This window comes from Saccostrea cucullata, unplaced genomic scaffold (genome assembly GCF_032062105.1).
Source record: "Saccostrea cucullata isolate Sc308-1 unplaced genomic scaffold, CSIRO_AGI_Scuc_v1 ctg2389, whole genome shotgun sequence".
Classification (NCBI taxonomy): Eukaryota; Metazoa; Mollusca; class Bivalvia; order Ostreida; family Ostreidae; genus Saccostrea; species Saccostrea cuccullata.
In genome coordinates, this window is record NW_026920804.1 from 1 (window position 1) to 72,089 (window position 72,089).

At 33.3% G+C, this 72,089-nt stretch overlaps 3 protein-coding genes and 1 pseudogene across 3 annotated transcripts in view; 1 reads left to right on the top strand and 3 right to left on the bottom strand.

Annotated features, from left to right (window-relative positions):
- Nucleotides 1-5,011: 5,011 nt before the first annotated feature.
- Nucleotides 5,012-16,202, bottom strand: LOC134258272 (uncharacterized). The gene is made up of 3 exons (XM_062740806.1): nucleotides 15,965-16,202; nucleotides 5,359-5,577; nucleotides 5,012-5,271 (listed from the first exon to the last, which is right to left on the bottom strand). Exons 1-3 carry the CDS (start codon nucleotides 16,008-16,010, stop codon nucleotides 5,012-5,014), a joined length of 525 nt encoding a protein of 174 aa, XP_062596790.1. The 5' UTR covers nucleotides 16,011-16,202.
- A 2,139-nt stretch (nucleotides 16,203-18,341) lies between these two features.
- On the top strand, nucleotides 18,342-31,766 carry LOC134258302 (uncharacterized). Its single transcript, XM_062740832.1, has 2 exons — nucleotides 18,342-18,403; nucleotides 29,918-31,766. The coding sequence occupies exon 2, from the start codon at nucleotides 30,001-30,003 to the stop codon at nucleotides 31,714-31,716; it is 1,716 nt and encodes a 571-aa protein (XP_062596816.1). The 5' UTR covers nucleotides 18,342-18,403; nucleotides 29,918-30,000; the 3' UTR covers nucleotides 31,717-31,766.
- Nucleotide 31,767: 1 nt separating this feature from the next.
- LOC134258311 (peroxiredoxin-like 2A) lies at nucleotides 31,768-47,073 on the bottom strand (annotated as a pseudogene).
- Nucleotides 47,074-57,441: 10,368 nt separating this feature from the next.
- The window catches only part of LOC134258317 (protocadherin Fat 4-like), a 20,093-nt gene continuing 5,445 nt past the window's right edge, over nucleotides 57,442-72,089 (bottom strand). Inside the window, exons 5-21 of the mRNA XM_062740842.1 lie at nucleotides 71,522-71,763; nucleotides 70,723-70,840; nucleotides 69,414-69,659; nucleotides 69,108-69,241; nucleotides 68,722-68,818; nucleotides 67,967-68,098; nucleotides 67,323-67,460; nucleotides 66,820-67,117; nucleotides 63,428-63,934; nucleotides 61,966-63,191; nucleotides 61,592-61,868; nucleotides 61,112-61,260; nucleotides 60,463-60,673; nucleotides 59,872-60,212; nucleotides 59,676-59,792; nucleotides 59,294-59,389; nucleotides 57,442-58,352 (exon numbers count right to left, since the gene is read on the bottom strand). Coding sequence (XP_062596826.1) covers nucleotides 58,252-58,352; nucleotides 59,294-59,389; nucleotides 59,676-59,792; nucleotides 59,872-60,212; nucleotides 60,463-60,673; nucleotides 61,112-61,260; nucleotides 61,592-61,868; nucleotides 61,966-63,191; nucleotides 63,428-63,934; nucleotides 66,820-67,117; nucleotides 67,323-67,460; nucleotides 67,967-68,098; nucleotides 68,722-68,818; nucleotides 69,108-69,241; nucleotides 69,414-69,659; nucleotides 70,723-70,840; nucleotides 71,522-71,763 — 4,430 coding nt within the window. The 3' untranslated portion in view covers nucleotides 57,442-58,251. The remainder of the gene's footprint in view (nucleotides 58,353-59,293; nucleotides 59,390-59,675; nucleotides 59,793-59,871; nucleotides 60,213-60,462; nucleotides 60,674-61,111; nucleotides 61,261-61,591; nucleotides 61,869-61,965; nucleotides 63,192-63,427; nucleotides 63,935-66,819; nucleotides 67,118-67,322; nucleotides 67,461-67,966; nucleotides 68,099-68,721; nucleotides 68,819-69,107; nucleotides 69,242-69,413; nucleotides 69,660-70,722; nucleotides 70,841-71,521; nucleotides 71,764-72,089) is intronic.

Genomic DNA, 72,089 nt, shown 5'->3' on the forward strand with positions numbered 1-72,089 from the left:
AATTCTTTTTATTCCTAGGGATTAGTAACATCGACCGAATTGTATAAATATTTGATTCGGTGATTTTAATGCGTGTGTGCGTGTGCAATGTAAGGACATTGTACGTTTCTTTTATGTTGACAAGGTTTTTAAAAGGCTTTTTACACAGAAAAAAAAATGCAATAACTAAATAATTTATTTCAGATGATCACCTCTGTATTTTGTAAATTTGTATTTTTCATTTTCCAGAATCAATCAAAAATACTGACTAGAATGTGATTGGTCATAAATATTTATAATTATTAAGGAAATAGATGTTCGCATACTTTGGTTTCTTTTTCGAATTTCGACCCTAGGGGGCGCCCCGTGCCCTAAAAATTGTTTCAATGATTCCTTAGACCAAAATTTATCAAAATTTAATTTAGGGACGGGCCTGCCCTGAAGGATTTCTACGCCAAATTTCACGCAAAATATGGTTTTATGGACAAAATGCTGATTTGACCACTTTTGGATGTTAATTTCTAAATTGCAGATAATCAATTTAGGTTCAAAATGAAAATTTAAAACATTTAGACCAATACATTATAGAAAAAATGAGAACACTGACTTTTAAATGACACCTTTTATGAAAAATTGTTCTCTCCTACAGGTCAATTCTTTTGTTAGTACTAATTCATCCTTTGCATCGAGATCTAAATCTCGAATTTATGAAATCAAACTTCTGTTTATGATACAAAACGACCTCGAATGTACTAGGAAGACACCATGACAACTCCCTCTTTTCATGATCTTTGAAATAAATGTATGGAGATCTTTCATCTGTGTTTAACTTTATTCGACGTAATATCTAAGTGACGTTCAGTGGATTACATGCATGTTGTTGAGTTTGAAAAATAATGCATTTCACACGTTAAAAGTCACAATCAGGCAAATGAAGGATATGGAGATAACGAACATTATTATACAGCTCAACAAACTTTTTAAGCTCACATGGTTTTTCGCACAAATTAAGGTCACATATTTGTAATAAAAATTACAATTTTAGAACCCCAGAACGATGACATAACCCTACGTTACATTACATATATAATGTGAAGTATGAATGTCCTTTTATAGTATTATCTTAAGTTTCCAAAGTGGATGTTTTTGAGGGAAATTTATCAATAAATGGTACGATGTTCTACTATAGGCCTCTACCATAGGTTTTTTTTACAAATAATATAAAATGTGTTTTCTTTGATAGAATGTAGTTGAAAATTTTAAATTTTCTTCTCAAAGGTAAGTATTTTTAAAAAGTCTTTGCTCATTTACCATACTCATCTGGGTTTTATCGAAATGTAGCACCGAAAAGGGATAACATTACAGAGAGAAACCATACCACAGGGTAGGATAATGAAGTATTGTTAATTTATTTTAAATAGTAAATTTTTTTCTATGAAAAGGAAAATTCTTCTGCATTTACGGTTTGAAACGTTAAAATTTTGTTGTGGGATAAATCTTTCATGATTCTAGATTTTTAGAAGGTGACTCTGAAAAATGCCAGCTTCTTAACATAGAAAGCAGTCAAACAGATGAAAAATACTATTATCACCCTGCGCTTAAGAGTCAGAATGTACAGAAAATACAAGTTACAGTAGCTGTACTGCCCGTGTGTACGTTTCTGCAAAGAGCTACTGCTTTCAAAAGATCGGATAAAAAGACAGCTGCAATTGGCAAGAAACGACAAAAAATCAAATGGAAATAATTGTTATTTTTCAGCCAAGAATATATTAAAGTTCTAGCAATTGATTTGTATAAATTATGTTTTAGTAAATGAAATAAAACTCAAATAATGTAAACAAATACTTTTAAAATGTATTTTGATGTCTCAACACACAATATTACATTATAACAATGTGACCTTAATTTGTGTGAAAAACCATGTGAGCTTAAAAAGTTTGTTGAGCTGTATATCCATCAATTTCCTTGTTTTTGTTACTGTTAATTTTACAAAGTTTGATCCGATTTTCCGGTTCACCACACTGTGGTTTTCTGAATCCATATCACCACTCTCTGAAACTGATGACGTAGTACGCAAAAACATGACGTTATTTTTCTTGCGCGTTAAAAAGTCATTATTATGCATTGTTTTATGGATAAATATTATACAATTGATCTCTAAAGTTTTATTCTGCTATATTTAGCTAGTTATAAGGGGGTATATAATAAATTTATCATTATAACAGTAACTTGATCCGAAGAGCCGTATCACGTCTGTTGACAGGCGCGGATCATCAGATCAAACTCGACGCAAATCCGTGCCTGTCAACTCGACGTGATACGACCCTTCGGATCAAGTTACTGTTATAATAATACATATGTATTCAATCTCAAAGTCTATAAAATAATACAAAATAGGAGCAGAGCAAAGATAAAGTGTGAATAAGTCACTAATGTAAATATAAGTAATAAGGTATCATTTTAAAACATCTATTAGGCTATAAATACGGGTTGGTACGGGATCAAATTTTTTTAAACCCTCTTTATGGAATTTAATCTCGTGACCAACCCGTATTTCTATTCCGATAGATCTTTTAAATGATACCTTATTTTTTATGTAAATGCTACTGTGACATATTTACAAGCTAATTGAATGGTTTTACTTATGTTTACATAGATAAAACTTTGTTTTATTTTTGTTGCTTTATTTAGCGTTTATATTATCTCAAAAGCAGTTGAAAGTAAGTGCTATATTTTTACATATAACTTTAATATGGCGACTTTGGGATGGACTTCCTGCCTTGAACAGGCTGACATAAGCCAGCAATTGTTCTTTGAGCAATAAGCCCTGCTAAAAATTAGGTGATTTTTTTTTCGAAACAAATTCCCCCCCAACCACTACCTTTTACACCCTTTTTTATGCTTAGAATATTTAATTTGGATTTCGAGTAATACTTTAGAACAAGATTTACACATTCATTCAACATATATATTTTAAAACAATGAAGATATATTGAAATTATAGACTTACTGAAGGAGAAAATAAAAATTAATTGTATTTAAAACATCATATAAAATTCAAAAAAGTTTTAACAACATCTCAAAATCAACCTTACTTTATCCCATGTTTAATTCTTTATCTCGTGGATATAGCTCATGTGATATCATTTTCGTATCCAACTGTTAAGTGCAGTTATGACGTCACAGGGTTTTTTGCATTAGCGTGATGAAGTAAAATGAAATGGAGTCCTATATAACAACAGTGTTAAACATCGGTCGTGAAGTAATAAACATAGGATAGAAAGAATCTCTCATAATTTGTAGTTGAACGTGATTTTTATCCAACGAGTTGTGTGTTTTCATCTTTTTTGCTTAAAAATCACACAACTCGTTGGATAAAAATCATATCCAACTACAAATCATGTCCTATATTTACGTCACACCCCAACTGGCAGACAAGGATCAAACTAACATTTAAGGTCCAGTTATCTTGTTCGTCCTATTCTTAAGTATAAAAGCAGCAGTGAGAATGAATATACATGACAGAGTTAAGTTGGTATCCAATTAAACAATCTATTTTATTATTTCCCTTTCCTTCAAGACTTTACAGTTCTGGAGTTTAACTTACCATTTTTAAAGAAAAGTTGGCCTAAGTATGGATATTCAAATAGAAAATATTTTTCGTTAATAAACTTATTCGTGTTGAAACTAAACATCTAGGTATAATTTGAAATGGTTTGTGAAGCATGATACTTCATGGTACATTAAATATTGAAGGAGAAATAATATGGGATGCATTAAAATCATAGCAATCAGAATAAAATATTGATCTGCAAGTAGATTTGCTTTGTGAAGCACTTCTCCATTTATATGAAAGTAAATGTAGACTGATTTCTAAACAATGATATCAGAGAAGAAAAAACGTATGGATCTTTTTGTTCTAATTAATGGTTTTAAATAACATAAAATTTCTTGTCTATTTATTAGTAGTTTGACATTATTTAAAGAACACAAACACTCTAAAAATTTCGAAACTCTATTTATTCAGAAATTTTAGCGAGGGTTCGAATTTGGCATTTTAGGGAGGATGGTGAACTCGCTGAAATTATATATATTGCTAACATTTTCTAAAAATCGAACGCTATTTTTTTTCTTTTTTTTTTTGGGGGGGGGGGGGGGGGGTCTTCATGCACAAGATATAATGACTGTAATTCTCAAAAAGTTTATTCGAAAAAAACCAACCTCCTTTAACAAAAAGTTTGAAATTATAAACTCATAAGTCTTCAAGGGCTCACTATCTTCATCCAAATAGTTTCTATTGTTTGTAAATTAGAGTTAATAAAAGATTCTTTATATAGCATTTTAATTCTAAAACAATATTATCACAGATAATTCAATTCATGCGGCTATGAGAAATCTGTTATATTTTACACCTTCCACCTTTTACACCTGCGCAGTCTGTGGGATATGCGCCTTTACTGTATGACATTCAATTAAATGACATAATCGACAAAACTGCATATCTGTGTTTGGTTATTTTTCAATGCACTATCAGGTTGATATTTCTCATAGGAGGCATAAATTGTCTTCTATCTTTTTTTCTTTAAAAATCTGGTATTTTAAATTTTAATCTTGTCTTTCTGGTTAAAAGTTTGATCTAACATTACTGTAAGCTGATAATGAATTGACATAAAAGGTGGATTATTTATTAAAACACTGTTCAAAAGGTCAGAACAATATATAAAATGAATAATGAATAATTCTTTAATGAATCAATTGATGTTACCAGGTGTTTTCAGCTTACCTTTAATGCTAAAGTATTCCCAATCTTCACCGAGGACGCCTAACGCGGCTTGATCATTTTCTGTTAAAAATATTTTCAACAAATTGCAGTAATTCACATATTGAGCTTATATTTAGCAGTAAAGTAAAATTCACATTATTGTAGATTGGAAGGGCAAAATTAAAAAGGCAAACCTAATCATTTTTTAAAATAATTTTTATACATTTATACGTATTTGCTTTATGTGAAAAAAATGTAAATAAATCTGATTTATGCATGAAGGCCATTGACGACAATTTCTCTTAAACACAAGGCGTTTCTTCCGCCGAATGCCATAGGGTCGTCTGTAATGTAGTTAGGACGGACTATTTTCACAGTGACATATGACCCATACAGGAGGGGTCTGGTTTCACACTCTATGGTGTGGATTTCTCCTGTTTGACTGGGTCCAAGGAATGTGCCACAAATATTCATCTCGGACCAAATGGAAGAGTTTCCAGCTCTTATCTCAACACTGTGCAGCCAGCGACCTAAACGAACAAAAATTGAAATATTTTTTTTCCGAGAAATAAAACCACATACATCAGATTAAAGTAGCAAGTTATCTTCATACTTACCATGGTCATCGCTTCTAGTGTAAAGAATAACATTCTTTACAATACTGAGTGTTCCTAGATCTACCGTCAACCAGGGATAAAGTTCGAAGTCTGTGTGAAACAGTAGACTTATGTCAGTAAACTCTGTCCTACCATCCACGGCATGACTCACATTTGAATATGGAGGGAAAGGAAAGAGGCTGCTACCAGAGACGGTCTTACCAAGCGCCAGGTTTACCACTGAGGTAAAAAAAATTGCAAAATCATTAATTAATAGACAGCTTTTAAAGATAAAAAGAAATGTAAATATGGAGCAGGGGTCGTTCTATATATAAATTTATATTGTTCTATGTAAAAATACATATCAATAGTCCATCACATATGACAAAATAAGAGCGGAGCGGAATTGTGATAATCTGCGGCCTTGTTCCTGAGCTAAAAATATATCACCAAACGAAAGAAATATTTCAGTTACTGTAAATGTATCATATTTATCGTGTACGATAATTGGCGGAAATTGAATTATGAACTAGTTCGGAAATTTGATTTGGCGTATCTCATAAAAGTCTTCTTTATTTGTATATGTACAAGACATTTAGCTTTGTACTTGAATTAGCGGGACTTGCTTTCCGCCAAAAGCGCTAAAAAGAATACACAGCCAAATGTAATACGTTTACAGTAATTAAAAGTCAATTTCCATACTTCTCAGCTTTAGATAATGAATAAAAACTTTACTGGTTACTCAAAACAGAAGAAAAGGAAACTCTTTATTTTGTGGACAATTTTTAAATGATAACTTATTAAAGTAGTCAAAGTCATATACACATGTTCATGTATATTGTATTCTTTTTAGTTGAAACAAGATTATTGTTGAAAAGGCCGAGGAAAGTCTAATTTTTGATTCCTCGACTCCAGAACATAGACTCGGATCTGTGACTATATATATTGCAAACCAAAGACTTTTTTAAACCCGCACGTTTACTGAAGAAAATGCAGCTAAAACAATCGGTCTTTTCCTTTAACTGCAATATGCAATAAAGGAATTGACATGCATGGTTAATATAAATAATATTCTTAATCACAAAAGGATCCAGTCTTGTATTCCACCATATTTCAGGTTAAAGACTGCACCTTGTATTTCCTACAAAAAATATATCGATCATTGCTTCCAAACTTTTCAATTACAAAAAAATTACATGGCCTGGATATTGAGTATCTGAAAGATAATCCTCCATCGTGTTCATGTTCTTCTTCGCCCTATAACTATAGTCCTGCTAGACGCGTTATTACAGGTGACATATATATAGTTAATAATGAGGACCTTACTAGATCTCTTATTTAAAAGGTCCTAAATAGAGATGTTCCTGAATATGAAACGAATCCGAATCTGAAATGAATATGAAACGAATCTGAATCGGAGGGATCTCGATCCCGATCCGGTATGAAAATTAACATATTATATATGTGAATACATTATTTATTTTCCCCCTGCGTAATAAGAAGGTATGGGTTACATTTTTAAAATATAAAACAAATGAGTAACGTCGGGTGCCTCATTGTCTCAAGCCACGGTTCGGAGTTCACTTATAAATAGTTATCTTCTGAATGGGAGAGGATCGTACATTTTGCTTTGCGAAGATGCAGGTGCCTGTACCTGCGATATACTAGTATTATAAACTGTATAAGTTCAAAGTGTTTGTGCCTCCCCCAATTAACTTTGAAGTAAGAAGTCGATGACATAAAGTCCAAGTTTTTATTTAGTTTTTATATTTAATGAAACAATGGTGAAAAAAATAAGAGTGTATGAATTAAGCCAGTTTGATTTATTTTTCTTTGGAGCTGGGGAATTCAAATGTATGTTTAAAATGACAATATTTTACCAGGAATTCTGTTTAAGGCGGGTATAGGGAGACATACCAATAAATTTCCAAACGTGAAATAAATATTCTTACCTGTCCAAATTCTCGACCTTACAGCAAAATAAAAAAAAGTGGGGTTGGGTGTGGTTACAACCAGTTTCTAAATGAAAATTTACTAAAGAGAAAAACTTTAGTCAGAAAAAAAGTGCCCCCCTTACGTTCTACGCGTTTTGCAGACTTTTACTCTGACAGAGAATTTTTGGGTGATAAAAATCCCAATTTTTTCCAGCCGTGAAAAACACTCCGTATTTCTCATCCGAAAAAATGGCAAGTTCATTTTCGCTTACGGGTAAGAACAAACTTTTTTCACTACCAATTCCTTCCAATATCCATTTTTAAGCTTACAATATATATTTCCTTCATGTTACTTTACTTTCGTATAAAGTGTGTGTGTGTGGGGGGGGGGGCAACCAGCCTTTCAATGAACATTTTCAATAGTAAAAGTATTGCTTGCAAAAAAAGTGCCCCCCCCCCCCCCCCTGTTGCTACTTTGCCTGATCACAAACATGCACTGCATAATATAATCTGATCAAAATTATAGTCATGTCCCTCATTAAGTCTGAAAACTTTTTTCGGGACCGTTTATTTTTTTCCTTTGATTTATGCAGTTACGTCCCATTTCCGTATTGTATATTACTTACTACTTGTAGTAATAACTGTCTATTCAATATATTCGAAAAAATATCAATTTTGTATTAAATTTACATGTATTGTTAAACCAGGCAGAAGATTTGATTTTCGAGAGGATCGTTTTGAATAATGTGAGAAAATGAAAACAGTAGGAGACAGGTTAAAATCATTGAGATGTGGGAGGCTAGTTAATTTTACTCGTTTGGTACGAACACGGATAATTGCGAATTCACGGTTATAGCGAAGTTAATTTGAATCCCCATCTATATATATAAATTGCACGAATTTCTTATATGGATATAACGAATTACGGATATTGCGAAGTAATTTCATATGTCCCAACGACTTCGTTATAACCGAGTTTTACTGTACTTCCCATTTTAACAAGCAACATTCTTCACCAATAAGTAAAGGGAAGTTCCGAGAAATGAAAGAAAACGTTTGTACTAGACACTTGTAGATACAGGTACAATGAAAATCGAAAAAAAAAATCGGAAAAAATTGAGTTTCGGTGGTCATGGGGTTGCTGAAAAGTTATGCATCCGATATAATTTTAAATTACTCATAAAATTATAAAATGACACATTTATACTAGTAAACATTTAAACAGATTTTAAAAAGGAGCACAGAACTGGAATATCGCGAGGAACGTTAACGTGGGGGCTGAATAATAATATATCATAATACTATACTTTACGAGCTGGTTTAATTTTCCCCTGAATTGAATGGATACCTGATTTCTTTTTCAGTCTATTTAATTAGATATGTTCGTCTTATCCAAATGACAAAAATATGAGCATCATCTACTAATTTTTTGATGTCAAAAAGGGGGATAAACTCAAACACTTTTCAAATTTAAAATTCGTAAAGTCCTCTGTCATCATAGGGGCGAAAAAACAGTTAAAATCACTGAAAAATATTAACTACATGTATCTTAATCTACCATTTTTCATTGTATGATTCGGAAAGTTTCATATATTTTTTCTCAGTTTTCAAATTGGGATCGAGATTCCTCCGACTCAAATTCGTTTCATTTTCATTTTCGATTCATATTCAGAAACATCTCTAATACATATGTACTAGGGAACCCCGATTTTTCATCTGACGTCGGAATTTCATAAATGTCGTGAATTCTGTTGAAGGGGTGCCCCTAAAAACTGTTTAAATTATTCCAAATAAATACTAAAAACAGCTAACATTTTAACCGCCTATCCTCAGTTCATTAAAAAAAGAAGCACAACTAATATGTTGACGGTGCGACCGTTAGGGCGAACGCAGATACTTATTCAGTTTTCATTTAGATTGGGCTCGTCAAACCGCACGTGACATTCGGTGCGTCTAAGACTCTGACATCACATGACGTCGTATGCATGTTGCTTTACCAAACCGAAGCCTGAACAGGGCTGATTTTAATGAAGAACCGTTTTATTGACTATTTTTCTGCAATAAATTCATTAAATCAAGGCAAGTTTATTATTCGTTTAACTTTTGTTTTTACTATAGTATTCATGCGAGAACGTTGCTTTAACTTCTGTGTACATGTACGAAGCGATGTATTGTGGGTCCATATTACTGCGGAAAAAAATTCTATCAAATGAATGTGCAGTAGTCCGAATTTTCTCTTCGACCAGGCGTTGTCGTTAGAGCTCGCATTGACGAGCGTTGCTTCGCGACGCTCGCTGCGCTCGCTCTGAAAAGAATCACCTACCATGCATAGAGATCGAGATTCCGAACATCTCGGAAGCTTCCGAAGAAATCGGAAATACCTGAGCTGTTTGAGTGACGAAAGTATGACGACAAATAAAAAGCCCTGTTGACTAAGAACGGAAAAGATAGTTTTGTTTGTATGGAGATTTCATAAAATCCTTGTTTCTAGTTATTTTCAAGTAAGGTTTGCTTTCTTTAAGCCATTAATTTGCTGTGCACCGCAAAGGATTATTGAGAGTTTGGAATTATTTCACGTGGCCTCGTAAAATTTTCTTGGAACAAAGTGAAGATTTCAAATTTCCTCTGTTCGTACACGTTAATCTATTGAGCTCGCTACTCGAACGGTGCTTCGCGCCGCCTCGCTGCGCTCGCTATATAATCAAAGATATTAAATTTTGCATGTTAATAAATTTGCACTCGCAGGTTGAAAACTGTGCGTGATAGCTTTTGCAAGAGAAACTGTTTATTTCTCGATCTACTATATTTATAGGACAACCAACATTCTTTAGAATATATTTCCTCATGGATCAGATACAATAAATAACACGATTGATAACATGTCCACCCCTTTGTGATGAAAAATAAATAGAATCCAAAAAAATCTTTCAACAATAAAAGAAACAAATTATTACTAGTGCATTATTATACAGACGTGAAGTATAGAGTTTTGAAAATGAAAAAATTAGTTGATTTTTTTTCTTAACAAATACCTCCCTCACCACCATCGAATACACCGCTTTATATACTTAGAATCACAGGCCTTTGAATCGCTTAAAAAAAATTGTGTGTGTAAAAAAAAAATAAAGGTACTGAACTCTTACACTGGGTACCTAATTTCGCTAATAAAATATTTTTTATTCGAATGCTCTAAAATTCTACTTTCTATTTAAATCTATTCATAGATAAACATTCTTCAATTCTACCAAAGCTCATTCCGAAATTCCATATATTTCTTGAGATATTCTGAAATCAATTTCAAAAATGACCTACTTTCTTTTACTCGACATTAGCTTGGGCCCCTGGCCATTCACATGTAAACAGACGGTGTTTGAAGTGCGGCGAAGAGTTGCATAGTATTTGCAAAATCTATCAACAATTTAAAGTTGATTTCTTACTCCAGATTGTAACGTTAAGTCCGTAATAATATTCCATTCGCGAAAAATTAATTTGAAAACGTCTACATCAACAACTACCGCCATGTTGATTACGAATGTAAATGAAGCCATGGTAGAACGAATTTTTCCCGGAATGCATTATATACCTTTCGATTTTCAAAACAATTAGACCGCTAAAATGTTGTTTATGACATAGTTACACCATACGTTCAAATTAAAGAAAAACCTTGTAAAGCTTGAATGCAAATGAGCAAATATTCATTGAGTTTAGAATAAATTCCGGGGAAAATTTGTCCCGTCGTTCCCGCTTTACAATTAGTGAAGGCCCAAGCTGATGTCGAGTAAAAAAATTATTGTCAATTTGGGAATTGATTTCAGAATATCTCGAGAAGTATAAGGAATTACGGAATGAACTTTGGTAGTAATGAAGATTGTTTATTTTTGAATAGATATGGATGGAAAGTAAAATTGTAAAGCATTTGATTTAAAAGAATTTTATTGGCGAAAGTAGGTACCCCATGAAAAGAGTTCCATACCTTTATTTTTTTTTTCAACACCTCAATTTTTTTTCTAAGCGATCTAAAGGCCTGTGCTTAGAATATTTAATCAAGGTTTCAAGTAATACATTAGCACAGGATTTACACATTCACTCAACATATACATTTTTTTTAAAAAAATGAAGATATATTGAAGATGTAGGCCTACTGAAGGAAAAAAACATTAACTTCATTTTTAAAAAACATCTCAAAATTAACATCACTTTACGTCACACCCCATCTGACAGACAATGATTAAAATAACAATTTAAGGTCTAGCTATCTTGTTTTTCCTATTTGTGAGTATCAAAGCAGCAGCGAGATTAAATATACATGAAAAAGTAATGTTGATGATTTATCCAATTAAACAATTTATTTTATTTTTTCCCTTTCCTTCGAGACCGTACAATTCTTGAGTTTGTAAACTAACTATTAAAATAAATGCTGACCTAAGTATGGGTAACTATACAAATAGAAAATATTTTTCAGCAATAAACTTACTCATGTTGAACCTAAACATAAGGTATAATTAGAAAAGGTTTGTGAAGCATGAATGTATACTTCAATGTACATTAAATATTGAAGTAGAAACAATATGGGATGCATTAAAATCCGAACAATCAGAATAAAATATAAGCAAATAGATTTTCTTTGTGAAGCACGTCTCCATCTATATGAAACTACAATGTAGACTGATTTTCTCAACATCGATATCGCAGAAGAAAAAATACGTATGGAACTTCTTGTTCCAATTAATGCGTGAAAAAAGCTACGTTATACATGGTACCGGGGTACCGGGGTAAATGGTTTAGTTCATCGCGACAAATCGCAGCTCAAGCCACTTTTACCACGGAAGGCTTGGCGATATCACAAGAAAGACAGGGAAAGTAAGAGAGTATAAACAGAACACAAATAACATAAGTTTCTTGTCTTTTTAATGGTGGTTTGACATTAAAGAACGCAAACTTTCTACAAATTTCTTATTTCCATTTATTCAGAAATTATAGCGAGCATTCAAATTTGCCATTTTAGAGACGGTGGTGAACTCGCTAAAATTATACTCGTATATTGTTATTATACCTCTATTGTTTTTATCTTATGTTAAAGGAAGGCAGTAAAATGTGAATAATTCCCTAGAAATCTCAGTGAATGGACTAATTCCCCGTGCTTTAGTTAAATGAGCTATTCCCTGCTTCGGAAGCTAATTCCCCGGTTATCCGTAATACTCTAGATTTTACTTTTGTATTAGTCTAATATGTTAATGGACTAATTCCCTGTGCATTAGTCTTGAAGCTAATTCCCCGCCATTCGTAATCCTCTATTTGTATCGGTATAATAAAACAGTTAAAAAGTATATCATTGAGGAAGTTAGCAAGATTCCAGTTCCCAAAGACCAGGACTATTTCCCGAGGCGTAGCGCGCCTCGGGAAATAGTCCTGGTCTTGGGGAACTGGAATTTTGCTAACTCCCTCAATGATATACTTTAACTGTAGGGACTAACAATTTCTAGAAATTTAACGTTTTTTTCGAGGGTTTTATGCACATGGTATAATGGCTTTAATTCTCAAAAAGTTTATTCGAAAAAACCAACCTCCTTTAACAAAAAGTTTGAAAATATGTACTCATTAGTCTTAAAGGGCTAATTATCTTTATCCCAAATAGTTTCTGTAGTATGTAAATTACATTTTGTATTTTGAATTAATTACTTTTAAAACAGAGTTAACTATAGCATTCGAGTTTTCATGTTCAAAGTGCATGATTATGTAAATTGTATTTACTGCTTACATTTAAAAAATTGTAAAAAAAAAAAAAAAAAAGTTTATTCTGTCAACCCCCCCCCCTTGGCTTTATTAAGGCAGCAAACATTTCTATGCACTTTGTTTACTTTCTAATCCCACTTATGCCTAGGTCATATTTCCCGGCCGGTAGCCGTAGACCGGTGGTAATCGGTAGTAATCCGTGGTGTTAACGATGCCCCAACATCGGTACACATCGGTCTAGTAGTCCTTAAAGTATCAGTCACATTATCCAGCGATGTGCATACGATGGGCAACCAATGCGTTATATGAGAGAAATGGCGTGGTTGCCGGCCGGACTTACAAAGGTCCAGCGATGCATTGCTAACCATAAAACGATGTTCCAGGATAATCGGCCGATGTATATTACATCGCTCATACATTGTTGAATATCGTTCGTACATCGGTCGACTACGGGCCAATGTTTGGTCGAACATCAACCGATGATCGGTCGTTATCTGTTGAACACCACTAGACTCCCGGATGACCTCAGATTCAACGGATATTGGACGATGCTCGGCCATACATCGGCCGATCCGTGAAAGATATTTTAATGATGGGTTGCCGATGAAGAGCTATGTGAGGCATCGTTTGAGACATCGCTGAATTTTAACTACGAATTATTTCCTACCGATGACCCCACCGATTCGCAAAAAAGACTCAGTGACTTATCATAGGCGTAGTCACAGGGGGGGCAGCGGGGGCACCCCCCCCCCCCCACTTTCAGATCTGGGGGGGCAAGAGTATGTCTGTGCCCCCCCCCCACTTTTTAAAAGAAGAACAAAATCACAGCTATTTTTCCCCAAGACTACCTTTACTATAAGAAAACTAGCCTTTGAAAAAATTGCCCCCCCCCCCCCCCCCCCCCCCCCACGAAATAGGATTTTCGAGTTTGGGCAACTTTTTATTTTTCGGTGTTTTTTTTTTTTTTTTTTTTTTCTTGTCAAATAATTTCTGGTGTTGCCCCCCCCCCCCCCCACTTTTAAGTTTGTTTGTTTGTTTTTTTTTTTTTTTTTGCTTGTCAAAGAATTTCTGGAGTTGAGCCCCCCCACTTTTAAGTTTGTTTGTTTGTTTGTTTTTTTTTTTTTTTGCTTGTCAAAGAATTTCTGGAGTTGAGCCCCCAAGGCATGGGGGCCATAAAACTTAGACGAGCTCATTGTTGATCTCAGTCTCACTTTTCTACTATTTATTCCTTTAATAAAAGTGAGACTGAGATCAAAAGTAAGCTCATCTAAGTTTTATGGCCCCAGAGCCATATAATGCAATCAATCTTTTTTTTTCTTTTGCTTTAAATGTTTGCATCTATAAAAAAAATCCTGTTTTTAAAATTCCCAGAATTTCAGATCGACGTGCACTTTTAGAGTAGCCAACGCGAATTTTGAAAAGTAATTAGGTCTTTTGTGTAACAGCTAACAACTTAGTTTATATGAGTAAATATGATGGTCAACATTGCTTTTGCGTGGTCTCTACAAAGACGAAGAAAACCAGTTTTGGCACCGACACTGACAACACGGTTTGTATTAATTTTTTTAAAAAATGGGTATGAACTTTATATAAGAATATATCATCAAAGTCTTACATGGCGTTAATGAATCAATTGATGTTACCAGGAGTTTTCGGGTACCTGTAAAGTGCGAAACGAAATAGAAACGAAACGAACTGAAACGAAACGAAACCTGCCGAAACGAAACGAAATCTACCGAAACGAAACGAAACCTACCGAAACGAAACGAAATCAAGACGAAACGAAACGAAATCAAAACGAAACCTGCCGAAACGACACGAAACAAAAATTTCAGAATGTTTATATGGTCTATTTTTACTTCAAATGAAATTTATATAGTTCAAGCACCACAGGCAATTGTTTCGCTTCAAGCTCATACATAGGCGTACGCGTAGGAAGGAAATTGAAAGGGGGGGCTTAACCAATAAAAAGGTTAACCCCAATTTTCATTGCCTATATAATATATATCTTTGCAAAAATGGGAGGGGGGATAATCCCCCCCCCCTGCTTCCGACGCCTATGTCATATTTCATTAATATCTTACTGAATAATTTATTTACCTATTTAAAATTGACATCGTTCGCTTCGAGAGACTTTTTTCTCGTTAGTTAAATCGTTTTAGACGTCTCTGATCGAGCCTCTTTATTGCATATCACTCATTTCTTCATCGGAAATTACCTCGATAAAAATAGGACCGTATGTACGTAGAAAGGATACACAAGATTCCGGTTGTAGTTACATGTAGAACTGAACAATAAAACCAGACATCTCGGAATGGAATACTAAATACTGTAAGTCGCTGGTTTATCCTATGTTTTAAGACATTCGCAATACATCAGTACAAAGACTTAATTTATTTCGACCCGTACATAAAGGAGCCTTTACATGTAACACATCAATTTTGATAAATATGTGTTACATGTATCTAGATAAATAAGGACTGAAAATAAGAGTAAGATATAAAAATTAGAAAATACTGCACATATTGAAATTATACATGCATAGTACGCTCGTGCATATTTGCAGCTGGCAAAAATGTAAATACATCATTAGACTGAGAAGGGAGCATAACTTATCAGTAATTAAATTTTATATTAACAAGTGCTTGAACTATATAAATTTTATTTGAAGTAAAAAAAAAGTCCACATGCAATTACACACATATATACATGTACCTTGATTTGCAAAAAAAAAAAAAAAACAAAACAAAAAAACATTTTGATAGTTTTGTTTCGTTTCGGCAGGTTTCGTTTTGATTTCGTTTCGTTTCGTCTTGATTTCGTTTCGTTTCGGTAGGTTTCGTTTCGTTTCGGTAGATTTCGTTTCGTTTCGGCAGGTTTCATTTCGTTTCAGTTCGTTTCGTTTCGTTTCGTTTCTATTTCGTTTCGCACTTTACAGGTACCCGGAGTTTTCAGCTCACCTTCAATGCTAAAATATTCCCAATCCTCACCGACGACGTCTAACATGGTTTTATCATTTTCTGTTAAAAATATTTTCAACAAATTGCAGGATGCTCTCTTTGCATTGAACAAAAGTCCAACGCAGATGGGATTTCTTTTTTTAAGGCATTCTGCAGAACAAATTGTAGAAGTGGAAGCGACCACAGAATTAAAATGAAATGAAGAACTGTTCGCAGATCCATTAAATATGAAGGTCTTGTAGAACAAGGCATCACACACCAAATTAAAATCTTTTCCGAAGCTAGTCTGCAAAACGAAGACAGCACAAAAAAAGTGTTTTATTTTGTGTAACATTTTAATTCATCAGGATCGGCGCAGTCTTTGTATCGTTATGTTATGCAACTTTGTTTTGTTCTTAGTGATGTAACATCGATCGAATTATCTTAAGGATTTGATTCAATGATTTTGATGTGCTGGAATATTGAGGCCATTGCAATTTTTTTATGTTAAACGTTGGTTTTTAAACCCTTTAAAAAGGTTTTTTTTTTTTCAAAAAAAAAAAAATGCAATCACAAAATCAAATTGATTCATTTAGGCGAAAAACCTCTATGTTATGTCCAATATTTATTTCTTATTTTTAAGAATCTACATGATTCAAAATTGTTAAAGACTGTATATATTAAATTCCTATTTTGAAAAGTTCATAAGAATAAAAAAAATAGAAATACAAACTCTAAAAGTCTTTCAATTATTTCGTTTTCTTTTTTTAATATCTGTTTTACTCACATCGGCATTTTTTTGCTTATTTAATTTATGAATAGGTAGGAAGATTTTTGAATTGAAGTTGACGCTAAACAGAAAATAAGTTAGAATTACTTTATTTATGTAACAACCGATAAAAATATAGATATCATGCTACTATGTCAATGTCATTCTGATTCATTTTCACTATTGCTAAAGATTGACTGCAGGATTGTCCTGTTTTAACTGATGTTTTGATGATTTATATCTGCGGTAAAGCTATGATTAATATTTTTTTAATTTAATGTCTTCTGAGACATACATTATGATTCCATACAAGATGGAAATCATTTTTTAAATCCTCATCGAGTAATGCATCAATTGCCTACAGCGACTACCAGATTAAAATATTGTCATGATGTGATGCGTTTTTGTTTGAGTAATTATGTACATGCAGGTACATGTATGACATCTAGCTACCGAAACACCCTTTGTGACTAGTCATTGCGATGGATAAAAGAAAATAAATATATTATCAGAAGGTTTGCCAATGTACATTAAATCCCAGGTTCTGATATTTTGTGTTGCGGGGATTTTATCCCACGCACCTGCCTCAGTAATATCGATAAAAGTCATGTATTTTCAAGAAGAACACTGTAAATTGCTTGGTGGGACGGCGATAGGGACAAAAATATATACTTATTATAGGATTTGAATTGGGGACGGATTTTTCCGTTATTTCACGATCATAACAAGTAGCACGGCGGGTGCGACCGATCGACAGGGGATGATCACTCCTCCATGACACTTTATCCCACTTCTGCTGTTTTAGGGGTCAATATTTGCTAAAAAAAAAATGTATATTTTAATGGACTTTTGAGGTTGAATACTGTTCTTAATCCCTTTAAAATTCATTAAGGCAAGTAAATGAAATACTGTATAGACGGCTGATAAATGAAAGCAAATAAAAAAAAAAGCTTTTTGGACAATTTTTAACAAAAAAGACATAGTTCTAGAATTGTTTTAAATTTGAGCTTAATTTTTATTAAGACAAAAGTCTTGCAGAGAACAATTTCATTTTTGAACGAAGTCTTTAAAGTGATATTTTGTCAAGTGATACATAGATGCAGATTACACACCGCCGAGATCTCACCAGTGCCTTCATTTGAGCTAAAAAAAAACCTCAAGTACTTAAAACGTACATTTTTACAACTTATGAAAATGTATCTTTTAACTTCATAGAAATAAATACGTAATTTTATTCGGAGCGGGAAAATGAATTACCGGTATAGTATATGAGTATATCTGGTCCAGAAAAAATATTTTTTTTTTTTTTAAACTCCTGTTATACAGAAATCACTAGCAAGTAAGACACAGACTGTTTAGGAGATGTTTTTTGTTTTATTTAATAACGGGTTATTATATTCAAGTTTTAGCTATAGATTATAGTAATAATTGAAGGGTCTCTTGGAAAATTTACACATATAATATGTCGCATGCCCTTAAAATTGCAAAATGAAGAAAATTCAATAAAATCAGACAACAACTGCCTATAAATCTTTACATGTCTTACATCATTACTACTAAAACGGGCACTCAGTCCACAGGAAACGTTATACCAAGTGTGATAAGATTAGCACATAAGTGTTTCGCCTTGTCCTATATGTCGTGTAAAGAAGTGAAATTGTCAACAATCTAACATGGCGGTGTCATAGAAGGTAAGGCAAGATAAACGCATTGATTCTTGTTGTTTTATATATTCGTACTAGTAAGCTATTGATATTGTTTTGTGTTTATTTATGTTGATAAGTTTAATTTATCTGTTTAAATATTCATCTCTTTTTGGCAAACTATTTTACGTTTCTCTATCAACATTTTTAAAAAAAAGTTCTTACTTTCAAACCAACTGTAGAACGTGAGGTATAGTATACACGACAAGGAGCAAACGGCGGGTGTGACCGGTCGGCAGGGGTGCTTACTCCTCCATGGCATCTGATCCCACCTCTGATTTTTTGGAGGTCCGTGTTCACTCTGTTCCTATTTTGTTTTGTTTTATGGTTTTTGATCTTGAAAACAGTTCGTTATCTCCATATATTTCATAATAGTCATCTTAGTTCAATCTTTAAAAGGAAAAGTGAAAATATAGAATTGATGCATATTTATATAGATATATACATGCACATGATTATGTACAAAATAGAGCAACAAAAAGAAACAAAGGAAAAAGATAAAAGGAACAGGAAATTAGGACATAAAAATTACAAAAAGATATATTGTATCATAAAGTTAAGAAAAATATTGCCTGACGTAGTTTTCTTAAGGTTTAAAATCTTACTTTTCTTACTAGTTATTTCGTGATGAGGAGGTTTCGTTCGCGGCCCCGCGTCAAACCTAAGACGTAAACATAGGTAGTGACTGTTCCTTCGCCAAGCGCTCGACATTAGAAGTGAAAGTCACGGGTCTTTCGGATATGATCTTAAAAACGTAGGTCCCATGTCACGGTAGGCGTTGGCACGATAAAGAATCCTCAATGCTCAACGGCCCTGAGTGCCGAGTATAGGTCTAAATTTGAAGCCCTTCACCGACAGACGGTGACGTCTCTGTATGAGTGAAAAATTATCGAATGGGACGTTAAACAACATACAATCAATCGATCTTACTAGTTATTTCAATAAATATAAATATAAGATATACACATTCGAAACAGAGAAATATCAACTCTTAAAAAATATCAGAGGTCGGAGGAAGTGCAATAGAGGACTAAAAATTCCCGGCGACAGGTCGTAGATGCAGTGCGTTGTTTTCTATAATTGAGCAAACGGGAAAACTATGGCCAATTTAGTGTAACAATATATCGATAGATCAATACGTTCTGAAGAGATGGGGTCGATTTGATGTACTGATACGTATAAAAATAACTATGGGTACTTTGAGCACTGAGCTCACTAAATGATACACCCTCCTCCTATATGATTATAATGGCAAAGTTAATGTTTTGTTCTGCGGGACCCAAAACAGGTATCAGATCAAAAAGTAAAATAAAAAGGTGCACAATTGCATTATATAAAAAATAATATGTGAAAGAATCATTTAATTTTTCTCGCGGTGGTATAGGAGGAGTTCTGGATAAGAGATAGGTACCCTTCAATATTATAGAAAAAATAGCTGTGTCCATATTTTGTTATGGGATACCCGAAATATGCTTCGATCAAAAGTAAAATAGGTGGTCACAACGAAACTTTGTAACAAAGATTTTTGTGAAAGCTTCATTAAATATCATTGAGTGGTATGGGAGGAGTCGCAGATAAGAGATGGGTATCCAATAGCGTAACAGACGGACGAATATTTCGATCACTATATACCCTCCAACTTTTCAAGCCGGGGTATAATCAGATTCTGAGTTATCTCTAATATAATGTTCACTGGAATATATCATAGCTAGTGCGCTTCATGAAATATGCCTACGTGACAAGTCTGTGTGATTCACACACCAATAACTCACGCAAAAACTTTTAAAAAACATTCCTTATATTAATTTTACATTTTCCATGTCTAAAAGCATTAAAAAAATACTCTTTTTTTCATTTCTCGCTGCCCTATATCGTTATACCTTTACTCACATCGCTGTAACCTCATTGTGACGTCACGTTAAGGTCAAGATCTAGTAAATGAAAGATGCCTACGGATTTATCAAATTTGATATATAAATTCCTTTAATTATGCTTTACAACTTTAGCTAGATCAAATAAGGTGTTTCGGGGCATAATTTGTAGGTAAACAATATGAAAAACCATACTTTAAACTGTTATTTTCAATGAAAAATGAAGAAAACCCGTCATGAAAATAGCAGTTTTTTTCATATTCGACAAAGGAAATGTATCCAGATTGCCTACAGTCTCTCAGAAAACGGTAGATTGCATGTTCACGGCCTCTTCTTTAAAATAATATCAAATTTAATATAGGTATCGGGGTTACTTTTCATATGATTTCAGATTGAATGCCATGAAATCACCATATTTTCTACATAATTCTACTAAAGCTGTAAAGTACGGGAAAAAGAAAGTTGAAATTGATTATGACGTCATAATGGCTCTAGCACCAAAAAATTAGTATAATGTCATTTACTAGATCTTGACCTTAACGCACATTTCTCCGTGTATTTATTTACGCGTGAGTATACACGAAACGGTATTCAAATCAATTTCACAGTTGGCTTACTAGAAAACACAGCATATGTAAATATTTGGAAATAATTACTACTTATTATTAATTATATATTTATATATATTGTCATATTTGTTAACGTCGAGTTGAAGGCAGTAAGCAGACACCAGCAAGTGTTGTATACTGTTTTTTATACCCCCCGCTTAAAAAGCGGGAGGGTATATAGTAATCGGGATGTTCGTTCGTCCGTCCGTCCGTCTGTTACGCTTTGGGGTACCTATCTCTTATCCGCAACTCCTCTCGAGCTCATACCACTGAATGAAATTTGATGAGACTTTCACATATTCTTTGTTATATAGTACTGTTCCATTGTGCACCTTCTATAATTTTACTTTTTGATCGGACACATATTTTGGGCTTTTCAGCGCAAAACATTGACACTGCCATTTTTTTTTTTTAATATCGAAGGGTACACATCTCTTATCCGTAAGTCCTCCTATACCACTGAATAAAATTTAATGATTCTTCCGGGTCTCCAAGAGCAAAACAGGGACTTTGTCATTATAATCATGTGGGAGGCGGGGGTATCATTTAGTGAGCTCGTTGCTCACAGTACCCCTAGGTTTTTTTTAGGTTTTTTTTTTTAGAAATTCTACTTCATAAAATATATGGAGATAACGAACAGTATTCAAAATCAAAGTCCATTAAACAATACAGAATAGGAGCGGAGCAAACACGGACCTCTATAGCATTATACGTGTAGGTGGTATCAGGTTCCATGAAAGAATAAACATCCTCGTCCTACAAGTCACACCCGCCCCGTGCTCCTTGTCATAATTAGGAAATCCGTCGTCAATTCAGTGTGTAAATAATGGCCTAAAAAGTTTGAAAAAACGTCAGTCAGCATTTTACTCATGCAATGATAAATTGTATTTGCTGACAAGGTCATTGTATCGAACATAGAACTTACGAAATGAAGACCATAAACGCGATTGCTGATATTCTTGTTTCATCAGCTTGTTGGTCAATGATCTACCTTTGAAGATACGTAGAGCATGCTCTTGCGTATCAAAGCAACTGAGAGAAAAAAACACCGTATGCAGGTGATGAAGGAGTATTGCTGCAAATGTAAGGGAAGTTGACGATTGAAAAGTTTGAGTTATCACGTTTATCATTGAGCATAGGTGTTAGATCACCATTAACGTCTTACATGTGTCAGACTCTGTGGTATCTTTTATTTCAAACTCACCGGGATATATCGTATCGACAGAAGAATGGAAATAACCACCATTTATTGAAAATACGTCGTCGATATATCTAAATGTCGAGATGAAAGCCACAGCAAATGTTTTCTTCTTTTCATGTATAAGATTTTGGACAAATTCTGCTTCATTTGAATACAAAAATGGGTCTCTTAAGAAGGGGGCGCAATTGGTACCCATGGGAATCCTAATAGATTGTTGGAAGATCTGGTGTACTAAAACCACAAAGATATTGTCGATCAGAAACTTAAACATCTTTTGATGTCAACTTCAGAGTACTTGTGTTTACATTCAGAATGTTTCAAACAAAATAATTTGGCAAATGACCAATGACAAGGTAAATAAATTTATGAGGTTCATTTTTTTTTTAAAAAGTAGCTGTCAATGATATCAAAAATCCTGGACTTTAATTTATTGTGAGGAATGGTTATGTATAAAGTTGAAAAGTCGTACTTTTTTAAGCTGCTGATTTTGGTAAAATCCTTTGATTTAATTTTTTCATAAAGTTCCTTGGAATTTTTAAGTATATACATCTGAGTTACATCACTTCTCGAATAGTAGTATATTGCTGCACAGTACTCTTGAAGTTTCTCCTTATTACTGTTAATTTCTTAGTGGGGAGTAAAGGAAGAGGCTTATTTGGACATAAACTGGAACCAGCTATGTATCTATGTTCGTAAGGATATTAATGAAGTTTCGGAATCCAATATAGATATGGTAATTCAAAATTCATTTTGGTTGTTCGGAATATTAAAAATATTCAAAATTGACAACTGATTTTGAAGAATTTCTTCCTTAGAAAGGGATCTACGAGTATAAGTCAGATTAATACTTAAGTCTTGTAGATTAAATCCAAGTTCATCTAAAATACAATTTATATAATGGGCTTTACAAACGAAAACAATGTTGTTTCCTGCTTTGTCAGCAGAAACCAGGAGGTACTGATCATATAATCTATCTAATTCTTTTTTCACTTCTGGATTATTAAATACAGAGCGAAAGATGGTTTTCATATTGCCTCTAAATATTTTAATGCGCGATTATAACATAAATGAAACATATGGACATAACGAAAAGTATTCAATAAAATAATACAAAATAGGAGCAGAGCAAACACGGACCTCCAAAGCATCAGAGGTATGATCAGGTGCCATGGAGGAGTGAGCATCCCCTGCTGACCGGTCAGTCCCGCCGTGTGCTCCTTGTCATGATCGGGAAATAGCGGAATATAGAAAAAATATATCTGATACATTTAAATCCATTCTGACAAAGTGTCAATGTCTTCTTTTTCATATCTGGCCTATTGCTTGGTGTAATCTTCTACAGAATCCATAATATTTATGAAATTCGATGCCAGTTGAAGGATCGGGGATCCCTTTATTTAGGACTTTTTAGAATTATTGATCTAAGGTTCTCATTATTAACTATATTTACGTCACCTGTAATAGCATGTCCAGCAGGACTATAGTGAAACAGAAATTGGTTTTGTGATTTAGTTTCGTTTTAACGTTTTACCTACGTTCTTGTATAAATTCTTAAACACAAAAAAAATATTAATTTTACAATCATTTAAGTAGTTTGTAACTGCCGATGTACTGGGACTGACTGCACTGAGATAGCACATGCAGTGTTACAGACTCTCAGGATACCTCTCTGGTGACAAGCTTGTTGAGGTTTAACTGTCCATTTTAATCCAATTTTCTTGAACTCGTGATAAGACCTGAATAAGGCACACAGTTTCGGGGAATAGGCAGTGAGGGGTCACCAATATTAGCTAATACGTAAGACCTGTATAAGGCAGTAGGCTGATGGAGAGAGAGGTGGCATACCACAGAAGTGGGGGAAGTGCCAAGATGCAGCAGTACCTTTAGAGTGGCAGCACCAGAGAAATTCATTGCGGGAGACACCCGTCGACCACAGTTAGTGGTTGTCCAATCAAGAAGAAACCCATTGTATTTGTACATATTTGATTATAATCGTATTGGTCAACAAAAATCTGAGTTAACAGGTTAACGAACCCAAGTGTAACGCCTCGGTGATACAAGACATATCGCCACACACCCAAGCTCGGCCGCGTTGCACGTTACATTATTTGGTGGCAAGCGTCGGGATTTTGTTGACCATGGATTCATCTAAGAAGGTGTCAGACACTATAGAGCGGATGGAGAAGATCTTAGAAAGGATGAGAAAGCCAACCAGCAACGATGGTCTGACAAATGCGGCAAGCCAAGAGTCTGGATATGCGACACGCAGTACCGATAAACAACCGGCCGGTATGTCAGGAGATGTGTCATTTGACGAGTACGGCGCACGGCCTAAAGTTAGATTTCCAGATGAAGGCAAACCAAGCTATACAAACCGTGCTGGGGTTGACGACGTTGTGACGGGCCAACTATTTGACACGCCAAAACCACAGAGATCGTCAATGGGGACAGATAATGCCAAGACAGGCTATATAATAAAGCCAGCCACGTATGACGGAACCAGTCCCTGGCTTGACTACAAGTCACATTTTCAGGCTTGCGCTGTTGTAAATGGCTGGGCAGACGAGAAGAAAGGTCTTTATTTAGCTGTATCGCTGCGTGTCCAAGCTCATTCAGTGTTAGGTGACTTGCCACGCGATACTGGTCAGCACTATAAGACACTGGTCAGATCTCTTGAGGAGAGGTTTTCCCCTCCTAACCAAACAGATCTGTATCGTGTTCAGCTAAAAGAGCGAAGACAAAGAGCATCTGAGTTCATACCAGAGTTAGGTCAGACCATAAGACGACTAACCAATCTGGCCTACGCATCAGCATCTATTGATGTGCGAGAAACTCTCGGCAAAGATGTATTGATAGATGAATAGGGAGAGTCACAAATGTCAGGCATTGCAAAGTTCTGTACAGATGAAAAATTGTAAATAGTTAATCATATGCGGGACGCATATAATCTTGAGGGGAGGGTAATGAAACAGAAATTGGTTTTGTGATTTAGTTTCGTTTTAACGTTTTACCTACGTTCTTGTATAAATTCTTAAACACTAAAAAAATATTAATTTTACAATCATTTAAGTAGTTTGTAACTGCCGATGTACTGGGACTGACTGCACTGAGATAGCACATGCCGTGTTACAGACTCTCAGGATACCTCTCTGGTGACAAGCTTGTTGAGGTTTAACTGTCTATTTTCTTGAACTCGTGATAAGACCTGAATAAGGCACACAGTTTCGGGGAATAGGCAGTGAGGGGTCACCAATATTAGCTAATACGTAAGACCTGTATAAGGCAGTAGGCTGATGGAGAGAGAGGTGGCATACCACAGAAGTGGGGGAAGTGCCAAGATGCAGCAGTACCTTTAGAATGGCAGCACCAGAGAAATTCATTGCGGGAGACACCCGTCGACCACAGTTAGTGGCTGTCCAATCAAGAAGAAACCCATTGTATTTGTACATATTTGATTATAATCGTATTGGTCAACAAAAATCTGAGTTAACAGGTTAACGAACCCAAGTGTAACGCCTCGGTGATATAAGACATTTCACCAAACACCAAGCTCGGCCACGTTGCACGTTACAATAGATATAGGGTGAAGAACAACATGAACATGATGGAAGATTATGTTTTAGATATTCGATATCCGGACCCTGTGATGTTTTCTTGTAATTAAAAGGTTTTGAAGCAATACACTGTGGTCGATGTATATTTGTAGGAAATACATGTATGAATACAAAAAAGGTCTGCTAATAACAAGAAGCTATCTGACAGATTAAAAATTAATTAAAACACAAGCATATTCGGTGAAATAAATGGACTACAATACAATCCTCTCCGAATTAACACAATAGGAACCTGAGTGATGTGCTTTTCTCCTAACTAATTTAATTCTCTGTATAAAAGATGTGCTAATAGGCTCCTGATGATGGCTTATTTTCAGTTAATTAATAAACAATCTGATTCATAAACCTCGTATACATGTATATCACACCTCCGAAACAAGAGATCAGTGTCGATTCAAGAGATTTGAGGAACGTGGCTGATGGGAGCCATTTCTTTGAAAGAGAATATTGTCATTCAGATATTTAAGCATCTTTTGAAATAACTTCGGAGAACTTGTATGTGTACAGTCAGAATGTTTATTTTAACAGAACATGTTTACGAAATACCAGTGACAAGGTAAATAAATTCATGATTTCAAATTTTATTGAAAAGTCAGCTGCCTTTGATGTATTGTTTTTTTTTTTCAAGCCTGATCAATGTGACTTATGCCATCTTTGGATTTTCAAGATTCTACCCCGGTATATTCTCTGTATATAGTGTACATTCTATACATTTATTTAATTATCTCAATTGTACATTAGTAGTTATGTGTATTGTATGTTTGCTAGCTTAATACGACTTCTAAAATAGAAAGTTTTGATTTTCTTTTTTTAAACATATGATACAAAATACTCAACACGATTTACATTGATATTTATTGATACAATCATCACGTCTAACATCTAACATTAATTTTCTTTGATATACTGATAACCGTTGATATCAGTTGGTATACTTAACTCAGTTTACATTCAAATGACTTGAAAAAGTAAAAACGGTGAGAGCTGAGATGTTATTTATCAAAAGACCAAACAAAATTTTATCATCTAAATTATCGTGTAGAAAGCACGCCATTATTACAATTGTTTCAAATGAATTCACAGCACAATGTATTTTTATTTTACTATACAGAATATACTCTAGACATGAATATGATTATCTTTTCTATTGTCATTATTGTAAATTACATAGAGATTATTTGTCGATCCAGTTTAGTTTGTGTGGACTGTATGAGAAAATGTACAAGAAAATAAACCTTTTAAATGATTAAAGAACCGAATCACTTAAGCTGATTTGTCAATAAGACCTTCTTTTTTCCCTTTAAACGTTTGATTTTTGTATGTACGCTCCACTAAAAGCGACTTTCATGGTTTTAATTGAGAATATTTTGAAGTGTTAAACTTTAATCACAACGGAATGCTAAAAGGTAAAATTTGTTTTAACTTTAATGATTTGCTATGGTGAAACTGCTGAAGAATAGCTAATTCGTATTGGAAAAATATATTTAAAAGATATCCTTTATTCCCAGTTGAAAAAACAACACTGACTAAATACAAATTGATAAAGATTAAATGAGTTAAGAGTTGGTGGGGTAAACATGCTATAAGTGACATATGATATTGATTACCCCTAGATTAAAAATTTACCCGTTATTGAGCCACACAATCGATACGCAGTGACCAATTTGGACTTTTTTTGTAGAATATTTTAAGGTTATTATAATGTAAACGCATGAAAGAAAAGACATATGTTTACATTATGTTCCTAATTTAAATCTATGGAGAACTGACAGGCGGATCAAGAGTCTAGAGAGGTGTTAATTTATTTTGGAAAAGACTATAAGAAATCAGAGGGACTTAGTACAGGTGTATATTTCAGAAATTAAAATACTTTGCATATTTTGGATATTTTGATTATGATTAAAAAATGATAATAATTGTAAAAATCTCAACAACAAAAAAATCAAAGTACGCATAGTACTGAAAGCCTGGGCTTTATTGAACAAAATAACCAATGGGTGCCAAAACATGATTAATTAGTAGTATAGTGATAAAGTGATATATAAGAATCAATAAAAAAAAAATGAAAACTAAAGATAAAATCTCAATATCGTAAATGATAATATTAATTCATTTATTTATCTTTTTAAAAAATGATAAATTTGAACCACAATTGACAAGATTATTTATTAACAAACGAACAAAAAAAATCTAAATTATCGTTTAAAATTTTAAGCGATTGCATCAAAGTGATTTACAGCATAATATGTTTCTCAAAGAAACATTTTCCTCCACAGACTTTTTAAATCTACATGTTCATCTTCATATCTATTTTCCATAGTCCAAAATGATAAAGAGAACACAATTAACGGTAGAAACATGTAAATTAATTTTTTTATGTCGTACATGAACGAGGAATCTGTCAACCCCTAAGGGTTTTGAAGGTAAACGAATTATCCAATGATTTGTGAGAGGATTGAATGAGAAATGAATGGCGGTAAACAAACATCTATTACGTACTGTAAATTTTTTTACATAATAAATTGTCATTTATAATCAAGTTCTCTTATGGATTCTGAAACAAATAAATAATATATTTTGCAATATCTCACGGTCAGATGATATTCCCATGGAATACTTAAAATTCAATCTTTATTCTCTTTTATTCTTCACAGTACGTAACTAGATCCCGTGGTCTATCTCTTTTTATACCGCATCCGATTTTCTATCATATGCTGCGCGAGCTTATTTATTATCTCTACAATTTGTTGAATTAATTATTGATGTAATTTGGTCCACAACAACAGAAACGCATAAATCATGTTCATCGATCCCAATGTAGAGATGATATCTTTATTAATTCTTGGCCATAGTGTCCTTCCCCAGAGAGCTATCAGTTCAAAAAATAGATTTCTCATTGACATAGTGGTATAAGGATGAAAATAAATATATAGTTTGGACAATGTTTGTTCGCCAAAGTAGGCACGGAAAGGAAGGTACAGTAATTATAATATGCAGAATGAATTTTGTTAGTGACTGTTTTTGATATCTTTATTCTAGTATTCTATACATGTATGTGCATTTGTTTCATAGAAAAGTAAACTGGTTGTAAAATTGTTTGATATTTACATGTAGTTTCGTTAAATTGTTTCAGTGGAAGTGGGAGTAGTTTCATTATGGAAAATAAACTTCTTGAGGTTTCATTTTTTTGTTTACAAACTTAAGTTGATAATCTTTTTCTTCTCATCAGAGAGCATATACGTAAACACAAATTGTATTTTTAAATATCAACAAAGTTGAAACAAAAAAAAAATACATGCATATATTCTTGGTTATTATCATTTAATAACTTTAATTAACATTCATAAGATTGCTCGAATTTAAAACGTATACTCTGTTTACGGACTTTTGACTATATATTATTTAAATATTCGGAAAATATTGATAAAAATTGAATTGAATGTGCATTTTTAGTATTCCATTAATATAATATTCTTTACCTATCCAATCATGAATTTAAAACAAATCCTGCTTTATTCTGTACAAGGAAATAATTTCAATAAAATATTCAGATAACGAACCTATTCAAGTTCGAAGAACATTTCAACAATACAAATCGTGATCAGCGCAAACAAACCACCAAAATTAGAGGCAGGGTCATGTGCCATGGCAGGTTGAGCATCCCCTGTCTACCGGTCAAACCAGCCGTGTCCTCCTTGTCACGATCGGGAAATAACGGGGAAATTCGTTCACAATTCAGTGTGTAAATAATGGCCTTACAAACAGTATACAAACTCTCTCGGCTTTTGACTTAATGATAAATTGTATTTGCTGACAAGATCATTGTTTCGACCATAGAACTAAGGAAATGATAGCTTAAAACTAGACTGCTAATAATCTTGCTTCATCAACTTGTTTGTCAATAACTTACCTCGTTTTAGAAACTGTTAATACGTAGAACATGATTTTCCGCATCAAATCAACTGAGAGATATAAACTCAGGTGACAAAGGTATATTGCTGTAGAAGAAAAATGACGATTGAAAAGTTTAACTCATCACGTTTATCATAGAGCTTTGTGTCGAGCATAAAACGTACGCCATGAAGACTTCAGAAGAGACTGTGGATAATTTTGTTTCATAAACTCTTTTTTTAATTTCTGAACATTCAGAGAGTGTAGATAATCAAATCTTTCATTGGAAACTTGTTCATATCTTTTCTTTTTTTAAGGCTGGACTTCACATGAGATGGATTTGCTGGATTCTGTAAATTAACCCCCGTCTGCAACTGCGCATGAGAGGACTTTTGATAAGATGAGAGTAAAACATCGCAGGAACCTGTTGATATTAGTTGGATTCTTAGCCATACTTATTTATTTCTATACAGCATTTGTTCATGTCAAAACAGAGGAAGAAACTGAATATGGAATTCCTAAAACATTATTCAAATTTTCCAAAACTGCTGAAATTCCAAAAGGAGGAACGGAATACGTTCAAAGGAAGCGCCAGCCACTGCCAACGTTAGGTTACCATAGTGATCCGTTACCTGGATACGAAAACTTATCCTACCGAGAACTTAAAAATAACCCAGTGCCAAATACAATTCATTATGTATGGTGTCATGACAGAACAATTTCATTTGAACACTACTTGTCTATTCTAAGTGCCTGGAAGTTAATGAGACCAGATTCCATAGAATTTCATAGCATTTATCATTTTAACACAACAGAGAAAAAATACGATATGTGGATGACAGAACTGAAGAGAACTGTTGCAGGTTTTGCCATTCATAAAATTCCCGATAGCTGGGATGGACAGGAAAATGGTTGTGGGGTGTGGTTTGGAATAGCCGTCCTTGACGACAGAGGGGGTATATATTTCTCGGAGAATCTTTTGCTAATGAAATCAATATCATCATATAGGCAGCATAATTTTAAGTTAGGTCTGAACAAGCACGGAGATGAAGTGAGTTTTATTTTTGCAAAAGAAAAAGACAAGAGTCTTCGAGAGTTGGTTAGAATGAAGCGAAAGCAAGATTTGTCTCCGAATAGTTTCAATGATACAGTCGTCTGCGAAATTATTCCAAAAGGAAAGGTGTTAAATATTCCAGAGGATATTGAATGTTGCGAGATATCCAACATACATCCTGTAGATATAATGTATTCCAATACAACACTAGCTGCAAGGGCACGGCAGGTTTTTTACGGTGATTCGGCCATTGTTAAGGATACTCCAAAACTGCCGGGAAAAATACCGAAAATCGTCCACCTCGTTTGGTACCGAGAAAAAGAGATGGACTTCATGATGTATCTTAGTCTGAGGAGTGTAATGACAATTCTTAAGCCAGAGAAAGTATTTATACACGGTGATAATCTTTTACATGGGAAATATTTTGATAAATTCAAGAGAGATCCTAGGTTACATACAGTATACAGGGAGGTCCCTGACACGATATTTGGACACAAAGTTCTTTACACTCAGCATAAAAGTGACATAATTCGAGCCGACGTCCTTCTTAAATATGGAGGTATTTATATGGATTGGGATGTACTGTGGTTAAAGCCTATTGACGATATAATAGATAAAGGTTACGACGCCATATTTAACTTTGATCACATGACACGTAATGGCTACCCGGATGTAATCAATCTCGGTGTTTTCCTTGCAAAACAACATTCTCATTTTGTTAAGTTCTGGCAAGACAGTCTTGTAAATTACCGTTCAGAAGATTTTTATCATAATGCACTAGAACTTCCATACAAAACATACGAAAAGTATCCTCAATATGTACATGTAGAGCGCCATTTACAGGTGATGTGTTTTCAGTTGAAATGCCATCCTACTTTTCGGAATCACTATCATGAATTTGACCGGGAGCAGTACTTTGACTGGAAGAAAGAGGCCTATGCTATTCATTTTACGTATCCCGACCCTCCCGAGTATGCCAACGAATCTGCTCTGAAGCAGGGATACAATAAGTTTGCAGAAATTGGGCAGCACATATTAAATCAGAAGTACGAATATGATTGACAATTTCCACTTCATTTAAACATTCATTTAATCAGTCCAACATCTGTAATAAACCATGTTTTCAAATTTTATTTTTTCCTTTTCTTTTTGCATTTCTGCTTGAACAAAAAGTTAAAAGTCTTAACATTGTTTAAAACATTCAATGGTAAAATAAGGCAAGACATTTCGATTGAAATAAAAACACTTTAATACAAGTACTACTCTGAAGATGACAGCTAGATCAGTTTCACTCCGTTCAAAGATTTCGGAGTAAAACGTCATAAATCATTTCAAAGTGTACATCTGTATTGGGTGTTTTTATTACAATTTTAATGATTATGTATTACAATTTTAATGATTATACAATTTTAATGTTTATGAATTATGGCACAAATCATACCGGGAATCTCAATAATTATAACTACATGAAAAATCAATGAAGAACTCTAACAAAGACTCTAACATTCTTATACGAATTAAGTCAACCTCCCACAATGGTGAATATTTACTACAGTATATAGACAACATTCCACAGTGGGGAAGATCCACTATATATCCAATCTTTCACCATGGGGAATTATCTATATGATCAACCTTTAATACTGAGAAAGATCTACTACTCGTATAAAGGCAACATTCCCCTTGAGGAATATTAATTATAAAGTCAATCTTCCACCATGGGTAATATCAACTATATCTACAACTTCCTACCAAGAAGAAATTCTGCTACGTGGGATGTCTTCAGCATATAGTGTACATGAATCATTAGCTTAAATGATTTGAAATTTATGCAGTCTATAGGAAATGTATCCTACAGGAAATATTGATCTTTGTGTCACACAACTATCGACAAATAACTTGAAATAAGACAAATATCCACAAATCTCGATAACCCTAAACGTTTTGAAAATTAGTCTTCAATGAAATAGTATATGCGTGCACAAAAAAAGTGCAAATTGATAATTCTTTTCATTTTTTCTTTCTACAAGCGGGTTTATGTATTTCAGAATATTAGCTACAGTAAACATATCCCCAATAGAGTATACGAGAGGAAAGTTAAGTATATTACAAATACTCAAGGAGAAAGATGTTATCTATATATATGTAGTAAACTTTTTCAATGAAAGGTTTGCTCTACGGCAAGCTTACTATACAACACAGGTATTCAACATTTAAGGGAAAACATTTTAATTTTTTAGGTAATTTCTAGGATTATTGCTTTTTGAGATCAGCTGATATTTTCTTTACGGCCTCAAGAACATCTGTAAGGTTAGCATGGTCCCCAAATTCCATTTCGTGATGCTGATAATAAATTCCACTCTGTCCAGGCCCGATTACATACACGCCTATAGAAAAAAAACATACCTATGTAAAACAATGCCAGAAGTACCTAAAATCATCATTCACTATTTAAACTTGATAAATCCATTACTAGTATTTCATTTAAAAAAAAACAATAAGTAGAAAGCATTGAACGTACACATCCAATATAATATAACAGTGCTGTAATTACTATTTGTACTCACTTTTTATTCAAGCACATGTAAAAACTTAGTTATTGTATGTAAATCATCATTTTTATACCCCGTTAAAACATAAGCACTCAATTTAATACATTTGCTAATTTGTACGGTTTTATCGCTTGGCCTAAAAAAATGCTGCTCTATTTTTTTTTTCAAATATCAAAGATAGCTGAAATTACTTATTACAAATTATTCTTATCTGTATAAACAGTATTTGTTGAAACTACTTTTAAATGGAGTATACAGGTAAAATTTAACATCATTTTCAGATATCAATGACTAGCAATAAAGTCATAGAACATTCTACTGTCACCAAGTCTTCGAATGATAAATAAAACAGACAGACTTCAAGCAAAAGCAAAATATTCAGTCATCAAAATAATGTTTACAACAAGTAACTGTTATTAATGATTTGTAATAAGCATCCCCTTTGAAAGGTAAAAGTAATATAATATCTTTCCTAATATCGTTTGGCTTCGGTACCATTGCAGTAGAACCTACATAATTTGACATTTATTATGTCTTGGTTGCTTTAAGATTTTTCAGCCTTTTTTATGCAATTCATCTATTAGGTAAGATATGTGACCATAACGGTAAATTCTGAAACGACCACTCGTCAGAAAACCGTTATTGAGTGTTCTGTGAATTCCTTTCTCAATCAAACAATGGGGTCTGTGACAAACTATATTTCCTTAGCTCGGCCAATAAAAACATCGTATTTAATTGACCTACCCATAAGCCACCAAAACTTCCGGTGGTTCATACTCAAACTATGAACGGTTCTACATTAATGACTTTTAAAAACAATTGACAAATAATTAATGTTTCATATCAACAGTCTCCTTGAAAGTGTTTATTCACCAAAGTCTTTAGTCTATTGAATGCCCTTAATTGCAAAAACCATCTGTCTCGCTAAATCAATTTTTGTCTTTCAAAGGCATCATTGTAACATTGAAGTGGCCCTATATTTTTCTGTTCACCTGGTTATGACGGGTTATGAAAGCTCTTTCCTCGATCCCGATCCATCGCCATTAGAGAGGGCTCTGTTCATACGCCACTTAATATCATTTAAAGGGACTTTTAAGAATGATCTCTCTTCATTATCTTCACATTTAATTTGCAAATAAATGGGAGTTCGGCTATATCACACTTTTATCAGTTGATCTAAATATTATCAAATATTTATTGTAATTTGTTTCCTTGAAGTTCAAATATCGTTACACGCTAATGTATACTTTTTATTTGAAAGATCTGTCATTTAAATCTACTTCATTAATAAAAAAAAAATTCCAGGTGCCTTTAATTACCTAACAATAAAATACAAATTAAATAAAAAAAATTGGTCAGCCGACTACAGATTGATGGCAGATAAATGTCTAGGACAATTTAATTATTTATTTAAACATCACAACAATATTTATTGATGACTCTAGTTAAGCTCCGAAATATGGTGAACCACAAATGATATCTATAAAAAAAAAAAAATTCATTCCAATACAGATAGTTAACATGACCAGAAATATAGGCTTGAAATGACAAGTAACTGTTTGATAGTAGTATAATGAATTGTCTTCTTGTCCATTTTGATTCAAATTTTAAATTTTTTGTTGTTTTTTTAACACCCTATTCTCGAATACTTCACCCATATACTAAGAATTATCCACCTCTTGCCAGTGGAGGGGAAATAATTTTAGACCAATACACTGCTCGCAGATTTTCTTTACTTTTTATACGACGTCAATGCTTATACGGCTCTTCAACATGACAACTGTGCAAGGAGAGAGGGTATTTATGTTACTTACTAATAAGAAAGGACAGTTACCAAGAAATTAAAATTTTATCAAAGTTATATTTGGGTGTTATGATTAAATATAATATATGTATTGTTTATTTTTGAATTATTTTTAATTTCAATTTTTTAATTGATACAATTTTACACACGTAATGTCCTACATTTAGAGTAACTGTTACCATTTGATTCCAAGCTGGTGAGAAGACTGCTACCTTTCTTAATACTAACCTCCCAAAAGAAGGCCTTCCCCTTCCAGATTTCCTGGAATCTTTTTCTTGCGAACAGTGTAAGCATGATGAATGAAGTTGATTCGTAGAAGTCCTAATAATGAGGACCATCTCTGCTTGGGACCGTAGAACACTTTCTTTACGAAGAAAATTTTAAGATGTTATTCAGTGAATAAATATTATTGTATATGTCATATGGAATTTCAGTTCATTATAAAACCAAGAAAAATATGTTAAATAAATGAATTTTAATGGCTAGTTGAAATCGAACAAATTATAGAGCATTTAATTCTCTAAATTCAATGGAAAATGAAAATTCTATAACAGTCTAAATTGTGCATTCAGACAGACTGAGTATTGGTGAATGAGGATAAACTTGAAAATCAATTGCAAGGCGGTACCAATTTATAACGTCACAGCGGACGAGAGCGTTGTTAATGTCTTATCTAGAATAAGTAGATCAAGCATTCTGAGAATATTGCGTCCCCTACTGGATTCCCCTTTTTTTTAGGATGTCATTTTATAATATGCAAAAGTAATGACCGAGGTAATGATAAAATTTACACGTTGCGCATGTCTTTAACTTATAGAACAATGCACATAAAAATGAAAATTCAACTAATTTTTTCTACGTCTTTTTCTTGCTTGATATTTACCATGTTGACCTTCCGAATTTAACGCAGCAAGAACCCAATCTTAAACCATTATGAAAAATTAAAAATGCTATAATTCTGTCAAAAATCAATGAAGCGAAACGAGATTCAAACTTGATCTGTAACTGATTAGGATACAATCACGTTCCAAAATTCAGCTCAATATCTGCAAGCGTTTAGAAAAAAAGTGCGGAAAACCAAGTAGGACAGAGAGGCATTGGGACAGATAGACGGACGGACACACATTTGGTTATATATTGGGTACATCAAGTCCAAGTCCTATTGGATACTGCTTATTGGATACAAAAAAAGTGTACACACGAGAGAGCATTATTTGGGTAGTTACTGTTCAAATCTTATTGGATATTAATCCTCGTGTCCGTATTTTATTGGGTTTTTTCTTATTGCTTTTTATTCATTTCAAATTTATTATATATTTAATATTTGCTGGTAAATTCAGACAAGACTGAAAACCTTTGGTTTTGAACCCATATTTTTGTCAATTTCTGTGATATAGCTCTTTTATTGTAACACCTAAATAATTTGTTCTTAGCAATAAGGATATACACCTGTATATTTCAAATATCTTATATGAATACCTAAGTGCAAAAACACTGAATTGTGAAAACACAACTCAACACATCTCAGATTTTGTTCAACCTTTCTTGAATAACAAAATTAAGTATTTTAGGAGAAACCTTTTTTGAGTCATGACCAATTAATAATAAGCAAATGCCCATTACATGTTGGACAGAATGACAGTATCCAACAGGCATTGGACAGGTGTCTAATACCTGTTGGGTTGTATTTTGAGGAAGGGATTAAACTACCCAAGAACAATTGAACATGTATACATTGTCCAATTCTATTTGGGTTTCTTGAATCTCCTCATCAAAATACAACCCAACAGGTAATGGACACCTGTCCAACTCCTCTTGGATATCTACATTCCACCCAACAGGTAATGGACACTTGTCCAATTCTTCTTGGGTTTCTTGAATTGTTTCATCAGAATACCACCCAACAGGAAATGGACATCCGTCCAACTCCTCTTGGATATCTACATCCCACCCAACAGGTAATGGACACTTGTCTAATTCTTGGGTTTCTTGAATCTCCTCATAAAATACAACCCAACAGGTATTGCACACCTGTCCAACTCCTCTTGGATATCTACATCTCACCCAACAGGTAATGGACACTTGTCCAATTCTTCTTGTGTTTCTTGAATTGTTTCATCAGAATACCACCCAACAGATAATGGACATCTGTCCAACTCCTCTTGGATATTTATATCCCACCCAACAGGCAATGGACACTTGTCTAATTCTTGGGTTTCTTGAATCTCCTCATAAAATACAACCCAACAGGTAATGGACACCTGTCCAACTCCTCTTGGATATCTACATCCCACCCAACAGGTAATGGACACTTGTCCAATTCTTCTTGGGTTTCTTGATTTGTTTTATCAGAATACAACCCAACAGGTAATGGACACCTGTCCAACTCCTCTTGGATATCTACATCTCACCCAGCAGGTAATGGACACTTGACCAATTCTTCTTGGGTTTCTTGAATTGTTTCATCAGAATACTATCCAACAGGTAATGGACATCCGTCCAACTCCTCTTGGATATATCTACATCCCACCCAACAGGCAATGGACACTTGTGTAATTCTTGGGTTTCTTGAGAATCCCTTCATCAGAATACTACCCAACATGTAATGGACACCTGTCCAATTCCTTTTGGATATCTTCATCCCTTCAATAGTATATAAACTAAAAGGTATTGGACATTCTTCTTGGGTACTCAATTTTTTTTCATAAGAAAGAAAACCCAATAGGTATTGGACATTGGTTCAACTCTTTTTGGATATTACATCCCAACATTAGAATAAAACCGAACAGGTGATGTTTACCTGTCCAATTCTTCTTGGGTTAATTATACCCTTCATTAAAATTGTCAAATTTGTCTTGGATACTTATACTCTTGCATTAGATTGCAAACCCAATAAGTATGACATTTAACTTCCCTAGTTGAATTCAAATTTATCTGCATAAGCATACATAAGTCCAAAAAATATTTAATACTTTAATTCTAACATTCCACATCTCATTCAGTGTACACTTTACAAATGATAGGAAATATATAAGCATTTTGTGCCTAAACTATTTGGCTTTTAAGGAATTTTATAACCATGTTTGCAAAATTTAAATTTAAACATTGGAACTTGGAGCAAGTCATTACAGGTAGACCAAAATGCTGAAAACCATATTGATAAATAAATCACACCCTTGATAAAATATTTGCCTTCACTTGCTAAGATTGTGTTGTATTATATGGAAAATTTCTATAATCCTGTTTATTACAGATACATATACAATGCATATTTTCCCTGTTATAATAAAAATACTTCTGAGATGTAAAACAATGGATTAAATAGTCACCGATGTTAAGAGATATTACATGATCTCATTAATCTGGTTTGGAAATCACAAACTTAGTTTTGAAGCCGATAAAACAGTGTCGCACCAGAAAACTGAGTTACAAGTACAATGAATGAATTCGTTGTATCAAAACTTAAAATAATTGATGCACTATGTCCAAATCTTTTCGACAAATCGGGATAAAGATATTAAATCAAATCATCACTGTTATGTCTTAGAGCTAGAGAAAAGTCATTACATGCCCAAATTTTACATGTAAGACTTTGATCCTATATTTCAATAAATGTCAAAATGGTTTTATTTTTGTTTCTGTTCAATACTTTCTTCTTCAGGGTCTCTCATGGCCTATACTGTATGATACCTCCATTGACCCTGCTCTTTTATATTGCCATATGTTTATCCAGTAGCAGTGTATATGCTCAGACAATCTTTGAAATATTCCTCATTTCAGGCATCTCCTTCAAATCTGCCTCTGTCCTTTTTTTTCATTCTGCAATTAGATAAAGGCATTTCTTTGTGGTATACTAGTAAAACATGTTTTTCTTGACTACAGCAAGATCACCCTTTATGTTGATCAAACCCAACCAAGAAGTAGAAGTACATTTCTTATTCAGAAATATGTATTTATAAATAAAATGGAAGAAAAACTAAATTCTATCAACTCTTTTTTTTCTTCTATGTCTAACTGCATCTTCATCCTACCCCCCATCTGCCATAATTTTATCAAAATGGAATCATCATTCAGCACACAAAACGATGTTGCATATTAATTAGACAGTATGTTAGTTTCTGATTGTTAAGAAGGAGATTTTAAAAAGATTTTACACCTATTCCTTGCAAATTTTAGAATTCTAATGTAACACTATCAGTACATTAAGGGTACATAATCTTCAAAAACATCTCTACACTTAATAATAAAGCTTTCACACTAGTATTGTTTTTAGCCCAATGGTTCTGCTAAAGAGGATTTAAAATTGACCCAAACCTTACTAACTGCTTTGAAATTATATTGACAGGGACAGGGACACACTTGACACCCCATCCCCCATTCCTGGGGTATGCTTTGCACAAAATTTAATTAAAATTGACTAAGCTGGATAGAAGTTGAAAATATGAAAAATTACAGTCAAACAGAATATGAATAACTTTCAGCACATCAGACATGAAGTAGTGATCCTTAAATAAAATATACTTACAAGATGAAGCTGTTTCATTCCTTTGAAGTGATACACTGTATCTAGTATTCTTTCTTTTCCTGAATGCTACCTCTATCAGAACAAAATGTTGTACATGTATTAACATAACCTATGACCGTATAGTACCCCAGTATTTACTTTACAATTAATTAAGTTCTGGAACCAACCCTCAGATGCCCTTAAAACAAATGATTTAAAACTGGCAAAGGTAAAGGGCATCTGAAGAATTTAAAATAAAATGATAGTACAAACAAGCAAACAGTGTGCATGAAAATGTTGGCAAACACTAGAAAAAATACTAAGGTACTTTCTCAAACTTAACATGAATATAAAAGAGGTTTTATGTAGCTGTATTGCACATACCAAAAGCTTTCCTGCAGTTAAAGATTGGTTGCCTAGTAGTTATGTAGTATGTACAAGTTTTTCCCTCTAATTTAAGAAGCGAAAATGTCTCTAAAAATCTTATGGTTGGCATGAAGTATTCCTGATCATTTTACTGATTACTAACAATTGTCCTATTTCTGGGGGTCATCTTCTGATTAGTGTGTTCTCTGCAATGTTCACAATTGAAGTTCCAGTTTGACCTGTTACATAATGAAAATCCTCAATGAACATGATTATGGTTTTAATTTCCATTGCAATTATTGATTACTTTTATATAAAAAAAATCTAAACCAATTTATTGTAACATAATTCTTAGGAAAATATTTATGTAATATCAATGGAAAAAAGGAATCATTATCTCCAGTTATCCTAAAATCACAAGTAAGAATTAATCATATAAATTCACATACGTAAACCCATTAGCTTTTTGTGCTATTAAATCATAGTCATCGCTGTGCAATAAAGGAAATCAAGTACTAATCCACAGCTTTGTGGCAATAAAGTTACTATCCCCGAGTAAAAAGTGACAAGCCCAAATATAGAGGCAAAAAATAAAAAGTAACATTGAAAAAAAGTTCATCGTGAAAAAAGTCAGGGTATTAACTACAGATGATTCTTTTTAAAATTAAAGTTTAATTTAATTTTCGCTAGTAAAATTTACTCATATATAAATAAATGATTTTAAAAAAGGGAAATAAAAGATCGATTTTAAGTAAATCAGTCTTGTAGCACTGCAAAATGGATGCAGTTTTGGAGATTTATGAATAAATATGAGCATGCTGTCTGGAATATTTCCATATTAGGGAATTTAATAGCAAAAGAGAGTGAAAATATCGGTGGTGCTTTTCATGTATTACATGTGTATTTTAAAATTCCTAATAGCCCAAGAGGATTCCTCAATGCAGAAAACCACTAGCCCCATCCTCAAAAATGGAAGCCCCGGGTGTAGCGCGATGCTAATTACACACCCATCATGTGAAATAGCTATAGTAGCCCTATATCAATTTCAGTATTGTTTTAAATTAATTAAAACAAATGACAAAAAAAATAATTTTAAAAAAGATCAAAATAAAGCAGACACTCAAAATCAAAGACAGAAAGAAGCACTGTTTTGACTAAAAGTTTTTCAGTAATACAATGAATCTCTTAAGTTACATATCAGATGAGATAAACTTCCATACAATAATTTAGCATGTTTAGTTGTTGTCAATTATCCCATTCATCATCATCTCAGCTCACTTTGCGATTGTAATACTGTCTACATGACCCGATAATTTACAGCTGATTTTTAAAATTTTCATTTCCCTTTCCAATATACATTGTCAGAACATACTTAGTTGGTTATGATATAAAATTTAATAATAAACACTTTCGATTTATTAAAGATTATCTAACACTATACGATCATTTACGAAATACTTCTCGCCCTCAAGAGAGTTAAAAAGACAGAGAAAATTCAAAATACAAACAAGTGCAACTTTGGATTAATTGTTCCGATATATCTATTTTATTTTTATGCACAATTGTTTTCAAAATTACATTAAAATCTATTTTCCTTAAACAAGAACCCAGCAATGGATAAATATTAATCGAATAAACTTACCTTTTCTCTTGTCGATCAGAAAATCTTGTTGACATTAAGTGTTTCTTAGTCGCCATTTTTTTTCCATGAAAACAAACGTTGTTATGATCAGGATCAACGGAAGTTGATTTTCGGAACTCTCGAGAATTTAGAGTTCCGAATGTAAAACTGAAACAACAAAACACGGTGCGTCCGTGAAAGCAACTTTTTTTGGACACTTTTTTGGACAAATCGTCGTGTCCAAGTTTTGTTGGGTACTAACCTGCAAATACCCAATTAGGGTGTTTTAAGCATATTCAGCGACACTTCTTATTGGGTATACCCAATAAGCAAAAAGTACCCAATAAGTACAATCTTGGCATGAAAAATACCCAATAAATGCACTCTCGTAAACACGGACGCACAGACTCAGTGGAAACCTATAGTCCCCTCCGGTTTCACCGGTTGGGGACTAATAAGTACCAGGTAAGCCATGTTGAATAGCGCTCTAGTCCACTATGGCAGAGGTTGATCACTTTTTTATATAAACTCGTATGTTCAGTAGGCTATATTATGTTCTGGGGGCTAGTAATATTCATATGAAGTAAAATTTGGCAAACACAAGGAGAAGAAAAAGTTGTTTGCTTACATCAGGATCAAGGTAGACATCTCCTTTGAAGAAAGGCCTGAAGTCTTCCACGCCCAGAGTCTCCTTCACTACAGCGTGTAGGGAAACTCCATGGGCGTCCAGCTGTGGCTTCAGAGAGGACAGACCTAGGGCCTCCTGTTTGAGGTGTGAAAATAAATGTACAAGTAGGATCAATATCATCATTTATTTTACTGTCCCATAACCAGCTCCCGACTAGATACATTGGAATGTACGCGTTTTCCGGTACAATGTACAATAGTTGACAGGAGTACAAGGTAAACAGAAATATATTTAAGAATTGTAATTTTTATACATGTATGATAATACGTTTAATGTAATAAATCGTTTTGGATCGCAGTGGATGACCTTTTTTTTACTCTTATATACAGAGAATGTTTCACGTGATTGTCGTACTAATCACGTGACAATGTTCATGGTTTACTAACCTCTCTGCACATGGGTCATCCGGGTCTCCGGACAGCCATGATAACCACTCCATGGTCTTTCCATAAGTCTTTGACCTACAAGTGTAGCTTTTATTTTTTAAAAGTATTGGCAGGAGAAGAGTGGTTATTTGTGTGTGTGGGTTTTTTTTTATCTTCAAAAGTTGAAAGCAGGCTAATTAGTCAATACCCCATTATTAGCTATGTAACAGTCAAATAGTCTGTATCAATGAAATGTTTTTTACTTTCAAAAATGATAAATAAGATCTCTCTCCCTTTCTCTTTTTTCTCCCTTACACTAAAAATCCTTGGGCTGGCCTCTATAGTTTGAAGTTTTCCTTTTTCCAAATACTTGAGTGTGGCCTTTTCTACAGTTGTGAACCACGTGGCCGGTAGATTACCAATCACAGCTATCCCCGCAGTAAGACCGGCAAATCCCACCAGTACTGGCGAAATACCCATGATGCTTTATCAGAGGAACTGAAAAATATCATTACTTACTACAAAGAAAATGTAACGTTTTCTATATCAATTTTTCTCCCTTTTTGCTGTTTTCCTTTTAAGTAAAAGTAAGATCATATGAAGAGAAATCTTCGTCATGAAGAATGGGCGGAGCGAAGCGGAGCCCATTCTTCGTGACGAAGATTTCTCTTCATATGATCTTACTAACTTAGAACAGAACCTCAGCCAATCAAATGGATGGATTAAAAATAAACTCCTCCCACGGCTGTGTCATATATAAGGCTCAACTTGACCGCTCGTTGTACATATTGAGCAAGCAATCAATATCGAACACACGCGGTTTCAGTATAGACTCCCAACCCATTCAGGTTAGCACGGGATTATATGAAATAGCTTGATTTACTGGGGAAATGGTATGGTGAAGATATCAATTTAAAGTTACTAAACTAATGAATATCCCATGTAACAAGAATCGTAATATCTATATTTTTGAAAAAATGATTGTGTTAAGATGCCCTAGTCAGCAGGAGTGGGAATCGCTGTCTAATATCAAATAAAAAATTGATGAAAATTTTGATTATAATCTGTCTTAAAAGACAATGTTCGTCTCTGATATACATGGTTGTATTTTCTGTATGTACCGAAACGTGAAAAAAAAAATTCAAAAAGGCGACAAAAGATTACAATGGGGAAAAAGTGTATCAAGGCCTAGAAAGTTTTTAAATATCATTGTAAAAAGGCACGTGGGTTTTGAATAGTTTCTTTTTGTGTGTTGAACAAAGACCAATGAAGACACACCCATATAACTGTCAAGTGAACCAATCAGACACCGTTGAATTTTTCAGAAATAGAAGAATTCTTCACCATGAAGAATCGAATCTTCGCGAGAAATGGAAGCATTTGATTGGCTGAATAAGTAGGTTATGTTCTAAATCTATGCAATGTTAAATTCTTGAACACATTTAAGAAATAAACAACAATGTTAAAAAGTTCTCTGGGAAATGAACTTTTAGTTGGTCACGTGATAAAATCCTGTGAAGCCCGCGCTTTACCAATGTATGTCAGAGCAGATTTATACGTTTTAAAGATTGAAGTAAATCCTGAGTCCATCGTTTGCATCTTATAGTATGTAACTTGTATATTTTGTGTTTCTTAATCATTTTAAAGATTTGATTTACGTACTTATTTTATATATGTACCTAGCTCTGACGATTTAATAGATATTATTTATACTTAATGTTCTTCATGCATCATGCTGTATGGTTTGAGCGAATAAACTGATTAATTATACTAAATATGACTACGTAATGCTCCTCAACCTGATAAAAACATATGTAGGGATTACGACATGGGATGCTTACTTCTCCATGGCACCTGATTCCACCTCTGGAAATTCTAGGGGGTCCGTATTTTGTGCCCTCATCAAAAATTCGTATTGTTAATAGATTTTTTGCGACCGATCGCTCTTCGTTATTTTAACCTTTACCGTTCTTGAAGTGAAACTTTCGAGACGTTACGTGTTTCCAGCGCGATGAAATATATATATATATATATATATATATATATATATATATATTTAAGGAATCACTGTCTAGTTAGTATAGTATGCCAGGGCATCAACGATAGTTGGAAACATGGGATAATTTGCATAACGGGCGAAGCCCGTTATGCATAAATTATCCCATGTTTCCCACTATCGTTGATGTCCCTGGCATACTATACTAACTAGACAGTGATTCCTTATATTTCCATTTCATTGTGAAATAAAATTGTAGATGTAGACTCTAAAAATATAGACATAGATTTAAGGAAGCTCTAAACACCAACAGAAACTGTTTTTTGGACTCTGAGAAAAATATATCGTATAAAGATATGCATATTGAGACTTTTTCATTCATTTAGAACATAGGGTACGAGCCTTATTTGCACAAGAAAAATGTTCAAAGACAATCGACTATTTATGAGCAGAAATCAGTGTTGTTAACTTACAGTGGGAAAATTGATGAAAATAATTTATTAAATGTCTTACTCTTGGTCTTATATAAAGCTAAAAATATTTTAATCAATTATACATTATATAATTAACGGTAAATAACGATTTCTGTAATCTTACATCTAAGGGCAGATCACTCTAACTGCATAAAACTACCCAATAAATAAAGCTCTTTATTGTGCAGTGTTTAGAGCGTCCTTAAATTATACGAGAACTACCATCCAATTTCAATAGTCCTCGCCCACTGACGTCAAACACAAAGACAGACAGAGGCACACGAGATTTGCATGCATATTTGGCGTCCGTAGCGTCAGACACAGAGACAGATGCGCACGAGATTTGCATGCTTATTAGGCCTCCTTAGCTCCTGACCCACCGACCTGTCTAATTTACATTCCGGTAGAATTATCAAGAGATTAACTCCGCTAACTTTCAAAGAGTTATCACAGAGAGAAATATTAGAAATGGAAATATATATATATATGTATTTTAAATTGGGAATTGTTATAAAACTGAATCTTTAATTCAAATTGTTGTTTTAAAATGTTCAGCATATCTTTTTTCTTATCTCTGTAATAACTTTGCGGAAATATACACATCATTTGTGTCGATGCACCAAAGCGAAGCTTCCTGACAATGAAAAAATAATTGCTGTAGAGTCATTCATTCGGAATTTTCATTTCAAATAATATATATATGTAATTATGGTAAAAAAACCTTATATTCCCCAACACAAATATTTTCCTTATATCTGATTTATTTTTCCGTCTGAATGATAACAGTGACAAGGAGTAAAATTCTTATCAAATGTAATAAATCTTGTCTTTTCAATTTTTATTTTGTAAAACCAGTTACACCAAATTTCTTTCCATTCGACTTCATTCTACAGGTAGACAACATGTATATACCAGCTGCACTTCTTTTATTACAAATTTTGTCATGAAGAACAATTTAGAAACTCTTCATAAAAGTACTTATTTAGATCTATGTTGTAGTGTTTACGTAAAAAAAATTTTAAAAACATCGATTTTGATTTTGAATGTTGTCAAATTAACTTTAAACTGTGTTATATTTGTTTAGTCAGTAAATACATTACAGATGCTGTTTTGAACTTCTGTCAACTTTGAAACGCGATTGATTTAAATTGTGTAATTTACAGAAAAGTCATACGTAATAAAACAATCATATTTTTTTCATTGTTTTATGTTATATTCAAGTTAATATCTCATCTTAAGCTTATTAGACTTTGTGTTGTATTTTTTAATACCACAATGACTTTATGTAAAGCTCATCTAATCTTATGATTTTTTATATTAGAACTTGTCATAAAAACTCAATATGGCCTTGTAGAAGTTGTAAAAATTTATGTGTAAAACTATATCGGAAAAATTACGGGAAAAATCATTAACCGCGCATGTTTATTAAATTTATTTACTTTTCATGTACTATTGGATAGTTTCCGAACCACGCGATGAATGCCATACAGTTTTACAAAATTTTGATTTAATGAATTGTACATCTTTGACTTTGAAATATAAAATGGAATCATTGATCGAGCTATACGCGCACTATACTATAAGGCTCCTGAATTTTTCTTTCCTATTTATATATGTGTGCGTTTATTTTTTTCTTCTTTAATCATTTATTTTTATTTATTTATTTATTGTAAACAATATTATTTATATCTGTACATAAAATTTAGTAAATTTAGACAAGCATAAGTATATCAAATATTTTGTAGATTTTATACCGTAAAGTAAATAAATTTTAAGGGAGTTTCAGGGAACTGTCATGTAAAATTAAGTAATTAAAGCCGAAACAGTCACTGGTACAAAGTCATGAAAACTAATGCGAAAGTCACGAGAGTCAATTATTATTCAATTATTGAGCAATCATCTAACACATATATTATATCTAACTTTTCTCTATATTATATTTAATACAAGAAACTTACCGTAAATAACTTTATAACATTATCTCAGTCTAACCTCTATGTTGACCGTCCTAGATGAACGCGTCGTGTTTACCCTTTGATACACTATGGCGCCCTATATCAGTTATATTTATATCTAAATCAAGCGTAAGGAGTAGCTCAAAATTCCAATCACTAATTCACTTATTAAAGGTTATTGAAGTATTATTGTGATATACTGGAAATTCCAGAACTATGCCTGCCGAGGTTTGTTCGTATATTTTCTTAAATTGTTTTTATTGTGGTTTCTGGATATGTAGGTTGATGAAATTATATAACTCAAAAAGTTGGACTGCAGACAAATGATTGATGCTAAAAGATAGATCATTCTTTAAAAACATTTGTAAAATTCCATCAAAGATTTTGATTTTTTACTTATGTATGTGATGTTTTATATTGATCATAATAAAATGATTTTAAAATATGATTCACTGATATCAACTTTATTTGTAAATGATTGTAGAAAAATCTAATCAGGCATAAAAATAAAAAAAAATTAAAAAGATCTTGTCCGTGCTCTTCCCACATAGAATTACTTCCTAAGGTCCCGAGAGCGTCGATTTTTTTTATTTTTAAAAAATCAGGGCGTCGATAAGTTAAATTTTATAAATGATTATGATTAAAATCTTTAGGTTTAAAACCTTTTGTTCAGTTCCAACGGGAGCAAAAGAAATGTTTTGAATTTCCTGAAACTTAATTCCATAAACAGAAAAAAATGTATTTTCTACATGTACATTTATCCTTTTAATTATACGTGTATTATTAAGGTAAAGTGTTTTATAAGGTTATCGTATTTATTAAAGTGACGTGGGTACAGTTCCGACTTATTTAAAAAACAAACAAACAAAAAATTCCTGACTCGGGCAATTCTAATGGTCAGCAAACAATTGAACATCATTTGTTGATTAACAGAGGAGATACAGAACTTAAGTTCTTCATAATGGAAACATGTTTACATTATCATATTCAGAATTACTTTCTTTATTGAAAATGTCTGCTTTGAACGAACATATATTAGTATATATATTAGCAGATGTAAACAAAAACATGGTATGGACCCTGTATATAAAACAAAGACTTGGAGCTCTAAATATGTCTAATCTGTATCTTAACAACTGAAATTCACAATTTCATTTTTGACGATCATTAAAAATACCTTAGTTAAATATTTGTAAAAAAAAAAAAAAAAAAAAAGAAATAGAAAAAATAAAATGCAAAAGTTTTAAATGTCCCTTTAAGATACAAAGGCTTGAATATTACAACTTGTCAAGTTATTTAACTGAAAATACAACTTTTCCCTATGTTCTTATAACTTTATAAAGTCTTTTGAACTGTGTTTGATCAACCAAGTCATGGACATTTAATCCATAAATGCATCGTACATACGATTTCTACAGATCAATCGCAAATTACTACCGTTTTCTTTGGAATTAAAGCCCATCCCTTTATCTCACTTTGTTTCTTACTGGGTCAGTAAACGGGTACTTCTCTTTAATGTTGTGTGTCATAACTGTGACTTTTACGACATCAAGGTGTCTTAATTATATTATCACATGAAATACTTCCAGATGATGAATCTAGGAATTCCAATTCATTTTGCAAGAAGCTGGTTATACCAGGTTTACATTTTGAAATCTCGAGATTTTTTCTTGGAATATTATAAGTTCCATAGTCAGTTAGTGACCTAATACGGAGTCATACAGGGTGTGAAATGGAAATCCGTATTGGGCCAGGCGAAGCCGAGTCCCAATACGGAATTTCATTTCACACCCTGTATGACTCCGTAACGGTATTAGGTCACTAACTGACTGTGCTACAAATTTATCCCGCTGAAGACCTTTAATATTTAAAAAATCTATGTGCTTATATCATGAAAATATCAAGTTTTAATCCAATAATAATCAAAATAAAATATCGTACTACCTACGCAAAACGTTTCTTATAGCCGCCATTCTTATTTACAATAACAACGCTTCGAACGGAATCGCGTGCCCGATTTTCATATTACTCCTTGACGGTGATGTAAAGGCCGGTATACACGATGAGATTTGTAGTATAATACAAGTATTATAATACTTTTGTATTATAATACTTTTTTGTACACACGCTAATACATATCTTATAAGATTGTAAATAAACTATTATTCCCACGTGTTTTCTCCTGCCATATTTCTCTCTCTGTCAAAATAATAAAAACTATAATAATAAGCTCTGCTTCTAGCATCTTTTTTTGTGGTAGGTACAGCTTGACATATTCCACAGGTCCTCTACCCCTTCCCATAAAACCACGAGTTTTTCGATATCTTTACTCGAAAAGTCGGCCATTATTATTTACCATGTGCTTTACTTAGTAATGATATAAATAGGAAGACCCCCAATGTGAGTACATTTGATTGGTTGAAAGTGAAAGGTGAGTTAAGACTTGTACAATGAAGCGCATTGGAGTGGTAAAATTTTCCATTTGGATGAAACGTTCTGAGTCATGTTTTGAACGTCAATTATAACATTACGACACGCCCATTTCTTTAGAAAAGAGAAAGAAATATTCGTCGTAATGTTTTAGGATACCCCACTTTCCGCGGCAAGCAGCATGAGCTACACTGAAATGAAGAATTTTTAATAAGAAAGAGCTATATATAGAGACCCCGCTTCTGTAAAACATGCATTGAAACGAATTTGTACATAATAATGATTTTATCATGTTTATTGGAGTTAGCATAACATGTATCAGTCGAACACGTGCTTACTCGGTGTTTATGTAGACCGTCAATTTGATTGGCTATTATATTTATGGAATACCTGTTCTACAGGTATTCAATTGAATCATTTGACCGATTTTTCCTTTCTAAAGAAATGAGCGTGTCCAAAGATAGCTAAAACGTTACATCCGAACAGGACAATTTTACCACTTCAATGCGCTTCATTGTATTAGGAAATAGAGCATTGCTCTATTCTTAATACAGTTTTATAAGATTCGAAAAATCTTATGATACACTGTATTAAGAGTGTATACACAGTAAGATTTTGTATTATAATACAAATCTTATAATACAAATCTTACCGTGTATACCGGCCTTAATACGGAAATTTTCAGGGCGTCATGTGATTAGCTTTTATCCAATCAGTTATCTACAGATTTGTCTGAAGCGGGATAATTTTTTTTTCAAAACAGCGTACTTGTAAACATACAAATATTTTCTTTCTTCACTGACATTTTGAAGCTTAAAACATTTAGCTTAAATAGTCAGAACATCAAATTTCTATTTAAAGGTCAAGTATAATATTTTTGTGAAAATTCATAATTATTCATTATTGTCAGCCTCTGGAGCAATATGAATGACATTCTGAGGTCTATTTATTTTTTTTTTTTTGTCACCAATTACATCACTAATAGTCGTTTAAACTTACCTGTGTGACAAGTGGATATTTATTGTAAATCGCTTATCTCCCTTGTTGCGTGACGTCATCAGAGACAGCGTGAAATAGGAAGTGCATGCTATATTGCCGTGTTTGGAACATTATTGTTTGCGAGATGTTGCCATGTGGGCTTTTAACTGGACCAATAAATCGGAAGAAGACATGAGTATATATTTAAATTCTTACGCACCTGAATTGAGGAAAATATGGACATTCAATTTAAAAAGAGATGGTTTTGAGCCAAATAAACACGAAACACTATAAATATTTATAAGCGACATTTTACATAGACCAGTTTAGGCTACATTTTAATTAAATTAGCTCACGAAAATCTTGGTTTTATTTCAAATTTAAATTGCATTTTTCAATTTGTCAGTTTAGGTATTTATAGCCACAATACTGTTTTGAGGGAAAGTTTTTTTTTTTTATTCTTACAGTATTCAACAAGATCACAAGTACCTGGCGAATGGTTCATGTAGTGATGTACTTTGCCCCTTCCCCCCTATTGAAAACAAAACTAAGAAAAATATACATGAATTCCTTGTCCGTCGTACCAATACTTCGATATTTTATATTTTCCGCTTTTGTCAAGTTTTAGAGATTGGCCCTTTACATTAGAGCATGCAATCGGTATATATGCATGACTGAACATTACGCGGCGTCAAGTCAAAAGTACATGTATTTCGGCGTAAACCTCTAACATGCTGGATTAAAAAAAAACACTAGCAATTTTCATATACTGTGACTATATAACAATCTCTAAAACTTGACTGACAAAAAACGGAAGGTGTGGTATAATAGACAAGGAATTGATTATCTGCCAAGTTATCGTGTCTAAAAAAAATCTCAGTTGGGATGGGGTATGTCCCGGAAATCCCCCCTCTAAATCCGCGCATAATATCTGTCTCAGAAAATACTTGCTCAAGCTAGAATGCGTTCATTTACTTCCAGTTGTCCCTTTTCTAGAAAATTTTTATGTTAAAGTTATTTCCATTACATATTTATTCAAGCAATAAAACCTCAGTGTTCATGCACGCAAGTGATTGTTCATCAATTTTCTGCCCGCAGTTTTGTTTTCCTCCAGCACTTATTTTCTCTTGTGCTGGCGTCTTAACACAGTTACCAAAAGAGCATATGAAATCAGAATGTATACTTAAAATAGTTTTTTTTTCTTTATTTGACCTTTAACTTAAATTAGGGTGAAATAATTCATATTAAAATATTTTAATGTATGAAAAATATGTGACAAAATTTTAATAACCTGATTTCTGAAGCAATTAACATCTTTAAAAAACAACAAAGAAATGTTATTTTTCTTACTAAAAGGGGGGCAAATAAAAATTACTAGTTGCGCATAAATCTTCAAACTCAATTTTTTGTGAGTAAACATGTTTAAGTAGCAATACTTTAATGACAAACTCTTGGAAATTTTTATATATTATTAAGGAACGTCTCATCTGTCCTTAAAAATGTTAGAAGACACTACTGAAGAAGAAGTGAAAACTCTCTCAGTAAGATTTAATTCTGGTATCCCTGATACCGTAAACCAAGTTTTATTCGCGTGCAAGAAATATCTGAAAGTTCTGCGACCTACTCTAACTCACGAATGTTAATCGCCGCGAACCATTCATTTTCCATATGTATTTGTAGAGAACGTTTCCTCCGACGCGAAAATTAATCGTCGCAGGTTGATTTCAAATTGACGAATTGCGAATGACAGATGATGCGAATAATAGTTGGTTTACAGCATTGGGATTAGGATAATTTTAAATGTTCAAAAGTATCAGTTATACATTAACATACTCAATGGACCTACCCACATATTAGTTATCTTGTAACAAAAAATGTTAGAAAATTCAATTTTAAAAAAAGCATAAAAAGGTTAATAAAAACAGAGAAAAAGGAAATTCTTAATTTCTCTCATTGACATTTATAGGCCAACAACTTATCTCTCATGATTTCATTACGTAAATAATGACAGTTTCTGTCCTTTTATGTTTCATAACATTGCTATTTTTTCATTATATGATTCAATGGAAAGATAATTCAAACACTTTTTTTTCAAACATCATGACATATGTCAGTTAAAAGAACTTTTCAAACATCATGACATATGTCAGTTAAAAGAACAAGTTAAAATTCGTAAATTCTATGGTCGTTTAGTGACAATGTTAGCAAATATAGCCTAGCATATTTTGCCTCCTTTGATTTGTATTAAATGTTAAACCTTTTAGGTCAATGACCTATTGCTATCCGTTGTCGTCCGTCGTCGTGCGGTGTGCGTCGTGCGTTAACATTGGAACATTTTGAGCTTCTTCTCTGAAAGCACTTAACCAATTTCAACCAATTTGGGCATAAAGCATCTGTGGGTGAAAGGGAACAAAAATTGTGAATTTCATGGTCCCTTGGGCAGGGGGCCTGAGGTGTGGGACCAAAACCACTAAAACGAATGCAGTCTTTAACAATATTCTTCTATACTCTTGGCATCAAGCAGTCAAACTGTTGGCATATTTGTAATCAGCATTGAGTCCTCTACCAAATTGTGAAATTTATGGCCCACGCGTCAGGGGCTCTAGTGCTAGGACGGGGCCAAATAGACTATATAGCGCAAAATGCATTATTTCTTTGAAAATCTTCTTTTCTCCTGGGCATTAATCTAACCAAGTACATACTAGTTATGTTAAATAATTAAGGTTGCATCTTCCAAAATTGGGAATTTCATGGCCCTAGAGTCAGGGGTTCTTAGGTGCTAGGACGGGGCTATATAGATTCCAAAGTGTTAAAGCATTATTTCTTTTAAAATCTTCTTCTCTGCCCCTTGGTATTTGATAAACTAAACAAGTACATACTTATGAAGAATAAGGCGGCCTCTTTCAAAATTGTGAATTTCATGGCCCCATGGTCAGGGTTTTCTGGTGTTAGGGCGGGGCTCTATTGATTATATAGTGAATTGCATAGATTCTTTGAAAATCTTCTTCTCTGCTCCTCGGTATTAAACAAACTAACCAAGTACATAGTTATGACGAGCAAGAATGTCTGTTGCAAATGCAAACTTTTGAATTTCATGGACCCTGGGTCGGGGGTTCTTGGGATATGTCGGGACTCTATTGATTATATAGTAAAAACAATTTAATTCTTTAAAAAATCTTCTTCTATGCTCCTGGGAATAAAAACAATCAACTATGTATATATATTTATGATGAGGAAGGATGCTTCTTCCAGATTTGTGAATTTCAGGGCCCCTGGGTCAGGGTTTCTGGTGTTAGGATGGGGCTCTTTTGATTATATATTGAAAATGCATAAATTCATTAAAACCTCTCCCATGCTCCTGGGTATTAATCCAATGATCTAATGTATATAATTATGATAGTCTGGTCCGATTTATAGAAGAAAATACTTCTAACGGCAAATAATTATTATTTGGTCAAGCAAAGATTTTTAGCCTATCTCGAGTATGCTGAATCCGAAAAAATATGCTGGTCTTCATGAAAACGGCGTTAAAAAGGTCAAAATGGTGATTCAAAATGGCGGACATCCAACTTTTCTAATTTTCTCTTAATGTCGTTCAAAACGGAGAAATGATGTGTGAATATTTCACTGAGTGTAATGCAACTATGAAAATGATAATAGAATGCTAACATTATTACTTTAACTAAGAAAATTTAGTCGTTTCACCATTTAATTCGAATTTTCTCTGATTTGGTCAGTCTATTGTTTCTATATTCTGCTTTGTTAAAGGAATTTACATTTGTAAATATCAATACACTGCAGATTTGTATTTTTTCCTCTGTATTTCACTATTCTACAACTGAATAATGGTGCAACTGTAAGTTATAAGTCTAAATGGCGATTCAAAATGGCGGAAATTCATTTTTTTTTTTCAAATTATTTCTTAATTTTTGAAAAGGAGAAAAAAATTGTGAATATCTTACTGAGCGTAGTCCAACTATGAAAATGACAATAGGGCACTAATATTATCACTTTAATTCGCAAAATTTGATTGCTTACATTTGAAATGTGTTAATTAGCTCAAAATGGCGATTGAAAATGACGAACACTCGAATTTCGTAGAATACTCACACTGCTTAATTCTGAGTCGTTTTGCAGAAAAAAACTTATTACATTTTTTTTAATTAATGAAATGATGTTCAAATGTTCAATTGAAGTTGGAGGAAATTGTTGTAAAATTTAATGACTTAAATGATTTTTATGACATATGTATGATGAAGAAAGGTGCCTCTTCCAAAATGGTTAATTTCAGTGCCCTTGGGTCAAGACATGTACTTAAGGTACATGGGGGGGGGGGGCTACATATTCTGAAAATAAATTTTATTTAATGCTCTGAAATCTGCTATTCGGTATTAATCAACCATTTATGATGAAATATAAATTTACGGTAAAATTTCCAAATTTTGAAATATGTGGCCCCAAGTTCAGTAGTTCCTGTGGGATGGGGTGCAAAACTGGTTTTAAAGTGGAAGTGCATTTTCTCTTTGTTACTCTCATCTACCTCTGGGTACTAAGTAACCAAACTAAGCATACTAAGTGTATAGTTATGATAAACCATGGTGCCTCTTTCAAAATTGTGAATGTCAGGGCCCTTGGTTTAAAACACGAACCAAATTCAATTGTTGTAAAGTTATTACATGATGCTAAGGTGACTTAAAATTATAAGGCCCGTGGCCTTTTGTTAAACTAGAAGCAAAATATCCTTAATCAATTCATAGGGTTCGTGGCGGGTGTGACCGATCAACAGGGGATGTTTACTCCTCCTAGGCTACTGATCCCAGTCCAGGTTTTATGTCCTCTTCATATATTTGTATTGTTCGTCATTTTTTTAGATCGATCACTGGGCGTTATTTTCACTTTTTACCTTCTAATTTTTTTCATTTAAATTTTCATAATAAAGTCTTAAAAGAGTGCTGGAAAAAATGAACCAGTTTATATAGTTGAAAGCAAAAGTAGAATATAGAACATCATAGACAGTTTACATTATATTGAAATATGTATAGCATACATGTACGTCACAATGACTTACACCAAAAATGTATCAAGCCACTTGTAACGTTACATTTAATTTCAATCCATTTTAAATTGAATCTCAATTTGAAGGCATTTTTGAAAGATAATTTGACTTACTTTAAATTCTCTATACGTGGAAAATTAAGTTATAAGGAATGAATTTAAGAGCTACTCTAGTTATATTGGTAACACCTTGGTTGGGCAGCTTACGGTTTTTTTTAATAAATCGCTTCGGGGTATTAACATGGTGTTCATAGTTTATTAGTGGCTTATTACTTCAGTAATTATGACTGTGGATAAGTTGCTAATAGTTAACCCATTGCCCTATTATCTTTTGTATTCCCACAGATATTGATATAAGATCTGCGGGGAATACGTGCGTTAGGTAGTGTTGACTCCAACAGCACATTTAGCCACAGTTACGTTATAATTGTTGAAGAATTTCATCTCATATTCATTAAATTTAAGGAATGCATTTAATAGGTAAACGTACCCAAGTTATCCTATACCTGCATAACATGGGTTGGGGCAGTTTACGTCTATAAAAAAGCATAAACAGCTAAAAAAAAACCTCCAACTCATAGTATACAAGTATAACGTTGGAAGCTGTAAAATTCATTCCTTATAATTTCACTTTCAATCATTCAGTGTAGAAATTACATTTTTTTCTTCAAAAATGACTTCAAATTGAGCATATTTGAAAGTAACGTCAGGCGAAGAAATACCTTTTTTGACGTAACTCAATGTGTCGTAGACAACGTACGAGAACACGATATAAACTAAAATCTTTTATCCTATCAAATGACGTGTTACAACCAAAATTAAATTACAAAATAATATATGATTTTAGATAAAATTTATCTGATCATGTAAGAAGGATCTGCAGTGTTTGTAAATTCAAAGTAATAATTAATTCCCTGGGGTAGGACTTAAACATTGGTTGGATACAAAGTTGGACATATGTTTACTAGAAATCAGGCATGGGCACGATTACTGAACAAATGTAATCAATTAATTATCGATTATTTAAAGGAATTTTGTGTAATCGATTAATAATCGATTTTCAAATAAATGATCGATTAATAATCGATTACAGTCAGTTTTGTTCTGTAATCGATCGTTATCGATTACTTGAGACAATGTAATCGATAAATAATCGATTACTTTCAGATTTCTTCCACCCTCAAATATCAAAGCAGAAAGTAATACACTGTATTTAAATATTATGTAGTAATATTGATGATATCTTTTAAAGTTTGAGTGCATTCATACATTTTGGACATTGAACTTCAATGTGTCATAACTTTTGATAGTTGCAGAAATTATTTAAAATTTTACTGTGATTAACAAGTATTTAAAAATTCGACATGTTGGTAGTACACATAATACGCTATCCCTGTGTTTCAATTATTTCGGGAAAAAAAATAAATTAGAGCTGCTAGCAATGAACATGTAAACTCAATGTACATTCAATTATAACTAATAGTACAATTTCTTTCTGTGTTGAGATTACTGTTTTTAGATCTATCAGTTGCCCTAGACTATAAGATTGTTTGTCTACAGTGGAGTTATTAATTATAAAATTCTATTAAGTTCACAGTTCACACCTCATTCTCTGCAGTCAGGGATATCCCAGCCAATGAGCCATGATAAACACAGTGACATTTAATATCCTCTCTTTTAGAATACACACATATCATTGACAAAACATGTAAATTTTGAATAAAAAGATGGAAATCATTTTGCAAATTTAAAACACAAGCAAATATGATAAGTATTCTTCTCTCGTTTTTCTACAAGGTCATAGCTGGTACAATATGTAGGTTATATTTCAGAAAATTTGTATTTATACATGCATGAAAACACTTAAATCTATTTTTGCTATAGATTTTTTGATAGAGGACAAAGTTAATAACATATGAAATTTGAAAAAGACTAGATCAGTGTGTCTATAATGCAAATTTTATTGTGAACATTATTCAAGTTATGATTATAAAAGTTAGGAAATCAACACATATCACTGGATGGATTAGTGTAAATATAAAATATTTATATGTGACTAACTGGAAATGATTCTACAAAATAACATTAATGTATAAAGTAGATGTGTATGTATATGTATAAAGTAATTGAAAGTAATCGAAAGAGTAATCATAATTATATTGGAAATTTTAGCTGTAATCGATTTAATTACGATTACAAGCAATCGATAATCTCTTCGATTACAGTTTACTGTCGATTGCTTGGAAAAAAAAGTGATCATTACAATCGATTACGATTACCCCATGCCTGTTAGAGCTGTTATCAAATTTCAACAACGTACATGTACTAGTATTTTATTTAAACGATTCACACGTTTAGATGATCCACGTCTACAGGTACTTTAAGTTAATTCTTTTTTAAGGAAGTTCACCTTGTAAAATAGAAATGAAATTCAGAATTGAATTAAAAATGAAATTTAGATATTTCAGGTTTTGGGGTTTAGTCATCAACAACTTTTTTAAAATTAGCCTGGTCATAGAGAATTTTGTTTTCTTTTTGAATTTGCTGCGTTCATAAAGCGCCAATTTACCATGATTGGAAAGATGCAAAATAGAACAAGGCAATAATTTTAAAATGTTACTTTTTAATCTTCTTATTGTCTTATTAATTCAGCTTAAGGCCAATTAAGCTTCGTCGTAAGTTTACACAACAGTCAAGATATCTTTTTTTATAATAACAGTCGCAAAATCCCTTCATCTTCATTTGTCAATTTTTGTTCTTCTCAGAAGAAGTGTTCTAAGAAATGCGGCTTCCTTCTTCCTACTGTCTATTTAGATGAAGGGACGTTGTTCAAATATCGGATCTCCATCCGGGGTTCTGAGCCACTGTCGGCCATTATTCTCTGGATGGTCTTCATAAACCCAACCAGTCACTGTAAAATAATTAACCAGTCAATGTAAAATAATGAACCAGTCAGTCACTGTAAAATAATAAGCCAGCCAGTCACTGTAAAATAATTAACCAGCCAGTCACTGTAAAATAATAAACCAGCCGGTCACTATAAAAAAAAAATAACCAACCAGTCACTGTAAAATAATTAAACAACCACTCACTGTAAAATAATTAACCAGCAAGTCACTGTTAAATAATTAAACAGCCAGTCACTATAAAATAATTAACCTCCCAGTCACTGTAAAAAAATTAACCGTGTTAATAAGGGAACCAGTTTACAGTCACTGTAACTGGGTTAACATAGTAAGCAGTTAACCGTAACTGTAAAATATTTAATTGTGTTATCGTAGTAAGCAGTTTACTGTCACTGTAAAATAATTAACTGCGTTTATATAGTAAGCAGTTTACTGTCAGTGTAAAATAATTAACTGTGTTCACGTAGTAAGCAGTTTACTGTCACTGTAAAATAATTAACTGTGTTAACGTAGTACACAGTTTACAGTCACTATAAAATAATTAACTGTTAACGTAGTATTCAGTTTACTGTCACTGTAAAATAATTAATTGTAAAAATAGTAAACTGTTTACACTTACTGTAGGATAACTAACTGTTAAAATATTAAATAGTGTACTATTGCTATAAATAATTAACAGTGTTGACATAGTAAGCAGTTTACAGTCATTGTAAAATAATTAACTGTTTACATTCTTTATCCAATCTGTATATTGTATCCAGCTTTTCAACCATTTGTAAAATTTGATGCACTGACAGTGCACATCGTGTGTAAATAAAAATACTTAAAATTGAACCCTTGGACAAATGAATGTTTGATTATTCAAATTCCTGTTAAATATGCATCTACAACATAACAAGATGTGCCTCCACACTGAAAATTTCATTTCATTTGTAATTTATATAACCTGTATCAATGCCTCTGTTCCCAAATGTTCTCGCTGATGCTCTTTCGTCCGAGACGTCCATCTCTGATCGACCGCCAACACCCCTGTGTCTATCGCCTTAGAAATAAATGTAGAATAATTCTTTTCATGACAATATGAACTTACATGTATGTGATAAGCTTGTGAATACTATACAATGATGTGTTACTGTAAACAAGCTATTATTAATGCCATCTTTTACTCGCAATTTATCGCATCACGACGATTCATTTTTGCAACTGAAGAAACATTCCTGTCAACTACAAAGCAAAATAAATGTTTTGCCATTTGAAATAAGTCGCAAAACTTTCGAATATTTCTTGCATGCGAAAAAAAACTTGAATTTGAATATCTCTATAAATACTTCTGTTCCCAGATGTTCTGTCTGACGACCTTCCATCTCTGGAGGAATCTAATTCTTTTTCTGGATATTGACCATCGCCATATCTGACAGAATTAGCATCCTTCACACTTCCTTCACCTACAATCACAAAATAATCCAAAAATGAGATCTCCCTTATTGAACACTTTTTAACACTTGCAAAGAATCATTTCTATACCTGATGCCCCCATTCCTGCAACCATAACTCCTTGTGACATTCTGACGTCTGTGGGCGACACGAGTCCCTCTCTATTCCCGTCAATGTCGATTTTCGTCATTGGATCGGATTCATCTTCTCCTCCAGATCCAGTGGGCGATCCTTTGCCTTGAGCAGATCTGGATCCAGGCGACCCAGATCCGGAATATACCATGGAGGGATTTCCTACCATGGTCACGTGACCAACAGAGTCGTCTGTGTCTGAGACAAAAGGTCTGGTGTCTGAGGAATTTTGACCGCCAGATATCATATCTCCTTTTGATTGAACTTTGATGAGCTTTGGTTTGGACTTGGAAAGATTGCTGTAATATTGTTTTTTTTTTCTCAAAAAGTTGCAATTGAAGTAATTTGATATATCATTTTTGCTCCAAAGCGATACCTTGAATAAGAATTCAAGAAAAAAGAGACACACACCCTTAAATTCATCCATCCTAATTTGGAATCTATATTTGATATAGATGTATGGTATATGTATGGTAAATTAAAGTAGCATAAAAATTCTTTCACAGCGATCATGAACATGATGAAGCTAAGACAACAAAGCCAACTCACTCTTTCTTTTGTTTATTTTTTCTTCTCCACAGTAGGTAGATGATCAGCGCCGCTAATAAGGCTAGGGCAAGGAGGGAGAATATGACAGCAAGTGCGATAGTTAGTCCCGATGTGTCTCCACTGCTGGAGGAACGAGAGGAACCTGCGGGGTAAACGACATTCTGTCCAAACGGCTTGACGTCAGTAACCAAAAACTTTCTCCAAGGTTCATCTTAAAATAAGAACGTTCATAAAGCAGATTTTAAAACATAAGGAAAATGTTATAGCCATTTTAAGCTTTAGATTACTAAGACAACGATCAACGTATTTTCTGAACTAGATCAATGAATCAAAGTTTAAATTATTTTAACATTATCATACTTAAGAAAAAATCAAAGTATATTTTTTCACAATATGAAATCAAAGGTTTTCTTTTACTGTAAAATTAAAATTATTGTATTTTATTTATCTCAGAGAAGTCTACTTTGTACTACTGTAAATCATATGTCTTTTTACTGAAAATAATTAAACTACTCATACTTTGCTCAAAGTATAATGATTGATAAATTATTATATTTCAATAAAAACTTTCTGGAGATAAAGAAGTGTTTTCCTTAAGTTCAGTTAAATAGCTTATCATAGATCTACAAATGATCAGTGGTTATAATACCCGTTCCATTGATAGTTGGGACCTTGTCCTTATTCAGCTCCAAAGAATCCAGGAATTCCCCATTAGTCATGAACGGTTTATCCATAAAAAGGTTGCTCTCCCAATTCGTCAAGTCGTTCTTTACGGCATATACATAGACTAGGACGGAACTAATTTGTGTAAAAAGGAAATCAGTCATTAGCACTCTATTTGATAAATTACATCAAATTAGTAAAATCTTGTATCGCTGCACTTTACTTTTATACTTTTGTCCACATTTCTGTATGTTAAACACTTAACTCCTTTGTGTCTTCATCTTAAAGTTGCTTCGATAATTAGATCAATTTTGTTGTTTGTTTTTATTAAACCGTTCATACATTCACAATCTTAATTGTCTTCCCAAAGTTTTATTTCATGTAATCATTACTTTTTGGCATATTTGAAGATCTGTACTTTTATTTCTAACCTTGATTAGTTGTTATTAAATGCAAAGTTACTTACGTAGATTTGTCTTCTATGCACCATCGTCGAACATACGCCGTTGCATAAAACTCTCCTATCGTTGCTTTCACAAGTGACAAAAATTCTGATTCCTTTCTTAAGTATGTAGACAATCCCATCGATAAAGAAAATGAAATTATCGTTTCACTTGCATTAAAGGAATCTATTCTGATTTTGGCACTCAAAGATGACGTAAGTTTAGGAGTGCCAAGATCGTATGCACGCACCAAGATGACATTCCTGGTTTCGTTTACATTTAGGCTGGTAGTAATTTCGCCTACAATAGAAATTGATTAAATATAACTACTTCTCAAATATTTCTTTGTAAAACGTTTATTTATAAAACTCCATATTTGATATATAGAAAAAAATACCCGATTTTCTGTCGACAAGAAATTGGTTTTCTCCGTAGATAGGATCCATTTCGAAAAAGACTTCAGCATTTTCCTCCTGGTCTCTATCTAGTGCAGTAACGATAGCAATAACATGGTCACACGCATACTCATTCGACACCTCTGCATTGTAAAAAGACGGAGTAAATATCGGTCTATTATCGTTAATATCTGCCACGAAGACAGTGACTGTTGTGTTGGAAGATAATAGCGGTGTACCAGCATCAGTGGCCGTCACAGTCATAGTAATGTTGGCATACAACTCACGATCAAGTTCTTTGATGAGCAAAACCTCACCAGTGTTTACATCTACAGAAAAATATTGCGATGCTATCGCATCATCTAATGTTACAATGTCCAGACTATATGAAATTTTGGCATTGAGTCCAATGTCGAAGTCGAACGCCGTTGTGGTTAAAATTTTGCCTCCTACAGTAAAATTTTCAGACACTTCGGTTGAATATAATCTCCTAGTAAATATCGGGGTGTTATCATTTTCATCGGTTATGGTAATGTTCACCATTGCTTCAGACGACAAAGACCCACCATCTTCAACAATCAACAAGATGGCGTAAAAGTCTTCTACTTCACGGTCTATGACATCAAAGCTTCTTATTTCTCCTGTTGTTGAGTTAATCGCGAATTTTCCCGCGTGACCTTCCTCGTACGTCTTTATTCTGTAAGTGAGTAGAGCGTTAATACCTCTGTCACCATCTGTCGCATCCACTTTTCCTACCAACGTTCCAATAGGCGAGTTTTCTTTTATATTAAACACAAATGTATTCTGGGTGAATTCAGGAATAATATCGTTGACGTCACTAAGAGTAACTGTCGCCGTGATAGAAGAGGACATCTGCGGGGAGCCCAAATCTGAAACTTTAATCACCAATTCATAGACGGACTGAGATTCGCGGTCTAGATCTGTTGCGACCTGGATAAACCCACGAGTTTGTTCGATTTTGAAATGAAAGTCTGAGTTTCCTGATTCTATTGAATACAAGAATCGTCCATTCTCCCCTGTGTCTGGATCAGTGGCAGACAGAGAAAACACCAATGAGTGGACAGGTTCGTTTTCCGGAATGGTTTTATCATACGTTCCTTGGATTAGCGGGGCATTATCGTTAATGTCCGTCAATGTAATTGTCAAAGTAACATAACCTGTCCTGGCTGGAAACCCTTTGTCAACTGCCTCAATAATCATCTCATAACTGCATTTAAAATTTAGGTAGTTAACATATCATGTTTAAATACATTGTAACATATCATATCAAGTTTAAATAATATTGTCACTACAATACTTTTTAAAAATGCATCGTACTTATTTCTTCTGTAAAGATTTAGGAACAATTGTGCTTCATGTATAACCAAAGAGATACCCAAGAGGTCTTGTACTTATTGGCATATTTGCACATTTTTTTTAATCATGATTATGAATCAATCTTACCTTTCCTGTATTTCTCTATCGATCTGTCCGTTGACAGTCACCTCTCCCGTCAAATAGTGTACATTAAATGGCACATTTGATGAAGAACGAAACTCAAATAAATTATTATCACTAAGGTCTGAGTCTATATCTTTTGCAGTAACTCGTGTAACAAAATCTCCAAGACTCGCATTTTCTGCAATAAATTTGGTCATTGTGGCCGTTGGGAATTCAGGTGAATTGTCGTTAACGTCTATAATGCTGATATTCACGGTACATTTGTCTGAGAGGGCAGGAGTCCCAAAATCTGTTACTTCAATAACCAGAAGGACCGATTTGGTGAATTCGTAGTCTGTAGACACCGCGACACTAATGGTGCCGACATCAGGATCAATCAGAAAATGCGAATTAATGTTGCCCGAAATAATGGTATAACGAAACAATCCGTTGTTACCGGATACATCCGGGTCTCTAGCTGTTACCTTACCGACAGATTTTCCTATATCCGAGTTTTCGGTGTTTGTAAAGCTAAAAAAGAATAGAATTTTAATATCTGAAAATGCTAATTATGTATCAGTTATATAATATTGTAATAAATCAGAATTAATAAAAGTGGATTGAAATAGGTTCTGAATGACCCAATTAAATCATATTTATGTGTAGGCACAGTTGAAATTTTAGCCAACCAAATGATTAGAATTATTAACCTACGTACGAACTGAACAGATGAAAAATAGTATAAAAATACAGGGATCAATCTATCTTCGTTTACTTTTGGTGTACCTCTAGTACCTGGGCGGCTATGTCGGAAAACAAAAAAATTGTTAGTTAGACCACTCAGCTCAGGGACCTACATGTAGATCCCTAGTGTCTTTATGACTAGCCATGGTGTCTCGGTGACTTTAGCTTGTGTATAACCAAAAGTAATAGTGTCCTGTTGATAGCTGTGGTGTCTTGTTGACTTTAGCTTGTGTTTGTGTGTCTTAATTAATATGTATCTGTGATTTTGTGATTTTAGGGTGTGTTTGGGGTAGATGCAGACTGTGTCGGGAAACAACAGAACTGTTATTTAAACCTCCCAGTGCGCAGCTACAGAGGTAAGTTTTATAGCTTTGATTGTTCATTTAATTGTAGTTGATTCTTTCTTATAATTTCTTGATGTTTAGTTATCACGTTTGTTTTCTAATCATTTTCCAGATAGGACTATGAAAAAAATATATATACTGAATTTCAGTCAGATGTTCGCCATTACTATCGAAGTTTGTTTTGATCTTATATTATAAACGTGATTCCTAGGAAGGAAACCTGAGCGAACCTTATTGATAATCATTTGTACATAGTAAGAACGTTACAATAACATCAATTTTGTATGCATTTGATTTTCATAAATTTTGAATTGGAAGTACTTTCAAAATCACCAAGCATAAAAAGAAACAATGTTTCCACTCGGCTGGAAGAAAGTTATTGACAGAAACTTAAAACTAGAACTGTCCAATATGGACAAATACCCCCCGCTGGCTTTTTCAGAGAAGGTGCCAATTCAAAAATACAAGTTTATGGATCTAGAGGTGTTCACAATTTACTTACAAAAATTTGCAGTGAAATATAATTGTTCATTATGTTTCTTAATGAATGAAACAAAGGTGCAACCAAATTAAACATCAATACTACACAAATACATTGTAATTCCATTGTAACATATTTTTTTTATTTCTGCATTAAAAAAAAATATATTGCAATTATGTGTCATGACACTCTGCAGACTGATTGTTGAAAAAAATCATATCATACAAAATCAAATTAATCTTCATAACTTTATATCAAATTCATTTTGAAAATAAAGAGCTGGTCATCCAGTAATGAAGTGCTTTGACAGACAATAAATTAGAATTAAGAGAATAAGAGAAGAGAGATCTTTAATTCTTGTGCCAAAACACATGGTTGATAAGAAATGCCTTAAGAACTTCCCACACCAAACTCATTAATTTATCTTTAACTGGTTGCATGTCCAGTCATTATTCACAAGAGACAAATGAAATTACATTATCTTCTGTGCAATGTAAAAACTGTTTTTAACTCTTGATGATGGTTCTTTTTTTTTAGTTTTAATGAGTAGTTTTAAGTTGTACTTCACATTTTTGTACAGATATTCTAGATTCTTTGTCTAAAACCTTATACATGAGCCCAAAATAAACAAGTCTATTAAAATAAACCAGAAGTCTCTGTCGAGACTGAAGCTCTACTGGTTTGAACTTATAGCAAAGGAAGAGAAGAGTATTTATGAAACTTTACAACAGCAATATATAGAATAATGATGTTGATAAAGTCTCTTTATGTTCAGTGTATTCTTGTGTGCCAAGTTATATTGAAATCAGACAAAACTGTAGGAGGAAGCATTTTGAAACAATTTTACAGATATTTCTATTTTTAGTAACCACGGCAACAATGAAATCAAAAACCGATACACAGAATTATGTATCTTAGTGTATTCTACTTGTGTGCCAAGTTATACTGAAATCAGACCAAACTGTAGGAGGAGTAGCATTTTGAAAGAATTTCACAGAAATTTCTATTTTTAGTAACCATTTTTATCTTAGTGTATTCTACTTGTGTGCCAAGTTATACTGAAAACAGACTAAAACTGTAGGAGGAGTAACATTTTGAAAGAATTTCACAGAAATTTCTATTTTTAGTAACCACGGCAACACCGTTCATCGAAATCAAAAACCGATACACAGAATTATGTATCTTAGTGTAGTCTACTTGTGTGCCAAGTTATTGAAATCAGACTAAAACTGTAGGAGGAGTAGCATTTTGAAAGAATTTCAAAGAAATTTCTAACCACGGCAACACCGTTCATCGAAATCAAAAACCGATACACAGAATTATGTATCTTAGTGTAGTCTACTTGTGTGCCAAGTTATATTGAAATTAAACCAAAACTGTAAGGAGTAGCAAAAAATTGTTTAAAACATTACTATCGCATAAAAATGCTAAAAATAAAACCTGTAAAATGCAGAAAAATGAACAAATAAAGTTGAAAATTCCAGGTGCACATCTTCATATGGTGAATAATAAGTGTACAAATTTTCAGATAAATCCTTGCAATAGTTTATGAGAAACAGTCTGCACAAAACCACAAAATAAAAATGAAAAAACACATGTAATTCAAAATAATCATCCAATCAAGATGAAAATATCAGGTGCACACCTTCATATGGTGAATAATATGTGTACAAATTTCCAGACAAATCCTTCCAATAGTTTCTGGGTAATGGTCCGGACAAAATCTCGTCTACAGACAGACGGACAGACGGACATGGTGATTCCAATATACCCTCCCTAAACTTTGTTTGCGGGGGATATAATGAATGCATGAATCAAGGAATTCTAATACAGTGATGAAACACTACCTGTACTTATCTTGTTCGAAGACGGGTTTTTCATTGACGTCGTTCACCGTAATGGATACCGTTGCAGTGGACTCTTTCTGCCCGTCAGACGCCCGTACAAGTAACTTGTATGACGACACAACTTCAGCGTCCAATGTCTGACTGAGAATAATTTGTCCGCTCACTGATCCTAGGTTAAATTTTGTCTGTGGTGTCACGAAGCTGTACGCCACCCTGTCTCTGTCGCCGTCGGTGGCCGTGACGGTGGTAATGTTAACTCCAGGTTGGGAGGTTTCATCAAGGGTTTCATAGTATACATCTCATAAATAAAATAGGTCAAGTTTTAAATTATAGAATCTCTCTCTCTCTCTCTCTCTCTCTCTCTCTCTCTCTCTCTCTCTCTCTCTCTCTCTCTCTCTCTCTGATTTACACAAAAGTGCAATTAAATCACGCCATGTATTTTAAATTAATTTCCATAATGGAAATATTACGCTATATGTAAGTTGGTGAGAGTGCAGCTTTACCTGGGTTAGTGAATGTGGGAGTGTGTTCGTTAACATTAGTGACGTCAATAATAAAAGTTATTATCACCGGGGTTGTCCCGCCGTCTATCACAGAAATCTGAAGTTCGTAAAAGGATTGGGTCTCAAAGTCCAGGGGTTCTAATAAAATAATTAAAATGTATGAAGGGAATTTGCCTCAAAGTACGGGGTTCTAATAATATAAAAGAAATTAAATGTTTGAAATGAATTTGTCTCAAAGTTCTAAAAGATAAAAGAAATTAAAGAATGTAAAATAGTAACGGAATGGTAGAAATGTTTAATATAATATCTTTGTTCAAAGTAACTGCATTCTATCAAACTCTACAATTTAAAAAAAAAATTGAATGTTTTCTTTAAATTATCTATGCTTCTGATTGTACAAAATTCAATTATTATTAGCATTAGGCAATATTGCAAACCATAAACAGATCACCCTGGACTGATAATGCAAAATCTTAATATTCATATGAAAATACCTTTCAAAAGAAATAATTCAAGATTATTGTCACTTACCTTACACTTACAGTACTCTGACTTAACTCTATCACAAAATCAGATATATCCTTCTTAGAATAGAAACCGTCACATTAGAATGTAAATGTAACCTGTAAATAACTCACCCTTACCTTTAAGAAGGACCGTCCTAGATGATGAGAGTGTAAATTTGGATCCTGGAGGATTTTCCGCTATCATAAACGACAGAGAGTCACCGTCCGCATCTGTACACTGCACGTCAGTAGAAATAGCGCTGGTCGGGTCTGTCAAGGTCATCAAAATAAAACAATATGTTCCATATTTCAGTTATCAAATACAGTAAAGCTTTCTAATTTTGTTATTTTTTATTTATTAAATGATAATATCTCAAGCTATTTTGCAATTGCTTCAAAACTATGTAATTTCTTGAAATTTTTTTTTCTTGGCGCAGAGAAGTTACCAAATGTGCATAATTTGTTTAGAACAGAAATACAGACTGAGTATATTCATTCAATACTGTTGTCTTATAATTAGTTTTATGTTTTCTTGACCCTTAAAAATATTCGTCATTCTAATCTTAGTTAAATAACTCATTGATCTTAAATATAATTGATCCATATCATGAAAATCTTTTCGAAGTTTTATGTCTATAATCATGATAATTGAACCTTAAATCCATATTAAAAATTCTAGTCTAAGTTTGATGTCTAATTGAATCTCAAATCCATATTAAAATTTCTTGTACTTTTCCGATGTCTAATTGAATCAAAAATCCATATTAACAATTCTTGCTTCGGTATGTCTTATGTCTGATGTCTTATTGATCCTTAAATCCATGTTAAAAGTTCTTGTCTAAGTTTGATGTCTATCCATAAATCCATACTGAATTGGTTATAGGCTAACGAACCTGTATCCTCGGCAACATTGTACGCCTCGGAATAAGTTGTACATGTAGGTGCGTTGTCATTTTCATTAATAACATTCACTGTTACTGTCCCTGTGCCCTGAAGGATTCAAAACCCATACCGTGAAATAGCATACGCAACATAAGACCGAAAATAAAAAAAATCTACTGGAAATATTACATTAATTTCATTTATAATATAGAAACATATCAGATTTTAATATACACTTTTTTTTCGAGCTTGAACATTGTTCGTTATATATTTCATTCCTCCAGTTGAAAAAAAAATACAAAAATGTTCAGTATCTCTGTAGCTTGATTTACTTTTAACTTTTTTTTTTAAACGAAAAACAGTATTTTATCATGCGTTGTAATTTCAGGGAGCTTACTTTTAGTCCGCCTCCGTCTTTTGCCACTACACGTAACATGTACTTTGTGACGGTCTCGAAATCAAGTGGCTTTGCAAGCTTTATTCTTCCTGAAGTCTCCTCGATTAAAAAATTGTCCTCCCCGCCGTTTGTAACTTAACATATAACCCAATATTAATCAGCAATTTTCATTGTCTATCCATATTCAAAGAAAGGTTTTCAAATTTATTCAAGTTATAGCATCATTATTGTGCAAGAATTATGGAATCATCATCTTTTTTGTTAATCTATTGTGTATTTCAAATACGAGGAGAGAAAACATCATACCCGATTCTATTTCATAAGACACAATGCCGTATGGTTCCTTATCGGGATCTTCTGCAGTGTATATTATAATTTCTGTCCCAATCATCTCACTCTCGCGTACATAAACTGTAGGTTGACTCATGAACTCTGGACCTTTAGTGTTGTTTTTTGTGACGTACACACGTAACCAGGCATCGGTTGACCTTGACCCGTCCGAAACCCTAATCGTCAGCAGGTAATTCAAGTTCTTCTGGCTTGCATCAAGATCTAAGAGATTAAGTTTTACTTCAGTCAATATTAAATAATACTGTCTTTATACAATTTTCAGCGGAGAAATGGTAATTTATACATTTAATATATATTTCGCAAGTTCTAGTGGATGATAATTACCATGTCCGCAAAAACAAGCTATCATCATGTCAAATACAGACATTCTTAATAATAATTGTAGGCCATTATTTGAATTGTCGACGAATTTGTCCGTTGTTTTCCTATTATAATAGGGAGCACACGACGGGTGTGACCGGTCGGTTTGAGATGGACACTCCTCCATGGCACCTGATCCCACCTTTGATGTTTTAGAGGACTGTGTCTATTCTGCTCCTAATTTGTATCGTTTGAATGGACTTTTTAACTTGAATGTTGTGCGTTATTTTGATACATGCAGAAAAGAAGCCAACTATAATCGCTATTTAAACAAATGCCATGATGTCGTATAATTATATTAGTTTGCATAAAGAACATTCCTATCAAAATTGACTGAAACATGGTATCTTGACAGACAATAATCAAAGTACTCAGAAGTACAGAGAGCCGGGCTCATTTACAGAGTAGAATGGATTTCTTACATGAATCACGTTTATATTCTGATGAAAAAATTATTTTAAAACTATCAATGTAAATGATAAGACACTGACAGTGAGTTTTTTCCTAATACCAATCCGATTTTGTATAGAATTAATCTGGTACCGCAGCTGAATGTAAACAAACAGGCCAGTCTGTTCCCTCTCCTGCTTTACCTCGTATGTGTCGAGAACTACGGTAACACTGATTATCAAAAATCCTTACGCTAATGAACTATGTTCTTTGACTTATGAAGTTTTCAAAGTCTTAACTACTAATGTTTACTTTATATCGATAAAACTTCGTTTTATTTTTGTTGCTTTATTTAGCGTTTGTATTATCTCAAAAGCGGTTGAGTTAAGAACTATAATTTTATCTCTCTCTCTCTCTCTCTCTCTCTCTCTCTCTCTCTCTCTCTCTCTCTCTCTCTCTCTCTCTCTCTCTCTCTCTTAAGCAATCAAATTTTTATGAATATCTTTATTCATACCTTTCACAAGCTCAATGTTTGGTGGTGTTTTAATGGTGAATTTCCCAGAGATATCTCCGCTGTCTATCGTGTATGTTAAAGGGTCTCTGTCGGCGTCAGAACAGGTTAATGTGTGTATCTAGAATTAATTATAAAAATATATACTGAAGTGGTAAGAGGCACACCTTTTGATATTCCATCAGGTAATAATGTACGTGCAGTGTATCTAGAAATCAATTATAAAAAAGATATACTATACTGGCCCCCCACTTTTTTCCCCAACATTACCTTTACTATAGAAAATGTCTATTGAAAAGAGCCCCCCCACTTTTTACCACAGTATATACATAGCAAGAAAGTATGGGGAAAAATTGGAAGGGAAAGGAAGTTTGCCTTGAAAAAAGTTGGTCACAACCCCCCCCCCCCCCCCCCCCCCCCCCCCCCCCGAAATAGGATTTTCGAGTTTGGGTAATTTTCAATTTCCTTTTTTTTTTTTTTTTTTTTTTAGGTAAGTAAAAAAAATTTTCTCAGGTTGGCCCCCCCACTTTCAAAAACGATGCTACGTGCCTGATACTGAAGTGATAAGAGGTATACCTTTTGATATTCCATCAATGTGCGTGCATATAGAGAAGATATTTTGCAAAAACAAAACATTGAATTCGGCAACAACATCATGTTTCTATAACATATTTATCGACTTGCAATTATCAAACGCAACAAAGAATCATTAAGTGTAAAATCATGTTTTATTTCATATGAACCCCTCCCCCGAATGAATATGATGACCATGATTTGTTTTCAAACTTTTTCAAAAATATACCGTGACTCCTTCTTTAGCCAGGGTGTCATCCATGGTCACGTGGTAGACTTGTGGGGTACATTTAGGGTCGTTGTCATTTACAGGGGTAACACTTATGGCGACATCTGCGATGACTGACCTCTCTCCGTCAGACAGACTGACATTCAGGGTATAGTTTTCCTTCGTCTCGTAGTCCAGTGAATTGTTTATGAAGATTCTTCCACTCTCAGGGTTAATATCGAATTTATTGTCATCATTACCTCCTGTCAAAATACACAACATATGTTAAATGCTAGTATAAAATTATGTCTGAGTAAACAAAACATATCTAAAGATAAAATACGAGGGTTGTTCGAAAAGTTCGTGGACGATGTCAATCTTCGTTATGTTACTCACTAGAAATTTAAACTAAGTACAATAATATGTAAAAGTATTTGTTTTGTTGATGTGTGAAGTTTCATACGATTCGATTTAACAGAAATCAAATTACTTCATTTTAAAATCATGTTTTGTATCTGCGGAGCACACTTAACGGCAATGTAACGTCAAAATATAGCGTCAAGAATTTCTAAGAATACTACCCCATACA

Bases quoted from the DNA above. Each gene is read 5' to 3' on its own strand.
- LOC134258272 (XM_062740806.1), bottom strand. From the start codon at position 16,010: ATGTTAGACGTCGTCGGTGAGGATTGGGAATATTTTAGCATTGAAG. The intron at 5,578-15,964 runs GTGAGCTGAAAA...TTTTTACCTCAG, and splicing joins GGAATATTTTAGCATTGAAG to TGGTAAACCTGGCGCTTGGT. The intron at 5,272-5,358 runs GTAAGTATGAAG...TTGTTCGTTTAG, and splicing joins CACTAGAAGCGATGACCATG to GTCGCTGGCTGCACAGTGTT.
- LOC134258302 (XM_062740832.1), top strand. From the start codon at position 30,001: ATGAGAGTAAAACATCGCAGGAACCTGTTGATATTAGTTGGATTCTTA.